The following is a 72,089-nucleotide window of genomic DNA, read 5'->3' as shown; positions in this document are numbered from 1 at the left end:
TAGCTCCTTCATGTGCTAGCTTCTTCTCTCTCTTTCTTTGGTCATTTGCCTTCCCTTCTTTGAAGACTCCAGTGAGGGAAGTTTTCCGTTCTTCTTTAGGGATTTGTTGCTTTGGGGGGGATCTGGTCCCATTAAGTAAAAAAAAAAAAGAAAAAAAGTTTGCAGTAACCAAAACTGCAGAATGAGAGATAAAGGGTCTCTGCATTCTGGAGAGAGGAGAGGTCAATGGCGGTCCTGCCTGCTGGTGTGGGTCTTTTCACACCATGGTGACTGCAGAGAGAAAGGAGAAAGCCCACTGAGGTTTCCTCTGCAACATCTCTAGGGGATCATGGGGCTGACTCCCTCACACCTTGCCATTCCCCTCCTCTCCTTAGCAGCCCAAACCTGCTTCAGGAAGACCGGTTAAGGAAAGTCTTGGGGTTTACTTTCTTGCCTTTCAGAGCAAGAGTGAACTGAGAGGCAGTGCATGGAATAGCTGGAAGCTGTGGAGACCCAGCAGCAGGGGAGAGCATGTGTAGCTCATTTCCCATGGGGTGGGAGCCTAGCCAGGGAGCTGTTTTGACCACATGGAGGGTGAGGAAGGGAAAGTCGGCTGATTTTCTTTCTGTCCCTCGTCACATGGTCATCATGATGTCCACGACTGGGGCAGCACTGAAAGACCACAGCGCTTGTTTGTTATTTTCTGGCCTCAGTGGGATCATTGATGGTGGGGGAGAGCTTCTTCAAGGGAGGCCTGGGCCACGATTCTCCTGGGGAGAAAGAAACAGTGCTTCCAGCCAGTGCAGTGTGAGCGGGAATGATGGCCATTTTAGAGACTGATCCTGCGGTAATATGATCTGCAGGGCTTGATTCCACTGCCTGTCCTTCCTTAAAACCTGTCAAGAGGAACTCGAGGGCTCCACAGAACAGGAGATGGGACTTTTCTGCTCTGTACAGGGAATCAGTTAAGGAAAGTGGAACCTATTTTCCGCCCATTAAATCCTGGCAAAGGGGGGCTCAGGGGCTCCACAGAAAAAGTCAGAGGACTCTTCTGGTGTTGATGGCTTCTATTCTCTGACAAAGTGTGTCATTTTTATGGGTTCCTGGGTTTATCCAGTCAAGCAGCTGGTTTTTGGGTAGCTGCTGGTTAGAGGCTGGGTAACTGTGCGAGCTGCCATTCCTGAGGGGAAGGCACATTATGCCAAGGAATTGGTTGTCCAGTTAATACTGGTTGAAAAAATGAAAAAGCACATGGCAGTACTTTCGATTGCTCTAGCTTCTAACACTTCTAGGCGTGCGCATAGCTAGATTTAAACTTTGTGACATCTATTGGTGAGCGGCCTTGGGGCTGCCTCTCAAGTGAGGTCAGCCAGGTGAATCTGGTAGTTGCGTGCTTGGGTGGTGAAAATCAGGTCCAAGTTGCAGCTGGGCAATTTTCCAGCTTCATTTGATGAGAATCTAGAACAGCTGGTGAGCGGTGGGGCACGTCAAAGGGATATAAGTTGTCCAAGTGTGGCCCAGTAGTTAAAATAAAGAAGGAGGGAGAATTTTAGTGCCTGTATTTGGTATAAGTAGCAACTGTCAAGGTAAGGTATCAAGACAGTAATTGCTGGGCCGCGGATTTTAGTTTCCCAGTCAGCTGCGATGAATGAGAAATTAAAGTTTGTGAAAAAAAAAAACCCCATCGTTTTACACCTTGGCAGAAAATTTCTACTAAGGAGAAATTAATTTCTATGCAGTTTTTTTTCTAAATGAAAAATTAAGGCTAGGATTTGAGATAAAACCCTAACAGACACTGTTGCCAGCCTGAGCTTATTTATCTGGGAATTGTGCCTGTTTTTTTTATCTCACCTTGTTTCCCTGTTAAGCTGGAGTTGCTTTCTCCCCTTTGACATTGAGAGCCAAAGTAAAAGGGAGAGTGATAGAAGGAAAAGAAAGGAAAATAAGAACTCTCTTGTGTTTCATGAAAGAACATTGGATAATTGTGTAAAGAGAATCTCAGATGAACAATGTAACATGCTGTAATTGAATTAAAAATGGAACACAGCATCTAAATATTAACCTGGTTAAATACCAAACAATATCTCCACACTCGAATAAGGAAGAGAGATAATAACTATCCCTCTAAAGACATCTTGCAGCATGTGTGAGTGTAAATTAAGCAAACCTCTGGGAGAGTGGGGTATGTGACAAATACCTCCAGAGGAAGAAAGAAAATATATGGCCTCTGTAACATTAAAGATAGGGAAGTATAAATTATCATTTTATTTTTCCACAAAGCATATTCAAGTTCAACTAGCATGCACGGACCACACATAGCAAGGCAGTAACACATCTGGCAGAAGATCACCAAAGCCAGTGTAGCAGTGTACACATTGTTGTTCTATTTAAAGTCAGGACACACTTTTGGCTTCTGACGGCATCTATGCCAGAGTTCTGCCTCCTTGTTATATGTAACTTTGCCTCTTGTTAAATGGTTTATTAGGTTTTACCCCATGTTCCATGCAAACCGATTTGATATGAATTTATTCATGAATGTCGGTATAGAAAAGTGTTAAATAAATAAATAAATTAGAAGAAAAGGAAGAGAGAACCATGAGTGTACTCTGATAGTGATAATAGGACCTGCATACTTGAATGTGACACTGAGTGGTATAACAACATTTATGAACCTTGAAGAACCATGATACTAAGCTTAAATATTCATGAGGTAATAAGCTTTGCCAATAATCTTTTAACATTATACTCCATCTAATACCCAAAACTATAATACTCTGTCTGGTTCCTCTTCTCAGGCCTAACCTGACATTCACATTCCCACAGTACCCCCATATGCTGTAGTAAAGATTGTCTACTTACTCCATGGGGTTGTGATGCACGTTGGTTAAATCAGGCCTGCACCTGCCTCCAGGCCCGCTGAAGGTGGGGAAAGTCCGTCCTATGGCCACATATGGGGAAGAGAGATCTTTCTCTCTCCACCACCAGGGACACCAGCAGTTCAACGTCCCAGGTGGTAAAATTGCCTCCTGCCTCTGCCAGCCACCTTGGGGAGTGGGCAAAGTGGGAAGTCCCACCCTCGCGTTCCCATGCGCACGGGCACGCGCGCGCGATTGCAGGCGGCGCACAAGTGTACTTGCGTGCGTAAGTACACTTGCGCGCGTGGCGGCATGACCGACACGCACAAATCATGGCCATATGTATGCATGTAAATTATAAAATACTAGAGATGTGAATCGGAATTATAATCGGTTCCGATTCACATCGTAAATTTATTTTTGTGCGGCCCGATCGGGTTTTTTTTTAATCGGCTGCGCCCAAGCTGATAAACAAAAAACCCACCCCGACCCTTCAAAACAGCTCCCTTAGCTTCCCCCACCCTCCCGACTCCCCCCAAAATGTTTTAAATTACCTGGTGGTCCAGTGGTGGTCCCGGGAGCAATCTCCCACTCTCGGGCTGTCGGTTGCCACTATGCGGCGCGGGCTATCCAGTGCTCCTACCATGTGACAGGGGCCAGCCAATGGCACGGATACCCTGTCACATAGTAAGGGCAAAGGGCCATCGGTGCCATTTTTATTAGTGGCAGCCAACAGCCCGAGAGCGGGAGATCGCTCCCGGGACCACCACTGGACCACCAGGTAATTTAAAACATTTTGGGGGGGGGGGGTCGGGAGGGTGGGGAAAGCTAAGGGAGATGTTTTAAAGGGTCGGGGTGGGTTTAGGGATTGTTTTTGTGTGCCGTTTTTCCCGCCCTCTCCCAAAACAATAAGAGAACCCCACAAACAATTTCGTAGGGTTTTCCTATTGGTTTTGGGGAGCCCCCGATTTCTGACGACTTTGAAAATATCATACGATATTTTCAATTTTCAGAAATACAATTCACATCCCTATAAAATAGCCATGACCCTGGGTGTAGGCCAATGAACGCACGCACATGTGTACTTGCACACTGCTTTGAAAGTTACCATCTTCAAAAAAAAGTTGGACTTAGCACTAATTTTTGGCTGCTTCTGATCTTTTCTGTGCTGCAGTGGTCTCATTCTCACTGTGCCAGAAAGAGTAGTAGTACACTGCTGCTGATGTTGATTTTTCTCTGCACTGGGGAGATGCCAAGTATGTCTTTCTCATCAATCACTGCTATACAATCTAACAATCCCATATTAATTCTTAGTAGGGATGTGAATTGTTTTTTGACGATTTAAAACAATCGTCAGATATATTTTAAATCGTCAAAAATCGTTAGAGCCGCGATACAATAACAATTCCCCCGATTTATCGTCAAAAAATCATAAATCGGGGGAGGGCGGGAAAACCGGCACCCTAAAACCCACCCCGACCTTTAAAATAAATCCCCCACCCTCCCGAAACCCCCAAAATGTTTTAAATTACCTGGGGTCCAGTGGGGGGGTCCCAGCACGATCTCCCGCTCTCGGGCCACGGCTGCGTTAAAAGAAATGGCGCCGGTGGCCCTTTGCCCTTACCATATGACAGGGCAAAGGTAGCGCTGGCGCCATTTTGGTTCCTGTCACCCGACGTCACGAGTTCAGGGACCCCCCCCCCACTGGACCCCAGGTAATTTAAAACATTTTGGGGGGGCTTCGGGAGGGTGGGGGATTTATTTTAAAGGGTTGGGGTGGGTTTTAGGGTGCCGGTTTTCCCGCTCTCCCCCGATTTATGATTTTTTACGATTTAAAAAAAACAAAAACCATGACGATCAGATTTCCCTCCCCCCCCAGCCAAAATCGATCGTTAAGACGATCGATCACCCGATTCACATCCCTAATTCTTAGTCTTCTGGCATTAGCATACAGACATTTCAAAGTGTGTTTTTGTTTGTATTAACAACCTGCTTTTCAGTTGATAGGGATAATTTGGAATCCTTTAGCTCAGGTGATTCTTTACTTATAGAAACACTTTGCTTTTATTGGAACCTCTCAGTTGGGATGCCCTTGCTTTCCTCTTTCATTAGTATCCTTCAAAGATACCTTCCTTTGAACCATGCACTGCTGAGTGACTGTCAGCTTATACTCTTGTTCTAGTTTAAAAGCTGTTCTATCTCCTTTTTAAAGTTAGTGCCAGCAGTCTGGTTCCACTCTGGTTAACTTGGAGCCCATCCTTTTGCAAAAGTCTCCCCCTTCCCCAAAATGTTCCTTACAGAACCGAATCCCTGATCTCTGTACTATCATCTCATCCATGCATTGAGACTCAGGAGCTCTGCCTGCCTCTGGGGACCTGCACGTGGAACAGGGAGCATTTCAGAAAATGCCACCCTGAGGTTCTGGATTTCAGCTTCCTACCTAAAATCCTAAACTTGGCTTCCAGAACCTCCTTCCCTCATTTTCCTATATTGTCCATAGATACCATGACAGTCAGCTCTTCCCTGATTTTTGGCTGCTTCTGACCTTTTCTGTGCTGCAGTGGTCTCATTCTCACTGTGCCAGAAAGAGTAGTAGTACACTGCTGCTGATGTTGATTTTTCTCTGCACTGGGGAAAGTCAGGGTGGGAGACAGTTTGGAGGCAATTGTAGCAGTGCTAGTGATTTTTTGTCTCTGGATACCAGTGAGGAGAGCACTGCATACTCAGAGACTAAAAAGAGTCTTACTAAACTGCCCATCTTTTTGATACTGTTAGTGTTTAACAGATTGTTTGTGTGGAGTCACTCGGCATTAGTGCACACAGCAAAGCACAAATGCACTGTGTGTGTGAGACAGTTTTCTATACAGTGAGTGCTACTGTGAGTGGGGATATAGTAACAGAATCATTAAATAAATGTATTTGTAATATTCAAGCACCCAATAGGCAGTGTACTTGAACAAATTTCATCAAGTTAGGAAAAGAGAGAGGAGAAAAAGTTGGCAGCAGTAGAGGAAGTGGTGCAAAGGTAGCCCAGCATAATAGCAGTGATTAAAAATGTCAGTCCTGCCCAAAATTAAAGAGAGAATTTTTTGGCCATAGAGTGGCAGGAATGAAAGGTAGACTAAGGCTGTAGAAATTAAAATATAGAGAATATATGCCACTTTTGCATGTTCCTCTCCCTTTTTGTTTTGGAGCAGAGGGAAAAGGTGGGAGATCCATCCAAAGCAGACAGTAGCAGAGTAGAGAAATGGATCAGAGCTGCAGAAGTGTAATAGCCAAAACCAGCTGTATGCTCCTCTACACATTGGTTACTGCTTTTCAGGCAATGGAGGCATATTTTCAGCAACTGATTCTAAGGAAGAATCTTGACAGGGATTCACTAAATCAGAACTTGAAGAGCTAGTAGAAGAAGAAAATTTGGGAAGATTAATCAGCAGTCTTTTAGCTTCTCTTCAGTGATGGGGAAGATAGATGATAATACTGACGGTGATGAGAGCAGCCTTCAGCAAAAGCAGGCAGTGCAGATAAGGAGCATGAGCAATGCCTCTGGCATTTTTCCTCAGGGTCCATACTGAATCTCAACTCCAGTACCAGTATCTGTTACTGCCTCGAGGCCTTGCATTCTGTTGTGTTGAATGGCCTCGAAGGCCTTGCATTCTGTTACACTCTGGTGTTTTAGTGTGCCCTTGGGCCTCAGCCCGACTCCAGGCGCACCCAGGGCCGACCTGAGGGTTGATTGCATATTCCAGCGTGACTGGCGGGCTACCCTCCACCAGGCCTGCAAGCTCCCACGGCCAACAACAAGAAGATGTTGGAATGTGAATGGTCCTCCGACTATTCCGAGCCCTATCGGACCTGCTGCGTGGAACAGCATAGAGCAGCAGGCCTGGCCTGAGGTTGAGGGCAGGAGCTGGACTGAGAACTGGAACCAGACTAGAACAGTAGACAGGAACTGAAGCAAAACTTGGACACTGGAACCAGGCAGGAACCACAGCAAGACTCGGGTACTGGAACTGGTGGGGATGCAACGGCATCACAGACAAGGGCTAGTACGAAGACATCACATAAGACACATTGCACAGTCTCTCAGGACGCCCTACTCAGCCCACCCAAGGGACTGAGTCACGGACCACCCTGTCCCACTGCGCTCCCTACACAGCCCAAAGGCTGGCCACGGACCACCGAGGAGAGCGGGACATGCACAGGGAAGATCCAGGCGAGGAGAAACTCCGATGTCGGGACCAATGACATCCAAAGCTCAGACGGCTGGCAGGAACAGAAGCTCCAGAGCGCAGGGACGGATCCCACCTGTTGGCCACTCCAAGGCCCAGCAGGTCAGAAGACACAAGAAGGCCTGATGGAGCTCTGGCAGGCAGGGGCCTCCAGAAAGAAAACACTCTGATGCAAGGCAATGAACAGACTGACGGAGCAGCCCTTTATAGGGCTAAAGCAGGAAGTCCACCTAAAGGTGGGGCCAGCACACTTCCTGTGCCTGGCCCTTTAAATCTGGCAGAGAGGCGCGGGCCGGCACCTAAGAAGCAAGCAGGAAGCTGTGCAGGACCGCGGCCAGCAGCCTGCACGTAGAGATGCTGAGAAGGCAGGGCTGGCCTGAACGCAGGCCTTGACGTCGGCAGCGGCTCCAGCCGCTGCGAGGAGCCCCGGGGGCGGCTCCAGCCGCTGGACCAGCCCGGGGATGCGACCTTAGCGCCACGAAGATGCCGGTGACATCAGGGGCAGGAAGGCCGCGGTTTTGACTGCGGGGGAGAAGGGCAGCATGGGTGAGTAGTTCTGCTCACGGGGGGGGGGGGGCCTGCGGGCAGTGGGTCATAACACTAGCATTGGCATTAGAGGTGGTGGTGCTTTACTAACCTGGGGACCCCTTCTAATAATCAAAATAAAAGCCAGAAGAAAGAAGCTGCTCCTGTGGGCCCTTCCAGAAGGAATAATGGGGGAAAATTTCAAAAATTTGCACCAGGTGAAAAATCCACATGTACCTTTCCCATTAATTAATTTTGCCCCAATTTTTAAAGATGAAGTAAGTACATACTTTCTCTTTGAAAATTGCATGTACATGTAAAGATTTTCACCTGCTTTTTCTGTGTATATTTTTTATCACCAAAACAACCCTGACCTAACCCTGTCCTAGAAATGCTTCCATGAAAATGTGCATAAAACAACAACAATCCATCTACAATCAACTCAACCAACCAAACCCAGGAACGAAAGAAAAAGTATCTACAAATAGCATCAACCATATTCATTACAATTCGGAACTTATAAGAAGTAATGATAGAATCCCTCCTTTATGATAAATTAATACTATTACTGTTACTTCCCTTTTTTGCCTTTTCCTCCCTTTTTCACCCCACCATCTTCCCCTTCCTTCCATTCCCCCCCCCCCCCCCCCCATTGTAACTTTTTTATAACTATGTATAATTTATCTGTTTTTGTTTGACTTTGTAAACCATTATGATGGCTGAACTGAATGACGGTATATAAAAATTAATAAATAAATAAATAAAAGTACAATGTGAGAACCTTTACCTACATACAGGATGGGCAGACTGCCTATTTGCGCAGGTGAATGGCTTTTGAAAGTTGCCCTCATCATAGTATATGGATGAAGTTTGTTTATTTTATTATCTTTCTACATATTTCTAGGTATTTATTTATTTATTTATTTATTTATGTAGAGCTTTTTTTATACCGATATTAGTAGCTACATCATATCGGTTTACATTAGAACTAAAGGTTGAAAGTTTACAAATAACAGGTTACGGGGATGGGATGAAAGGAATCAAATTGCCAAAGGAACTAAGAAAGCAAGCAGAAAACTGCTGAGTTCAAAAGGCATAACAGTAACAAAAAGGAACATAGAAACAATAAAACAGTAGTAGTAATATAGTGTAACAATGTAACAGACTGATATACAATGCTAAATATCTTTATACAAAAAATGGCAGGAACCTATTGTGGGTAAGCTTGTTTGAAGAGCCAAGTCTTCAAATTAGTTTTGAATCTAGTAGTGCTAGGCTCAAGTCTGAGGGTTATAGGTAGTGTATTCCAGAGAGAGGGTCTGGCTATTGAAAGGGCACGTTCCCTGGTAGATGTAAGGTGTGCCTTTTTTAGGGAGGGTACATGGAGGGTCCCTTTGTTGGTGGTTCTAGTGGGGCGGTTGCAGCGAGTATATTGGAACGGTTTGTGTAGCCAGTCAGAGTTGTGGGTGTGTATGGCTTTGTGTATAATATTAAGGGTTTTGTAGAAGATGCGAGAGGGGATAGGGAGCCAATGTAAATCCTTGAAGATGGGGGTGATATGTTCTTGTTTACGAGTGTTGTAGATAGTCCTGGCAATCGCATTTTGCAGCATTTGGAGGGGTTTCAAGGTGGAGTAGGGGAGGCCTAAGAAGAGTGAGTTACAATAGTCCATTTTAGATGAGTGGGTAGCCTAGACTATAGTACGGAAATCGCTGGTATGGAGCAGTGGTTTTAATTTTTTTTATGACATTGAGAATTGAAAATGGATTAAGGCTGTTCCAATAAGCCTCGCTTAACCCCAGATATTGACAACAAGTCATCCGCAAATTCGTTGTTATGTCAGTGGTGTACACTCATGAATGTGGAACTAGTTTCACTCGCGCTAAGTATAACTGGTTGGTATTGCGTATTTAAGGTGAAGGTGCACAGGGTGGATATACCTGTAATGAAATGGTTATTTATTTTAATTATCATTACATGTTTTTTTATGGTTATAGAGTCCAGTGCTATGTGCGATTGATATTTACACAACAAACATCATGGAACACAAAAACTTTTAATTGATGCATGGACGTTGTTGAAATTTGTGCCAGGAGACACCAATACATATTCATTATTCGTGGAAGATATAACTTTTCCCTGAAGAAGCCCTATGGGAGGGGCGAAACGGGTATCTCGTCGGGTACTATACTGTCCATAATAACACATTGCCAATACAGTATTATAAAATTGTTTTGTTAAAAAATTTTAGGTACTTGGTACCTGTTATAATACATTGTAACCAAATTTGTATGTAATACCTTGGTATATGTTTTCAGTACATGTGTCAGGTATAAGGATTGTTAGTTTACATTATGTATTTTAATGTGAGATTGTGGTGTGGGGTATGCTAGGTATGACTGGTATGTATGAAAGTGAGATGTGATTATTTTAATGTGGGAATCTCTAGTAGCACATAGCGGAACCTATATAATATGTATTTTTTAAATTATTGTTAAATAAAATTGAATATACAAAATTTGTTTGGCATTAGAATGTGCCGAGTTCCTCTGGTTTAGTAGTATATTGACTTTAGCAACAGAGGTATGCACAAGTGTATATGACCTGAAGAGTGTCTTGAGACATTTGGGGTCCCAGTGGAGTTCTTCCGCAAGAGTCTTGAATTCTATGACGAATTCAGCCAATGATCTGCTGCCCTGCTTCAAGTCCACTAAAGCAGAACCGGCAACAAAAGTTCACGTAGAGTCATCAAAAACGGATTTAAACAAGTCTATAAATCCTTCCATGTCCTGCAAAATGGGGTCCTTGCGTTCCCACAAGGTGGATGCCCATGACAGTGTTCTACCATCCAAGTACAAAAGGATGTAGGTGGTCTTAGAGAGTGCCGTAGGAAATAAAGATGGTTGTAAAGTAAAGTGCATGCAGCACTGGTTCAAAAAGCCTCGGGTCTTCTGGATTTCTCCGGAAAAGTGGATTGGAGCCGCCAATGGTACAGCAGTCTTCAAAGTTACCTCCTCTAACTGACCTTCATGGTTGAAAGCTGTGCCTTGAATCTTCTGTGTGTGTAGCTGATGAAATGCTGCAGTAAATTTCTCCAAGGCATCTTGCTGCTCCGAGATGCGCAGGGCCAGGCCCGGTATGGCCTGCAAGGCAGAAAGTTGTGCCGGATCCATAGAGTTATGCTGGGTCCTGGAGTTATGCCGGGTGCTGGAGTTAAGCTGGATCCATGGAGTTAGCAATCTTTCATGATCCGCTATGCTGGTGGGAGGATCAATCAGATAGGGGTGACAATCTGATATATTCCGTAGGCAGACTTAGCAATCTGTTGTTATAGGCTGCCGGAGATAGTAGTAAGTGGATCCTTGGGCCGGTGGCAGATGACCACGCCCCCGGGGGGAGATCCCGAGAGGGACCACTGGCTAGGCTTAGAGTATGGCGACAGACACACACTAGTTCTTTTATTAAACAGGTCTTAAAACCACCAGAGGTGGCAGTAGTGAACTGAAGTGCCCGGTAGGGCTGTAGTCCCTCAGATACTGTAACAGCGATCCTTGGATGGCTGAGCTGTTGAGAAACTGTAGACAGTGAATAGGCAGGGTATGCAGAGTTCATGAACAGAACTAGATGACAACACTCACAAATTGGTCTCAGGGAGCTCAGGAGCTGGAAAGGATAGGCCCTCGAGGAGCGAGTACCTGCTTCCAGGGAAAGCTCTGAGAGAGCGATGGTAACTCACAATGATGTAGATAATGATGACTTCCAGGCAGAAGAGAATCAGCAGATAGTCTGGAACAAAGGCCCTTGAGGAGCAAGTACCATTTCCTGTCTGTAACCTGAAAGGCAAAGAGAGAGCGCGAGGCACCCGAGGAGCGGGGTACCTCTGGTAAGTCCGAGGAGGCAGAGTAGCTTAGGCAGGGAACCCAAATGGAACCTTAGCCCAACCTTTGCTAACTCAACTGGTAGCGATATCAGAGACCTTTTAAATATCGGAAGCGGATGACGTCATTTCAGGGGGACGCCCCTGAGGTTTGCGCCCTTGCTGGTACTTCACTCGGAACGCGCGTGCGCACGCCCTAGGTTTCAAGCAACATGGCAGATCTGCAGCGTCAAGCCGGCCCGGGAATGCCGGAGAGAGAAGGCAGGGAGATGCCGCGGCAGCCAGCCGTCCTTCAACCCTGGAGGGAGTCGCCATAGATGTAAAGAGGGTGGAGTGAAGATGTCAGGCAGCGAAGGTCGCAACAGTACTCTAACCTCTTGAGTAGATGAACATACAAGATCTCCTATTGACTCCACACACCCAGTACCCTTCCTTCCCATATCTAACCAGAAAGCTTTGTAATTATCTAATTAGCAAGCAATACTAGTAGAGATGTGAATCGGAACCGGAATCGGTTCGGATTCTGGTTCAGATTCACATGTGGGTTTTTTCCCATCAGCGCCATTTTGGTTCCTGGCACCCAACAGCACGAGTGCAGGAGATTGCTCCCGGCCCCCCGCTGGACCCCCAGGGACTTTTGGCTAGCTTGGGGGGGCCTCCTGACCCCCACAAGACTTGCCAAAAGTCCAGCGGGGGTCCGGGAGCGACCTCCTGCACTCGGGCCATATTGCCAGTATTCAAAATGGCGCCGACGTTACCTTTGCCCTCAAGTCTTGTGGGGATCAGGAGGCCCCCCCAAGCTGGCCAAAAGTCCCTGGGGGTCCAGCGGGGGTCCGGGAGCGATCTCCTGAACTCGTGCCGTCGGGTGCCAGGAACCAAATGGCGCCGATAGCCTTGCCCTTACTATGTCACAGGGGCTACCGGTGCCATTGGTCAGCCCCTGTCACATGGTAGGAGCACAAGATGGCGCCAGCCATCCAGTGTTCCTACCATGTGACAGGATCCAGCCAATGGCACGGATACCCTGTCACAAGGTAAGGGCAAGGACGGCCCGGTAGCCGGAGGACGGCCCGGAGCGGGAGATTGCTCCCGGGACCCCCACTGGACCACCAGGTACCTGTAAAAAGGTTTTGGGGGGGTCGGGAGGGTGGGGGAAGCTAAGGGGTTACTTTTAAAGGGTCGGGATGGGTTTAGGGGTTATTTTTGTGTGCCGTTTTTCCCGCCCTCCCCCAAAACGATAAGGGAAGCCCCACGATCAATATCGTGGGGTTTTCCTATCGTTTTGGGAGAGCCCCCGATTTCTGACTATTTTGAAAATATCAATGATATTTTCAATCGTCCGAAGCCCGATTCACATCCCTAAATACTAGCATGGCTGTTGCTCAAATATCTAACTTCCTAGGTTTACCACATAATCTGCCATTCAAACCTGGCTATATGAAAGACTACATTTCTTCTAGGACTTCTAGATGCTACTGGGCTCGCAACCCATCAAACAGACCTAGTTGCTGGTTAGGTCTATCTTCCTGGTCTACCTATCAGACAGACCTGGCTGTTTGGTTGTGTGTATTTCCACTAGGATATCTGATATTTCATATTACCCACTTTGCCATTCATTATGGTAGCCCTAATCCTCATTGAATTGTTTGAGAAGGACACTTAAAACACATGCCACTAGGCTATGTTTCTGCCACATCACCACTTTTTTGCAACTTAGGTTCCTCTCTATTTATCCCGTTCTTTCCTGAAGTCTGTTACTTCTCCAAGATGGCCTGCAACATGTCCACCGCCCTTTCCATGAAAATTATTTCCTGGCTTTGCTTTTGAGCCTATCCCCTTGGATCCTCACATCACAAGCCTTTGTTCTAGAGTGTGCTCTCCACTGAAAAAAAGTAAAAGGAGAGAGAGAGACTGAAAATCCAGAGAGTGTTTCACAGTGGAATAGTATTATTTTTTTGTTCATTACTGCACTCTAAGTCACACAGCAATCTACAAAATGCATTCCTTAAGGACCAGCCTTTTCAAAGCTTTTCTTTTACCATTCAGTATCCAAGCCAGGCAATTCACTGAGAGTTGTAGCATGTAATAAAGCAAGTCACTCACAAAATCCATTAAGCATTTATTAAAAAATGTTGAATGGCTTATTAAGTGTGGAGGTGAATTGGTGCTGTCAATGAAACAGATTTGTTTTTTTAAAATACAACTCTCTGTCAATTATGTATTATAATATCATCAGCATGACACTGAAACTTTCACAGTACAATGATACATTACACATGATACCTGCTAAAAAAAATAAAACAACACACAGTAAGGGCCAGTTTTATAAAGGCTTTTTGCCTGTTCCTTTAGTAAATCAGTCTCTAAAGAACTTTTCAAATGAATCAAATTTTTCCTACTATTCTGGAATAATTTAAACAATAGCAAAGAGTGATTCGTTGTGCATCACGTTACAGTTTTTTTTATCCTCGGCACTATATGAACAGAGGCTTATCAGAAAACAGTACTTGCCATGCAAAGATTATAAAACAAGTTTTTTTTAATGTGCCTGAACAATGGGTTTGGAATACTCTCCTAATATTTATTTATTTATTTATTTATTTATTTTGACATTTTTAATACCGTCATTCCAAATGAAGATCACAATGGTATACAAAGGTAACATTCATATTATAGATCAACACAACGGGGACTAATAGAGATAGAAACATAGAATTGACTGCAGAAGAAGACCAACAGGCCCATCCAGCCTGCCCAGCAAGCTCTCACATACCTTTCTGTTACCCTGACTGCTGAGTTCAGGGCCCTTATTGGTAACTTTTTTATTCCAATTTCCTTCCACCCCCACCACTGATGCAGAGAGCAGTGTTGGAGCTGCATCAAGTGAAGTATAAGGCTTAATGTTTGAGGGTAGTAACCTTCGTAACGAGAAGTTATCCCAACGTTTGTATACGCATATTGCTCAGATCGATGCCTTGTTAGATGTTGACTGGATGTAAATCCTCTTTTCCTTATTCCCCTCCTGCCGCTGAAGCAGAGAGCCATGCTGGATATGCATTCAAGGAGAAGTATCAGACTTGATTGGTTTAGGGTAGTAACCACCTCAACAAGCAAGCTACTCCCACGTTTATTTGTTTAACCAGACTGTGCAATTCAGTCCGTGTTGGTTGTTGTCTGAATATAAATCCTATTTCTTCATTCCCCCTTGCCATTGAAGCAGTGAGCTGTGTTGGATATGCATTCCAAGTGAAGTATCAGGCTTAATTGGTTTGGGGTAGTAACCACCACAACAAGCAAGCTACTCCCACATTTGTTTAACCAGACTGTGCAATTCAGTCCATGTTGGTTGTTGTCTGAATGTAAATCCTATTTCTTCATTCCCCGTGCTGTTGAAGTAGTGAGCTGTGCTGGATATGCATTCCAAGTGAAGTATCAGGCTTAATTGGTTTGGGGTAGTAACCGCTGCAACAAGCAAGCTACTCCCTCCCACACTTATTTGTTTACCCAGACTGTGCAGCCTTGTTGATTGTTGCCTGAATGCAAATCCTCTTTTACACATTTCCTCTTGCCGTTGAAGCATACAGTAATGTTGGAGTCGCATTAACCGTGTAAACATTTATTGAATAAGGGTATTATTCGCCAGGTTGTAGCCGTCATTCCTGCAAGCCACCCCCATGCCTCTTCTCTTCATTCCCAACCTCTAGGCTTTATGATCCTCTAGGCTTTATGGATCCACAGAGTTTATCCCACACCCCTTTGAAATCCTTCACAGCTTTGGTCTTCACCACTTCCTTGAGAAAGGCATTCCAGGCATCCACCACCCTCTCCATGAAGAAATAATTCCTGACATTGGTTCTGAGTCTTCCTCCATGGAATTTTAAATCATGACCCCTGATTCTGCTGATTTTTTTCCAACAGAAAAGGTTTGTCGTTGACTTTGGATCATTAAAGCCTTTCAAGTATCTGAATGTCTGTATCATATCACCCCTGCTCCTCCTTTCCTCCAAGGTAAACATATTTAGATTCTTCAGTATCTCCTCATAAGTCATTTGATGAAGACCATCCACCTTTTTGGATGCCCTTCTCTCGACCACCTCCATCCTGTCTCTGTCCCTTCGGAAATACGGTCTCCAGAACTGAGCACAGTACTCCAGGTGAGGCCTCATCAAGGACCTGTACAAGGGGATAATCACTTCCCTTTTCTTACTCGATATTCCTCTCTCTATGCAGCCCAGCATTCTTCTGGCTTTAGCTATCGCCTTGTCACATTGTTTCGCCGACTTCAGATCGGCAAAACATAGATCTACATCTATGTTATTTTCTAAAACATGTTAACTAAAGGTCTAGGACAGAAGTTTTCACATTTTTTTTAAATTATTTATTTATTCGATTTCCATTAATTATCAAGAAGAACATCCTGAATTAGAAAAAGAAAAGAAGAACAAAAGATTACAATAAGAATCAACAACAAAGGAAATATTCACTTAGTTCTTCTGTCCCACAAGTCCACAGTAAAGGATCCAGTAGCTACTTAAGTAAGAAAATCACAAAGGAAAAAAAAGACAAAATATCTAGCAATGATTTACAATAGGTATACACATATTTAGGACAATTAACCTTCTGGAGAAGGATCAGATTGAGCCAAGTTATTACCCTCAGCATGCATAAGAGGTTTATTGCAAAGAAAAAAGGTTAACGGAGATGGATTAAAGAAGACATAAGAAAAGTCTTTGCATTTAACATAGCATTTACAAGGGAATTTTAAAACAAAAGAATCCCCTATCTGTAAGGCCATAGGTCTCAATAATAAAAATTGTTGCTTGGGACATTGTCTTTTTTAAAAGTATTGGGGCAAAGTTAACTATTTGGCACAGGAGCCGGCCAATGGCACGGATACCCTGTCATATGGTAAGGGCAAAGGGCCATCGGCGCCATCTTTATGAGTGGCAGTCGACGGCCTGAGAGTGGGAGATCGCTCCCGGGACCACCACTAGACTACCAGGTATGTTTTGGGGGGCTCGGGAGGGTGGGGGAAGCTAAGGGGTCGTTTTTAAAGGGTCGGGTGGTTTTTTTTTTTTATCGGGCCATCGGCGCCATTTTTGAGTGGTAGCCAAAATGGCGCCGATGGCCCGAGAGCGGGAGATTGGTCCCCGCGCCCCCACTGGACCACCAGGTAATCGTAAAAAGTTTTGGGGGGGTTCGGGAGGGTGGGGGAAGGTAAGGGGTTAATTTTAAAGGGTCAGGCCTCACTACAAAAAAAATAACGATGTGAATCGGAACCAATTCTGATTCACATCACCCATATCACCCACGATCAGATTTTTTCCCCCCTCTAGCCGAACCCGATCGTTAAGACGATCGGGCACACGATTCACATCTCTAACCTTTGCAATCTTCTGACTCCTTATTCTGCCTCTAGACAGATTGAGGTCCTTCATAGCCTCCTTTTTTTCCATCCCATCCCTTCAGGGAGCTCATTTGGCCCATTCTATGCAGTATGTGCTCTGCTATGTGACAGTATTGTGGAATACTCTTCCTATTGTAACCCCCCCCCCCCCCACACACACACACACACACATTTCATTGGGGTGACTTTCAGAGACAACTGAGTAATGTCCCACTTGGTGCAGTTTCTGGGATCATGGCACATATCTGTGTTTTAGAGAATTACCTGCAGGGTCCAAAGAATTGATAGCAAAGAAGTAGCCACACCAAAAAATTGGTATTGCAAACAACAAGAAAATATATTGTAAGTCTACTTTCAAATTCTATTAGAAAAAAAATGATACAGAATTAGAAAACTGTCCAAAGTGAAAGAGATTAAATCACAGCTTCTTATACAGATCACAAAAATATCACACTTGGTTATCCACTCTTTATGCTTTTTAAGTCACATTTTTCAAAAGATTTTGCCTCTCAGGTTTCTACTAGACCTCTTGTCTTTTATCCATGCCTCCAGTTCCAGACTTCCCCAGTAAGAAAAGGGCGTCCCCATCAGAGAAGAGGTTCCTCTGTTCCCAATTGGTCTATCACCAATGCCAGAAAGATAGAAAGGCTAAAGAGGTTAGGGCTGTACAGCTTGGAGAAGAGACGGCTGCGGAAGGATATGATAGAGGTGTTTAAAATTATGAAAGGACTAGAATGGATAAATATGAATCGGTTATTTACTCTTTCAGATAATAAAAGGACTAGGGGCACTCTATGAGGTAGCAAGTAGCACATTTAAAACAAATCTGAGAAATTTCTTTTTCATTCAATGCACAATTAAGCTCTGGAATTCATTGTCAGAGGATGTGGTTAGAACATTTATTGTAGCTGGGTTTAAAAAAGGTTTGAATAAGCTCCTGGAGGAGAAGTCCATAAACTACTATTAATCAAGTTGACTTAGGGAATAGCCACTGCTATTACTGGCATTAGCAGCATGGGTTCTATTTAATGTTTGGGTACTTGCCAGGTACTTGTATCCTGATTGGACACTGTTGGAAACAGGATGCTGGGCTTGATGGACCCTCGGTCTGACCCAGTATAGCAACTTCTTATATTCTTAAGTAAATATTTTCTCCAGTGGATCAACATGCCTTAATAATGATAGCTCTTCCTCCCTATAACTCATGGAGCCACCCTATATACCACTTCTAAACTAAGTCCCTTTGGGGAAAAACCATCCTATCTGTTACGATGGCCGGTTGCAGGATTCGTGACTGGTCCCTCCTACCTGCCCTCCTGGGCTGTTCTGGAGTTAGCTCTGCTCAGGAGCAGGGTAGGGGAGGCGTTCCGGCGATTGTCAGCATGTCTCTGGCCTCCCTCCTCACTGCAGGCCTTTGCTTCGCGGCGGAGACGCCACCGCCGACCTCCTCTGGGCAGTCCCTTAGCCGCGTGCGCGTGCTTTTCCCCCTTTTTTAAAGGGCCCACAGCATGCCAGAACTGTCGTCCCCTTCAAATGACGTCACCCCTGGAAAGCTATATAAGGCAGCTCCTGACACTCAGGGCCACCTTGACAACTTCTCCCTTCCTTGGGGTTAGTTGCTTCCTCAGCTCATCTGTCCGCTGATCTCTTCTGACTTGTACCAAAGAAACACGAAGGTAGGCAATCTAAAAAAGCCATTAGGACAACAAAAGGGATGCGCTTATGTGAGTGGAGACTATACACCCCGCTTTTGAGCTGAAAGGCACCATTAGATGAATGGAGTCTACAAGATTACAATTTTTCATATATAAATCAAGATACAGTTCTACTACGGATTAATTTTAAATGATACTACATCATAAAGTTGGAAGCTTTGAATGGTTTTGAGACCAATTTAATTTTTAAGCCCCTGAGGCAGCCATTTTAAGAGCAGCGAAACTCAGCCTGAATTGGGCATTTGTTTTAATACTTCTCCACCACAATAAAGGATTGGAAAAGACTTTGGCATCTATCCCTCTTCTGACTTGTGCCTGGTTTTCGACCTCTGCCTGGAACTCCGACTACTCCTTGATCGCTGCCTGACCTGACCTCTGCCTGGAACTCCGACTACTCTTGGATCTCCGCCTGACCTGACCACTGCCTGGAACTCCAACTACTCTTTGATCGCTGTCTGCCCTAACCCTGCCTGGCTGACCATTCTACTCTAATACTCTGGCCTTGATCCTAGCCATACACTTAGGCACTCTCTTTCGGCCTCCTGCGACCTCTGTACTTCCTTGTCAGAACACCGACCATGCACCTTTGTTCGTGGTGGGCACTCCTTTGAACTTTCTCTCTCGGAGACCCTGCGAGGCCCACCTAAGAACAGGCGGCCCGGGTAACCAATAGCTCAACCTGAGGGAACCCTGGGTTGCTATTGGTGAAGCTCCAGCTAGCCTCTGTCTTCTCCTGTGCTCCGCCTCCTGGTGGCAGGCGCTCTCCGGGTCCTACCAGAGGGCCATGCCAATCCTGCACCGGGCCAAGGGTCCACTCCCAGCGCAACACTATCAATTACAATTCTTCTAACACCCTGTCAGCCTACCATTACTGGAAAATTCTTTATTTTACCAAGTGGTACATTGACACTCTCTTGAGTCCTGACAGGGGTCACATATTCAGGCCATATTTATAGAGGATGTGGGATGGTTTAAAATAATTGTTAAGATATGACGGTTAAGGGACAAGAGTAGGGATGTGAATCGTTTTTTGACGATTTAAAACAATTGTCAAATATATTTTAAATCGTCAAAAATCGTTAGAGCTGAAATACAATAGCAATTCCCCCGATTTATCGTCAAAAAATTGAAAATCGGGAGAGGGGGGAGGGCGGGAAAACCGGCACACCAAAACAACCCTAAAACCCACCCCGACCCTTTAAAACAAATCCCCCACCCTCCCGAACCCCCCCAAAATGTTTTAAATTACCTGGGGTCCAGTGGGGGGTCCTGGTGCGATCTCCTGCTCTCTGGCTACGCCTGCATTAATAGAAATGGCGCCGGTGGCCCTTTGCCCTTATCATATGACAGGGCAAAGGTAGCGCCGGCGCCATTTTGGTTTCTGGCACCCGACGTCACGAGTGCAGGAGATCGCTCCCGGACCCCTGCTGGACCCCCAGGGACTTTTGGCCAGCTTGGGGGGGCCTCCTGACCCCCACAAGACTTGCCAAAATTCCAGCGGGGGTCCGGGAGCGACCTCCTGCACGCGGGCCGTATTGCCAATATTCAAAATGGCGCCGGCGTTACCTTTGCCCTGTCACATGGTAAGGGCAAAGGGCCACCGGTGCCATTTCTATTAACGCAGCCATGGCCCGAGAGCGGGAGATCGCACCGGGACCCCCCCACTGGACCCCAGGTAATTTAAAACTCTTTGGGGGGGTTCTGGAGGGTGGGGAATTTGTTTTAAAGGGTCGGGGTGGGTTTTAGGGTTGTTTTGGTGTGCCAGTTTTCCCGCCCTCCCCCGATAAAATGATTTTTTAACCAAAAAAACCATGACGATCAGATTTCCCACCCCCCCTCAGCCAAAATCGATCGTTAAGACGATCGATCACACGATTCACATCCCTAGACAAGAGTAACAGAAAAGTATGAAAAAACAAATAAGTGTGAAAGCTTGCTGGGCAGACTGGTCTTCTGTCATCGTTTCTATGTTTCTATATGTTTCTATGTTAACATAAGCCCATGCTATTTCTTAGATCTAACATCTGAAGACTAAGCATGCTTGATCATTTATAAGGCAAATTCATTTAACATTTGACATCTAGGCCAGTGGATCCATGAGCTATATAAATATGATGGTATATTTAATTTGATATTTTATTTGGGATTTTGAGTATTGTGATTAGACCCTTTGGAGCGCAGATTTAATTATATATGCTTATTTATTTTTCTTTTTCAGACACTTCAAAGCAGATTGCATTCAGGCACTAGAGATATTTCTCTGTCCCCAGAGGGCTCACGATCTAGATTCAGCAAGCCTCAATGTATTTTATCGAGATGGGTCTTGCTATTGCGCGGGGAAGGGGGGGGGGGTGATTGTCGCTGCGATAGTGGGGCCTCTCCCCTGAAAACTCATCGTGGCTGCATAGTGTGTTATTTTGTGCCACAGCCAAACACGGTCACATAAAAGAATGCGGCGAGCAGCCCTTTAATGCAATGGCAGCCCAAACCTCTTGAGCCCACCATCGCCTTAAAAGGCTTCTGGCCCCAAACAAAAAAATCCATGGCCAAACGGGGAGGTTGAGCGGGGGTCAGTGCTGACCCCCATTTCAACCTGGGACCCTGACTCCTCCAAATTAAAAAAAATATGTACATTATGCACGTGGTGGTTCCAAATTGAAATGGGGGTCAGCACTGACCCCCACTCAGTCTCCTCATTTGACCTTGTTTATTTTTCTGGCTGCATTAAATGCGTAGCGAGAGCCTTGTGAGCCATGTTAGGGTCCCGGGCCTCCTGCTGCACATCTAATGTTTTCCGAGGCGGTGTCGTTATTTTTCACGACTGACCACCTTCTCATTCAGCTGCGATAAAATATTTGCATCAAATAGCCTATTAATGCCCTTCTTTGCAAGCATTTGCATTATTCATGCATGCAAATCATATGCAAAATATGCCATTGTAATAGGGGAGGGAATCTGGTTGGGATGATGCAAAACATCACATTAGAGCCCTAAGGCAGTAAGTCTTGAACTTGGGGCAATGGAGAAAGAAGTGACTTGCCCAAGGTTACAATAAGCAGCAGTGGGATTTGAGCTCTGACTGCTTTGGTTTACAGCTCACTGCTCTAACCACCAGGCTGCTACTCTTAATGTATGTATCGTGTAATGTATGATTTTCCTTACTTGATCTCATTTGAATTGCTGTTTAGTGACAGTTGCTTAGGATGGGGAGAATTTAGTAGGTGGGAGGATTTTTTTAGAAATAATATATTCATTGGGTTACTGTTAAGGTACCGAGCCGTGCCCCGGTCCCTCCACTCATCTTGGGGCAGGTCCGGTCTGCTGTCGCTCCGTCTCAGCCAGCAGGCCCCATCGGGGCTTCTCCCGCGGCGCTCCCTCCTCGAGGGAGACGCCGCTGATCCGTCGCGGCTGGTCCTGCACCCTAGGCGCCCGCAAGAGCTCCAGATTTAAAGGGGCCAGCAAGGGAATAGGCAGGACAGCCTCCAGATGACGTCAGACGCTACATGGGTATTTAAACCCTGCAGCTAGGCCTGGGCCTTTGCCTTGCAACGAGGTTCACTCTGATAAGAGTTGCTAGTTGCTGCTTCTGACTTCGGCTTCTGACTCCAGGCTTCTGACTCCGGCTTCTGTCCACAGACTTCTGTTCCAGCTTCGTCCTTTGGCTTCTGACTTCGGCTTCATCCAGGAGGCCTCGCCTAAGTCCAAGCGGCTCGGGTCCTCATGAGCTCCTCTCAGGGGGACCACGGGCTTCCAGTGGTGAAGTTCCAGTTGGCCTCCTGGCTCCAGCTCTTCATCTCCACTCCCTGGATACCGCCTCGCAGGAGACAACTCAAGTCCAAGCGGCCCGGATCCTCACGGGCTCCTCCAGGGGAGGCCTCGGGTCTCCAGTGGTGAAGATATCTTGGTCTCCTGTCTGTTCCACCTCCCGGCTTCGATACCCACTGGGTATCTCCTCAGTGAGCCACCAGCTGTTCAAGCCGGCCCAAGGGTCCACAATTCCAACAGTTACTTTTCTAATTAATTTTAATGTCACTTTGTGTTAATTTGTGCATTGCGCTATTAATTTTAGATGTTGTGGCTATAACTGAAATTTTGTAATTATGTATGTTTATATTTGATACTAGCGGTACCCGGCCACGCGTTGCAGTTGCAGAGTCAGGTTCTTTACCCTCCCTCCCCCTTCCCCTTGCTCATTTACCTCAGTCACTCATCCTCCTCCCCCTTGGTCACTCACCCCCCTTCCCTCCCCTGTCCCCACTCCAACTCTCTCCCCTCACACTCACCTCTCCCCTCATTCTCCCTCCCCTCACTGTCACCTCCCCCTGCCTACTGCCTACCCTTCAGATCAGAAAACCTTTGTCTTTCTATTTCAGTGGGAACCCCCCCCATCTCAACCCTTTAAATCAAATAATAACCCCCCACCCTCCTGCCCCCTCCCAAGACCTGGGAAATTAAAATTGTTGGTGCTACATGTGGTCTGTCCCTGGGCATCTATGCGCGTTATGTAGCCAAATAGGAGAGTGCCTAACCAAATTTGCACTTCCAAATTTGTTTTGTGATCTGGGGAGGGCTATTTTGGTGCGTTCCCGAGATCGTGCAAGTTTAGTGTATGTATTTGTGTGTGAACCTCCCCCTTCCCCCAAAAAACAACCCTATGAGAAAAGTTCTCTTAAACTAACCACCCCACACTCTCCTACCCCTCCCCCAGCCCTGCGAAAAACAGTAGCCCACCCCCCTGCCCCCCCAGAGTTGCTGAATGAATGAAACCTGCCCCCCCTCGTGACCCTCCCCAAGATGTTCGCAATAAATTCATTATCACCCCCCACCTTCCAGACCCCCCGAGACCTGATAAAAATGTCAGTCGGTGGAGCGGGCGTTCAGGAGAGGTCTGGGAGGGATGTATTGGCATTGGTTCATCGGCTGCAAGCACTGAAACGGGTTCCGACAGCCCTTTGCCCTTACTATGTCAGTGGGGTGGAGCAATGGCAGCGGTAGGTCCTCTGACATAGTAAGGGCAAAGGTCTGCCAGCTGCCAGTCCTGAAAATGGCACCGAGGGGCCCTCGCCCTTACTATGTCACTTGGGCTACTGCCACCATTGGTGTCCCCGAGTGGCATAGTAAGGGAAAGGGCCGTCGGCGCCATGTTGATTGCTGGCAGCCGATGGCCGTAGTTCAGGAGATGTGACGCGGCCCGGTCCTGGCCCCCCGCTGGAGCCTCCCGGACTTCTGTCAGGTTTTGTGTGTGTTGTGAGGGCCTGGGAAGTAAATAAATTTGGCATGTGTGTGGGGTGTGTGAGGAGGGTGGTTTTGTGTGTGTTGGGAGGCTGTGGGAAGTAAATCAATTTGGCATGTGTGTGGGGGGTGTGAGGAGAGTGGTGGGTGTATTTTATCTGTAAAGGAAATAGTTATCTTCCGGCAAAAAAAGTGCGCGAATGTGTTAAAATGGAAGTGAAACGTGGACCTGGACTGGCGAAATGATTAGTGTAGCGTGAGTTAGTGTAAGGTGTAACAGATGGCGCTTATGTCCAGCAGATGTCGCTGTTTTCTCGAAAAAAAATTTAAACCTATTTTACCTGTCACAGGGGTGACATATCTGTAATGTAAGTAAGGAATAACCTTCCTGTATGTGAAATGAAGTTTGTGTCCAAATTTGAAAGCAATCGGTTCAGTGGTTTCTGAGATTAGCGATTTTGTCCAAACTATTTAACATTTTTATTTATATAAATTCTGTAATTTGTTTTATTTTCCTTCTGTATCGTGTTAAGAGATTTTATATTCGGTGTATTGTAAATAAACTAATAAACATTAGAATTGGGTCTGGGAGGGATAGCTAAGAAAATTGGGTACTTCATCACTTAAATTTATGCAATATATAAAGTATGTATAGTTTGTTATAGATATGATAGATGTTAGAGATGAGGTAGGCTCTTGGGTAAATATATGATCTTCCTGGTTTTCTAAGTCTGGTAATGATTTGGAGGAGGGGCACAGGAATGGGGCAAAGTGGCCAATTTTCCCATGGGAAATACATGGGGGAATTTGAAGTGCTTAGAAATCCAGAACTACTAGGCAGATCTGAATGAAACTTGATATCTGAACAGAAAGAGTGAGGAGCTTTATTTGCATGCCATGGAATGTCTAATTGGAGAATGATTGGTGGGGGATATAGGAGGGCCACAAAGTATCTAATTTGTCCATAGGAAATGCATGGGAGAAAATTCAAGGGCTTAGAACTGCATATCCACAGGCTTTTCTGAATTAAATGTAATATCTGGACATTGGCATTACGAACTTTAGTTATATGAAATGAAAATTAGAGTTGGGGAGGGATTTGGCAGGCAGAGGTGTGGGGGGGGGGGCAAGTTGACACCTTTCAAAAACAAATGCATGGGGGTAGGGGGGGTATAGAATATTACACTTTCTTCTTATTTTACAAGCATAAGAAAGTTTTCCAGATTATAAATACCAACATTTTAATCTTTTGTACCCAGATTATTAAAATGTATAGCAGTATTTCATCTTGCCAATTATGTGGGAGGTGAAATACATAAAAGTAAAAAGTGATAAAATGTGATATGGTATGAATCAAACTTTTGTAAATATCTGTTTTTGTACCATAGCCCAGTTGCTATCAGTTTGGGTTCATGGCATAGAGGAATTACATAAATCTTCTCCCAACATTTAGGATTTTATTAACCTTCCAGTGGGGAAACACATGCACTTAGGATATTAAAAATAACTGCAATGTCTACTCCCTGAGTGCTGCTTCCGGGGTTTGACACTTTAATCTTCTGAGGTAGCTGTTAGCATCAGGCAAAATGGCAAAAGCAGAGCTTGCAACTACAATAGCAAAAAGTAGCTTTTGCATCAAAGTAAGGAATGTAGAACACACTTTTTCCACCCCTATTGAATACAGTTTCAACAAGAATAAAAATTCACTGCACCTATTGCCCTCCTTCACTGTTTGAGGAAGCAGATTGTTCCCAGAGGGAGGAACAGAAGGTGTTCATCCAAACAGGGCCAATGCAAGAGTATTTGGTGCCCTAGGTGAATCTTCAGTCATGCAAGCCCCATCCCCAACTTTCCTAGAGGTGGCAGCTCCAGCACAGCACTCATTTCTTTGCAGATATCGACTTGTCTCCCTCTGGGTCTCATGCTGGTGGGACTTTGCCACCCCCAAAATTTTAGTGCTCTAGGTGACGTCCTAGTTTGACTAATGGAGGCATCAGCCCTGTGTATGGGATTCTAACTCCTGGAGCTTCCTCAGATGGTACCAGTGCACCTTGACAGAGATTCTGCTCTCACTAACTTCAACCTCTCAACTGTTGAGATTCTCAAATTAGCCCTCAACTGTCTTTTCTTTTTCTGGATTCCCTGAATTTCTGTGCCGAGATGTCATCGGGCTCCATTTTCCCCAAAATAGGCTTGGTATTTCCTCAGGTAGTGCTGGTTAGTGTAATGAGGTACAACCCGCTCTGAGGCCACAAAAACAGAGTTATTCTAAAAAAAGAGAGAACCAACACCCGAGTTAGACAGCAGGGGGCATTGGTGCTTCAAAAGAACTACAACTCCCAGGTTTACGAAGGCACAGTTTGACCTATGGGCCAGAGAAGAGGTGGAGCAGGCAGCTGAATCGAGCAATAGTGAATCTGACACACCTGTACCCATGGTAATAGAGGAGGAGGACATGCCTGCATGGTGGAGGTGGTCTGAAAAGACCTGTTCTTCAGAGACTGAGGATGAGATGGAGGTGGATTCCCTGACAGAGGAGTCCTCAGAATCTGCCATGGAGACAGAGTTGAACTTGGCGGGACTCTGAGCCAAGCAGTTCCTGGGTTTAAGGACGGGCCGTCCTGAGGCCGGGAGGCCTGCAGCAAGGCCCTACAAAACCAAAGTAGCTGCTAAGACTTGCAGCTGAGGATACCCGGGGGCAAAATGTTTCTGAATGGGAGACAACTCAGAGCTGGACTAGTGACTTGGTGACTTCGGAGGTAGACCACGACTTTAGCCTATTCAAAATATTGGGTCACCTAAATATTATCTCTCCCCTCTTACCACCTCTAATTTAGAACTCCATCTCCTCCTAACCCTTTCCCTCAGCTTTTACCTATTCCCCTTGAACCCTTTTACTCTCTAGTACTGTTCAATTCTGCTCAGTTAAGTTACAACTAAATGACAGTTCTGTTTTTTAAAAGTCTACTTGTTTTATGTTCAAATATTTATATATTTACCTTTGTTAATTGTATAACGCTTATATAACTCTGTTAAATGTATAACGCTCCGGCGTAAGTTCCTGTTCACTGTACACCGACGTGATATCTTTGATGAGCGGCGGTATATAAAAATTTATAAATAAATAAATAATAAAATAAATTATTTTTTGAATATTTCCATCATTTAATTTGGTCCAAGGGTATCTGAATTTTTCTAATGAATATGTGCTTTTTTCTGTTCTAGTATTGTTGCACTGACGTGCTTACTTGTCGCTAAAGAAGCCGTAACTATGTATCCCCTGAATACGTCTTCAGCATTGTCCTGGGTGCTATAGTGGTTCTTGCTTAGTTTGGGATGTTTAGGTTGGACCATTGGTTTTAGGTGTGGTCAGGCACTACCATTAGTCTCAAAATATTAATTTTATGTTTGTTATAGTTATAATCCAAACAACAAACAGGAGCACTTCTGCATGCAGATAATCTCAGCAGACAACAGAACATGTGCAGGAAAAGGTTCAATGTCCACACAAAATTTTTAGTGGTATAATTTTTTCATTTTAGACGGCAACTCCACAGTGTATAAGTTACAGCATTCAAAGATGCAGAGCGGGTCCCCCGACATGGACCCGTGTTTCGCCGTGAGGCTGCGTCGGGAGGGACAAACAGAATTTTAGTTGTTCTGGAAAGTAAAATAAGTTATGTGAGGGAAAACGACCTTGAAAACATGGTGGACAACTAACAAGATGGAAACGGCAACATCAAATTAAACAGTTTAACAATATCCAACATAACTAAAGGAAGTTCATGGAGTTGCAATATCAGCATATAAAGTGTGACCGAATGGTTTCAAAAATATATGAAAATTCAGAAATTAACTAAAGAAGCTATAGACCGAACATAGCCAGCAAATAGTATTATATTGAAGTAAACATCAATGGAACCAAACGGAGTATGACTCAAAGAAAATGAAAATAAATAATACAAGTGAGGTAAAACACAAAAAGAAATGACATGTTTATCGAGGTATATACGATAAACAAACAGTGAGAGACTGAACCAGGTAAATTAATTTTTCCTTAAATTGGCCCATACAAAATAAAAAGGTGAATATTATAAACAAGGATTATGAAAAATTATACAAACATACCATTGTACAGTTCAGAGAGTAGCGTCACTGGGAGTGCAACACGAGCCTGGAATTAGTGACCATTTAACTTTAGTAATTTTGGCGCGAAAAGTTCAGTAGCCAATCAGAGGGAGGTATCATGAGCCGGATGTGACAGAGAGCTAACAGAGTATTTACAAAGGAGAAAACCGGACGTGAAAGAAAACTGAAAATAATAATGATAGGAAAAGGCTGTACGGAGTTCAAAATCACTTACATGTAAATTGAAAACGAACAAAAAAGGTCAGAAAATAGTGTATGGTAGATCAAAATGTATGAGAAAATAAAACAAACAGGACCAACAAATAAATTAAGCAAAATAAGCCAACACTTTCAGACGATTCAGTGAGAGATTATATGAAATAGCGCCATTCGATTTCTTTATTTAACCCAAAAGGTGTTAAACTGTGCAGGGTGAAAATCTATCTTTGCTCTCTATGGATGAGAATCTCAGAAAAGTTCCCTCCACGAAGTGGAGGGGTGATTACATCAATCACACAGAAACGGAGGTCAGAAATACTATGTGACTTTTCAATCCATAGAAGGACTAAAGAGGCATTGTCGCGAAGATTCAAAATGCTAGATATCTGCTCAATAATTCTGGTTTTGATTGGTCTGGTAGTTTTTCCAATGTAAATGAGTTGACATGAGCAGATAATGATGTAAATGACACCAGATGTAAGACAATTTGAATTAAATTTGAGCGCATAGATTTTTTTTGACCGAGGGTCAGTAAAATAATTTGCAGATAATGAAAGTGGGCACACTGAACATGTTTCACAGGGATGATGACCATTGTAGACCGAGGGGGAGTAATTCAAAGGACGTAGTTCGGAATGAACCAAAAAATCACGTAGATTTCTGCCTCTATGGTAAGTGAATTGAATGGGAAATTTAAATGCATCATGTATGGATGACAAGGGCCAGTATCTATGAATAATGGAAACAATTGTTTTGCTATGGACCAAGTTTGGTAAAATGCAATTAATAACCCCATCCGAAGATCTTGATTGAGGTATGAAAAGTAAATCTCGAATGGCAAAGAGGGCTCATTTAAAAGCTTTTTTCAACATTGAATGGGGATAACCTCTGTCTTTGAACCGAGCCATTTCCTGTGCTTTCAAGATGTAATCTGATTTGGAGGTACAGAGATGTCTCAATCTTAAAAATTGACCAGAACGTATATTATTTTTCAAAGGTTGGGGATGGTGGCTGTCAAAAGATAAAAGAGTATTATGATTAGGGATGTGAATCGGGCTTTGGACGATTGAAAATATCGGACGATATTTTCAAAATCGTCAGAAATCGGGGGCTCCCCCAAAACAATAGGAAAACCCCACGATATTGATTGTGGGGGTTCTCTTATTGTTTGGGGGGAGGGCGGGAAAAATGGCACACAAAAATAACCCCTAAACCTACCCTGACCCTTTAAAACTAATCCCTTAGCTTCCCCCACCCGCCAGACCCCCCCCCAAAAAAAACTTTTTACAGGTACCTGGTGGTCCAGTGAGGATCCCTGGAGCGATCTCCCGCTCCCGGGCCGTCGGTTTCCACTAATCAAAATGGTGCCGATGGCCCTTTGCCCTTACCATGTGACAGGGTATCCGTGCCATTGGCTGGACCCTGTCACATGGTAGGAGCACAAGATGGCGCGGGCCATCCATGTGACAGGGTCCGGCCAATGGCACGGATACCCTGTCACATGGTAAGGGCAAAGGGCCATCGGTGCCATTTTGATTAGTGGCAGCCGACGGCCCGGGAGCGGGAGATCGCTCCAGGGACCCCCACTGGACCACCAGCTACCTGTAAAAAGTTTTTGGGGGGGTCGGAAGGGTGGGGAAAGCTAAGGTATTAGTTGGTACTTGCCTGGCTCCTTTTTGGGCACTAACGCCAAAGGTGATAAAATCATGCACTGGAAGGGCCTAGAAAGGAAAGGCCCTTCAATATGCCCCAAGGCATATATTCATAGATAATATAGTTGAATGGATATAGTATGTTTTCTTGAAAAATAAAACATCTGTTTTTAGTGTTGCGAATATATTAATATATTTAATATATCTTTTATTTTATGACATGCCATTAGCAAAGAGGGCCAGACTTATAATATAGCTGATATACTGTACTTGGCACTATTAATATAATGTCTAATAAACCAGATGTACAATTGATATTACCATTCAACCAGATGGAGAACGTTTTGAAAAGAGCATTAGCAAGCATGATCTTTATAGTACTTATGAGAGAGGTTGATGTTCACAATGTTTCTAGCATGTACAGTAAAGCTGGATGGGTGCATCTCAGGTAATGCCTCAAGGCTGTTATTTATTTTTTTTTTTTTACTGGAGATCAGTTTTCAGTGACCCTCTTGCTCATAAGGCATATTTCTACTGGAAGTGTATTCTATCTGTTCCACTGACATAAAGATTATAATGTCTGGGTCTGCACTCCTACCTCTCTTTGCCAAACCATTACTGTATCAAGAGTGAAGAGATTAAATTGTATTTCAATAAAATTGTATTAAGGTTTCATGAGACATGTTTTATTTGAATTGAGGGTGACGCTTTCCTTTCTCCGTTCTTATCTAAAGCAGTTCTAAAACCAAACACAAGTTTTCTAAAACCTTACATGACCTTCTATATTATTAGTCAACACAAACCTCATCATCGAAATAATTCCTTCTTTTTCTTTAATTTTTTTCATTTCTATGCTGCTACAAAATATTATTCAATAGATATTATATACAGGAAACATTTTAAGTATATACGATTCTTTACCAAATGACTTCTTTTATTATATCCACCATAATAGAAGGCAAAGCTTGGTAAAGTGTGAAAATGTCGTCACCCAGAATGTCATAAGTTAACTTAAAATTAGTAACAATGCCACTATCTTAACGGATATAACAAGAAATTAAAAACAAAGCAGATTAAAAAAACATCCATAACACTCATTCTTATAACTGTCATATAAACAAAATTGCCATATGCACTCCATTTACAAATCTGATAGGATGCGTAACAAAGGAATATTATATAGTTGTTTACTCCTGGCTCTGTATAGCCTTATCCTCAAGATGGGTGATAATCTGCCCTTACTCATAAAAGCATGGGGCCCAATATTCAACGACATACGACTATCTAACTGGGTCAATTATCATTTCACATTAGGGCCTTATCGTATGGGATAACGCTGTAATGCATGTGATAACGCCATAACCCATGCGATGAATAACGCAATGCAAAATGTGTATGCAAATTTAAAATTGAGTATTCAAGTGGGATGAGTTTGGGTGGAGTAAATGGAAATGAGGGTCTGCTAGTGCGGTGCGATAGAGTAACATACACCATCGTAGGATTTAATGCTGGAAATAACTACACCTTTTTTTTTTGTGGTACGGTGAAAAAACTATTAATCTCGCACCTGTGGCCGATATCGCAGATCGTGGGTATTATCGTAGCTATTATCGTGCGCAATAAAAAGAGAAATAACACCTGTTCTTACCTGGTCTAGCTTCCTAAAGCCATAATGTTTGTGGCAAGTTTAATTGTTGGGGGTCACTGGATGCTTCAGGAGGCTCGCCACAGACAACAACAAGAGGATCAACAGCAACCTCAGGAACAGTCAAGTGTAGTTCCAAGCCCTCCTAGGGAAGTCAATGCACAAGAGGCCAAGCCACCGGCCCCACAGGGTTGGGGCCCAGGGCAGTGCCTGGCACATAAGTGGCCACAGCAGAGGAGATACAGGGAGAGCATCTTTCCTCCATGAACATCCTTGCTGGGCATGCCAGAGAACTATGTGATTTGTATGTATCACCTCAGCTCTCGGGTTATCCTGGAATTATAAAAAGAAATCAGAGGGGATTTGGATCCAGTCACTGAAAGGTCACATGCTGTGCCTGGCCTCACCAAACTGTTGGCCACCCTGCATTTCATGGCAATCGGTTCCTTCCAAGCAATCTTAGACATCGTAGGGGGAATGTCCCAAACCACTTTTTCCCTTTGTCTGGACCAGGTCATCACAGCAGTCTCTGACTGCATTAATCACTAGATAGCATTTCCTCGGGACAGGCTGGACTTGATGAACTTGAAAAGAGGCTTTTAAGCCTTCGCAACCTTTCCCAAAGTTCTTGGAGCTATCGACTGCACTCATGTGGCCATCATTCCACCCCAGGACAGGGAGGAGATGTACCACAACAGAAAGCTCTTCCGTTCCATCAATGTGCAAGTGGTCCATGACCTCGAATTCACACCCTTGATGTAGTGGCCAGGTACCCGGGAGCCTGCACAATTGCTTTATGCTTAGGCAACTGGGCCTATGTGAACATTTTGAGGACGGCCTATATAGTGATAGTTGGCTCATATGTAAGAGAGACGTTTCTTTCTGTATTCCATCTCTGGCTATGTGTTTGTGGCAAATGGCATGGACATGGGGGTGGCTGGGGGTGAGGTAACAGCATCACTGCCATGACAAGTGGCTTGAACAGTTATGCCTGCAGGCCATTTTCCCAGGGCCTGATTTTTTTTCCCCATGCTGCAAAGGCCTGCTAATCTTGTAAGGGCAAACAATGCACCTGCCCTAAAGCTTGGTTTGTGAGCAGGCACTATACACTTTTAACGTGTTCATTTTCAAAATGGCCCTGCTCCTATCCTCCCATTGAGAACTTTTTAAATCTCATTGGATAATAACAAGTTTGAAGTGTCCACACTGCTGGTACTGCACGATCATGTGTGGCTGGTTAGTGATGCATCATCCAGTTTGTCAGTCACAGTTTGACTTGACCCTCACACAGCTCATCCAGAAGCAGTTTCATGTGCATGTTGGTGGCCTGACATATTCCCTGTGTCGGGGCTCACAAATGGACATACTGCATGTCCAGCCAGGGACATTTGCAATCACACCATGAGGTACCGTTTTTTCACCTAACACAGGTGTGGCAGCTCTTATATATTGCTTCAAGGTTGGTAGACTGCTACAAACCAGTAGCCTTAGCTCGGTTGTGAAGGCCTGGCACGCAATTGTTGGAATATCCAGATGTGATCTAATAGTCCGGAAGAACTGAGCTACTTTTGGCTACTGCTATCCTGCACATATACTTGACGAGAACAATGTGACACTTAGGCTAGGCAAATCATCCTTTAAGGCTCAGGGAAAGGTAGCCAGGCAATTTCACGCCTATGGCCAAATGAAATCTGCGCCCTCCCACTTTATACACCACAAGTTGGGAGATTCTGTTAAATGTTTGTACAGCAATGCTGTGGCCAGTGCAAGAGTATTAGAGGCCCTCGGAAAACTTTATAGCCTTGCACCCTCCACCCCATCACACCCTCCTCACACAATTAAAAATTATGCATTTATAATACAAATTTTACATGAAAAAAAAAAACATTCAAAGCACAGACTTCTGAGATAAAAATAACACTTACAATATGTATATTATATTTACATGCACTGCTGAGGTACCAACCAGAAAACCCTGCAAAAAAGCAAGGGACGCTTGGAATCTATTTGGTATTAGGTCTATTGTAATGCATCTTGGGCATGGATATAACCAGCACTCAAACACAACAGCTCTACCTATGAAAGATACTACAAATATTTCACCAGGCCTAAAATGGTAATATACCATCTATTAGGAATGCAGAACAAGCCAAGCTGCTATTGGTTCCTACATAGAAACTTCACACTAATGAAATAACTCACTTCAGTCACAATGCAAAACACAGATAGATCCTCAAATACAGAATACAAAGACCATACAGTATAAACAGAAACGTAGAGACAAAAACTGAACAGGAAACTGCAACAAGCCAAATTCTGTATGCACTGTAGCAATGTAAAAAACAGAACCATTACCGTTCCTCATAAAACAAAATTAGTAAAACCATACCAATAAAAAGAAGAATTCAAAACAATTAATGAATAGAATAGCATTCAATAATTAAAAACTCATATAAAAATCTTCCAAACATCAATAAAATATTTCAAAACATACACATCAAATAACACCCAACAATTAAAATAAGGATTTAAAAAATTCCCTGTTATCCATACCTTGGAACGTTTGATTTCCAGATGCCCTGAAATTGTGAAGCAGAGAGTAACCGGGGTAATTGTGCACACACATGCTCCCTCACCTACAAACACATGCTCTCTGTCACTCCCCCACATACATACACACATGCTCTCTCTCACCTTCCCACACACAAGCACACATGCTCTCTCTCTCTCCCACACAAAAGCACACATTCTCTCTCACACTTTCCTATATATATGTTCTCTCTCTCCCACACACATGCACACATGCTCTCTCTCACTCTGCCATGCATGCACACATGCTCCTCTCATTCTCCCACACACATGCACACATTTATTTATTTATTTTGGTTTTTTATATACCGGTCTTCTTGCATTAGATGCAAATCAAATCGGTTTACATTGAACAATTAAAACTTGCTTGAAAAAGCATTACATGTAACAAAGAACATCAAAAACATGAAAACCTGTTGGAACAATAATAAAACACAGAATTTGAATTGTCCATCACACAAGCACACACGATCTCTGACTTTCCCACACACATGCACACATGCTCTCTCTCTCCCACACTCAATGCTCTCTCATTCTCCCACACACAAGCACACATACTCACTCTCACTCTCCCTCACCCATGCTCTCTCTCTCACTTACTTCCTCCTGGAAGTGGCAGGCAGCAGCAATCTCCTTCTTCAGCCCCCTTGGCCAAGGGAACAACTTCTGGCCAAGGGGCATTGGACTGCTTCGGGCAGGATGCACTCCTCTTCCTCCTCCTCAGCAGCACGGTCCATCAAAATTGTCGGCATGGTAAGCGCTACTTTAGTAAGTGGAAAAGCAGCGCAGCTTTTCCACTTTAGCAGCGCAGCTTTTCCACTTTAGTAAGTGGAAAAGCAGCGCAGCCCCACCAGAATCAGCAGTGTTGCCAGTGGAGCCACGCTGACCATGCCGTCAATTTTGATGGTGCAGTGCTGCTTTTCTTTTGCTAACGACCTGCTGGCGGCTGGCTGCTCTCTCTAGTTGGCACCTTTTGGTAGCAGTGCCTATGGCCATGGTCATATTTGCCATAGGCACACTAAGGCTCTGCTGGTCACTGTACGTGGGCCCACTGCAAATTCAAGCACATCTGCTCCTCTTGCAGTTTTTGTTCGCACCCGGTGAATCAATGCCGGGCCACAAAGGATCATAGGCAGCAGCCTCCTGCCCTTTGAATCAAGCGCCTGCCTGCTCTATTTGCTGCAGCAGAGTGAGGGGGAATGTGAAGGAAATTTGCTGGTAGTAGTGTAGTGCCGTGCCACCATTGACTGTGGAGTTAAACCACAGCTCCGTCAAGCTAAGTTTCAAGATAGCTGCTGTGCCAGAGTGGAGGATTAAATTCAATCAATTTCTGGACATTTTACACCTGTATCTGGCTTGTGGACACTGTCCAGAGAAAATCTGGACAGCTGGCAATCCTAGCCCCACTACCAATCCCGTTCCTCTTTTAATTGATGGATGCTGCGACCACGCTGCTCTCCTTATGCTGCCTCTGAAGGGAATGTCACTGCCTACCGCAGACACTCAGATTGACTTCATCAACAAAGGTTCGCGATGTCAGACCATTGTTGATGACATCTTTGTAATGTGCCAGTGGGCCAGAGATAATGGGGCAAATTGAATAGGAAGATGGCTGGAAAAAGTTGTTTGTCAGGCCGGGTTTGGCCCGTGAACCTTGTTTTCGCCCCCTCCCCGCCCGCTTTATAACAATGCTAAAAATGTAGCAGCTTAAATGTACTTTTAGTTCGGCAGAGGAGGGCAAATTTTAAAAAGATCAATTTCCCAGATAAATGGCTTTGAAGATTGCTCTCTTAAATTGTCTGTCTGTATCTTTTGAGAGACCGTCTTTCTAAGGTAAATACTGTTGGGCTCTTTGTTGACATATTTGAATCATGTATTATATATATAATGAGCATTTTGGGGTGCTTGGTGGCATATTGGATGTACACATTGCCGTTTTGAGGCTTGTATTTGCACATGGTTAAAGGCAATTGAATTTCTGTCGAACTCTGAATGATAATCAGTCAATCTGCTCCTGTACTTTCTTTGCCCTTTACATTTTTTTAATGGATTGCAACTTTATGATGTCTGATAACGATTGCTGCCAGTTATGAGATCAGTCAAACTTTTAACCTTACGATTAAATGCAGCATGTTTCTAATAGGCCTTCAAAACAAAAGGGTTGTCAGCCAATACATTAATGCAGACTTTTTCTGCACTTCATTGCTAGACTAAGAGTGAAAGTTTTAGTTATTAGATCCCTGGTGTGGTATAAAGTATCACTATCAGATACACTCTTTCCATTATACAGTAATAAAGACTCTTCTATTTTGGATATAAATATACATTTCCTCAGAGACTCTCTATTTGCTAAAGAACACAGTGAAAATCTAATCTCCTTTTAATCAATAAAACACCAAGCGATGCTTCAATTTATTGCCAACTTTGCTCCTAACTACAGAACAAGCCTTTTCCTATTAACAACACAGCAATTAATGGAGTAACTTATGCATTATTATTATTAGCAACAATGAAACATTAAATGACAGAAGGATGGTGCTATGCATCTTAATACAGTAGAAAACTAATTACGTTCATGGACCTACCTATGAGCATTTGAGAACCATTTCCAACCTTATGAAATATTAATGAGATAGTCAAAGGTCACAAAAAAAGGTGTCATTTTCACTTAACCATGTAATCGCTACAAACTGATTTTGGTTTTATGCTAGTGTATGCAATACATTTAGGGAACACTTTTCAAAGGCTTAGTCATGTACATAGAGGTTAGCCAATGTAATTAGCCTCAAGCCAACCAATATAATTAGCCTCAAGCCAACCAAAGTATAATTTCAAACCCCAAATAAAACACTCAAATCAGCATGTGTACTAGCAGGGCAATCTGAGGACATTTTGCAGGCTTGCCGATGTAGTACATGCTTATGTTGCATTTTCAGAGTGTAGTACATGCAGACATCATCATCAATGCATGCAGACTTTTACACAAGCTATTTAAACTTGGGAAAGCAAAGTTTGTGTTTTATTTTTTTTTTAACTGGTGGTTGGTTTGGTGTTTCTTGTGTGTTTGTACTTTGTTCCCATAAGGAATACCACTGTTTTTAAATATTGGTAGAGAAGGCTGAGGCAGCTGGAAAAGATATGCAGGCCCAGAATTAGGTTTATAGAGCATTTTAGGAGCAAGTGTTTATTGGATATAAATTTGAGAAACAAACTATCTTATATCTATGTCAAGTGTTAAAATGAGATTTAGAGAGCCCAGCACAGAGAAGCCTGTGGATTTAAAAGTCAACATTGCTTTATAATTCTTTGTCAGAGGCAAATTCCATACCACCCTGTTTGATACCACAGGGATTAGTCAGGTGGCTACTTCACATGAGAACTAATCAATATATTTCTTTTCCTGAAGAAACACAGCACCAACAACAAACCATGAGAGTCTTTAATGATATAGCTAACTTCCCTTCGGTCATGGGGTCAATTGATTGAACTCACATTGTAATCTTGCCTCCAGCTGCCCCTGGGTAGGGTTACAAAATTAGAAAGTCCTACACCCTCCATATGAAGGTGGTGTATAACATCAAATATCTAATCATTGAATATCCTTGATCATGCCATAGTTCTGTCATTCTCTCACAGGGCTAAATCACTTCTGTGAGTGGACAAACCAGAGGTGGATGGCTGCTAGTTAAGTACATGCTTTGATTTAATTGTCTTGCAATATTTACAGCTTGGGCCTTCTTAGCCTGTCTTAGACTGTAAGGTCTCTTGGACAGGTGAATAATTACAATACCTGAATTGTCCCTGAATGTAATCTGCTTTGAAATGTCTGAAAGGCAGAACATAAATTAAATAAATAAATACACTCACCATGAGCCTGTCTTTGGAAAAGGCAAGTAATTAAATCTAAAATCCAAATCCAACGCCTAGTGTCAATTAAGCATATTAAAGGGTCTGTACACCTGTGCACACTTGCCTCCCCTTCCAGCCCTCTCTCCTCATTAACCTGCTTATGCTTATGCTTACTGCTAGTATAATATACTACTAGTATAATATGCACACTTACTACTAGTACAATATCCCCACCACTCATCTAGTATGTTTTCCCTATTTATTGCTCGCAAACTCCTGGAAATGAACATTATAATGGAGCTCAGATGCTCACCAGATCAATCATAGAAAGAAATTTTGGTATCTTAAAATGCCTTAATCAATCAGGTGCCACATTACTGTATAACTTCCTAAGTACTATAGAATTTTCCTTCCATGCTGTAATCTCCACAGTATAGCAAAGTAACTTTGATTATTTGCTTCTGAGTCACAATGAGTCACACAATAGTGACTTTGAGACTAGGGAATATTTGGAGAAGATACAAAGGACACATATACATCATGCTGCTGTAGGCCTTACAAATAGATTAAATCACACAGCTCTTTTATATTTCAGGTGTGTGATTTATATCGTTTTATATATATATATATATATGCTGGCTGCATGCCGATGGGGCCATAAAATAATTTTTTAAAATCCTTCACACAGTCTCTTCTCTTCCCATGGCCTCAGTCCTTTGTTGATTGGGGGAAAGAAAGTCTATGTCAGAGCCCGGAATGACAGGGGTTCTAGGGTACTCTCTTTCCTTGAGAGGTACACCGACTTTTTCCACTGTGAACAGTCTATGTGCCAATAAAACAACAGAGTCTTTGGTTTAGTGTCCAAAAATAAATCCTTTACTGATGGGTAATCAGGTGAAATAATGGCACAATTAACAAAATCCTCAGCACCACAGCAGTTATAGGTTTTTTTTTGCTCTCAGTCTGTGCAGGGAGGGGGGGGGGGGGGTCCCTGTCACCAGGACTGAAAAGATACTTACTTTCCTAGAAGTGGAGGTAGTAAGGCTCCCAGGATATCCTTTGTTAGGACAGGAACAAACTCTCCAATCTGACAAACTGAGTAAAACACAGTCTCTGCACAGAGAGTCAAAACCATCTCTCTCCAGGGACTGAAGTCTCCTGTTGGGTGTCCTCAAATGGACTCAAGATGAAGTTACTCACTGTTAGCAGAATTTCTCTAGTTATTTTTATTTTTTTACATGATCCTGAATGAGAGGGTTCTTTTTAGGAGCCTGCAGCTCCCATTGTTCTTCTTCAGATAGGAAGGGGCAGCAGAAATCTTCCTCCTTGTTCTTCTAAAGAAATCTTTTCCTCTTGAAATGAAATGAGTACTAAGACCGAAAGATCCTTGAATCAGGGAACCACCACATCTCTGGTCCCACAAGAGATTACAAAGGGGCAGGTCTTCCTTACCCCACGCCTCCCTAGGGACAGGGTTCCCCATGCCCTGAACTCAGGCAACACCAAGGGGGTCTCAAAAGGCTTACTACCACAAAAAAGGTGCAAAATCCTGGCAAACAAACTTGAGGTAAGCCCAATCAGCCAGTTAGTGGGTTGGTCAAGCAGCCTCTCAACCTTGCTCATAATCCCCAAGCAGGATTTTCCTGGATCCTCCAAGTAGGCCAAAATTCAACTCAGAATAACATGCCTGACTTCCACCTAACTCAAACTCTAAGCACTGCCTCCAGTGCTTAGAGTTTGAGGGACAGCCAATCCAGTTTCCTCAAAAGGGAGGTGCTACAAATGAATGGTGCCTCCTCCTCATTACCAACTTATACTGCACGCACTAAAAGGAGTTAACTACTAGGGTCTCTTTTTGTAATGAATCTCAGTGGGTCATTACATATACAACCCATGGACATTTTATCTTTATTTATATTTTGGTCCCTTCTTGAGGTGTTCACTTTCCTCTAGGTCTGGTGGGCCCAAAACTCAGTCCTCAAGGACCACAATCCAGTTGAGTTTTCAGGATTTCCATAATGAATATGCATGAGATATATTTGCATACTTTAATCCTTCTGACGCATAGATCCACAGCTGCTCCTTCCTATTGAGCTCAAAATGGGCACTTCTTTCTGAGAAATGGGAAACCTATGACTGAATAACATAAAAAAATGAATACATATTTTAGCCCCAAAACTGAACATAACAAATCACTGCGCAAAATGAACTAGATGAATGACCCTAACCAAAATTATTTTCCATACTCTTTCCTATTTGATTGTTAGAGTTAAAACAGTGCCATATGCAGGGATTCTGAAATTCTTCCAGGACTTTCTCTCCAATGACAAAATGCACTTGCTTTATACTTCCATATCCCCGCCTTCAGTGTCTCTTCCATAATAATTTGTTTTAGGAGGGTAGAAGGGAATAGCTACATGGTGCATTCAATGTACTTTTGTGATGCAAATATTTTTAAACCCAATTTATATATTATTTATGTTTTCATTTTGTCCTTATTTGTGTGGCAGTGGTTAGGAAGATTTTTAGAAACCAATATTCAGTAAGCCATTTAGTGGACAATTTATCCAGCTAAGATTAGCCAGATAACTTGTCCCACATATTTAGTGGAATAAACATTCTGCTGAATATGCTTGCTTAAAGTTATCTGGTTAATTATCTAAGTTTGCTAGATAATTTAACTCTTCCCGGAACACCACAGTTACATCCCCTTTTTATCCGGCTAAATTCATGTTTTAATTATTTAAGTTACTGTTCATTCTTTATTTTACATTGATTATATGTATATCCTTCACAAATTCCATTGTTGAGAAGGTGGATCCTTGGACCGAGATGAGACCCTCCAACTTAGTAAATGGGTTCTCGCTGCCATTATGATTGCCTCTTACCCATTTCCCGACCTCCCATGGTGCATCTCACTGCCACCGTTCCGAACCTGCTTCCACAGTACTCTGATTTTTCGGATGTCTTCTCAAAGCAGAAGGCAGAGATCCTCCCCAAACACCGCCCCTACGATTATGCCATCAACTTGATCCCTGGCGCTGTCCCTGTGCCGGGAGAGTGTATCCTCTGTCCCTTCCAGAAACAGAGGCCATGGCACAATATATCCAGGAGAATCTGGAGAGAGGATTTATTCACCCCTCCACATCACCGGCAGGGGTGGGGTTCTTTTCGTGGCCAAGAAAGATGGCACCCTCTGGCCCTGTATCGATTACTGCGGCCTCAATGCTATCACTAAGAAGGACTGCTATCCTCTACCCCTCATCACAGAGTTGCTGGATCACTTGCAAGGAGCCAAAATCTTCACTAAACTGGACCTCCGAGGAGCATACAACTTGGTCCTCATAAGACCTGGAGATAAATGGAAGACCGCATTTAACACATGCGATGGCCACTACGAGTACCTGGTTATGCCCTTCAGCTTGTGTAACATCCCTGCGTTGTTCTAACACATGATGGATGAAATCTTCAGAGATCTCCTTTACATCAACATAGTGGTCTACTTGGACGATGTCCTTATTTTCTCCAAGGATTTCCCCTCTAATCGACAAGATATGTGACAGGTGCTCCAACGACTGCATAACCAGCTCAAGAAATGTATGCTTGAGTGGGAGTCTCTCCCCTTCCTTGGATATATTATCTCTAGTGACAGGTTCTGCATGGACCCAGAGAAGGTGGCCTGTATCCGGGACTGGCCCCAACCTTCCGGACTTCGACCTTTATTCCTTGGTTTTGACAATTTCTATAGACATTTTATTTCCAACTTTTCTCAACTGGTTGCCCCTCTCTTACTAAGAAAGGTGCTAATCCTCAGGCTGAAACAGGCCTTCTTATAGGAGCCATGTCTTCATCACCCAGATGCTACTCGTCCGTTCATCATGGAGGTTGACACTTCTGCCATCACAGTTGGAGCAGTCCTAGGCCAGCTCTCCCCTAAAGGGACCTTCTATCCCTGTTCCTATTTCTCATGGAAGTTCACTCCTGTGGAGAGGAATTGTGGCATCGGGGATAAAGAACTCCTGGCCATAAAGTTGGCCTTCAAGGAATGGTGTCAATGGCTAGAAGGGGCACAAAACATTATTACGGTCTACACGGACCACAAAAACTTAGATTACCTTTGTCATGCTCAGCAATTGAATGCCCTTCAGGCCTGCTGATCCCTGTTTTTCTACTGTTTCAACTTATGGCAAAGTACAGACCAGCCATGAAGAACATCAGAGTGGATGCCCTTTCACAGTCCTTTGGGCATAAGGAGAACCCAGATCTCCCTGGACATGTGATTGACCCTGCATGGATTTTATTGGCTGCATCACACACTGTTCCTACCGAAAAAACAGTGGTTCCTGATAGGCTTTGACAACGTGTACTAGAGTGGTCTCATGATTCTCAAGTAGTGGATCACCCAGGCTGGGCCCAAACCCTCACTTTATTTAAACAATACTATTGGTGGCCTCAGATGGACCGAGACGTGAAGGCCTATGTGGATTCATGCCCCACCTGTGCTTGACAAAAGCCTATGGTGGGGTGACCTTGAGGGCTGTTACAGCCTCTGCCAGCCGCAAAGAAACCCTGGACCCAACTGTCTACTGACTTTGTGGTAGACCTCCCTCTTTCTAGCGGCAACTGCATCATTTGGGTCATCATTGACCACTTTCCCAAAGTGGTTCACTTCATTGCACTTCCAGCCTTACCATCTGTGCAAGACCTGACCAAGCTATTCACCACACACATTTTTCATCTCCATGGGCTGCCATGCCACATCACCTCAGATCGAGGCATCCAGTTTACTTCCAAGAATTGGCGGCCCTCTGCCACAAGTTCAATATTAAGCTAGATTTTATGTCAGCTTACCATCCCAGGTGAACAGACAAGTACAACATATGAATCGGACCCTTAAAAACTTTCTCCGAGCATTCATAAATGAGAGACAAGTCAATTGGGTCGCTCTCCTCCCCGGGCAGAGTTTTCTCACAATTCTCACATTAATGTGGTCACTGGGTCTTCTCCTTTCTTTTTAGTATCTGGGAGGCAACCACTTCTGCCACTTCCTCTACCCTTGTTCATCCCTTCACCGGCAGCCCAACTGACAGTGCAGGAACTTGATGACCTTTGGACCCGAACCGAGGGCATGATTCAAAAGGCAGCTCAGAGAGCAAAGGATTTCACGGATAGACACCGGTGATCAGTGCCCCAGTTTAGACCAGGGGATACGGTCTGGTTAAGCACCTGTTACATTCACCTTTGAGTACCTTCCATGAGGTTAGCGCCTTGTTACATTGGCCTGTTATTTATTTATTTATTTAAGACTTTTTTTATACCGACATTCATTTGCATATCACATTGGTTTACACTGAACAGGTGTAAAGTTAACTTTGGAAAAGACAATAGAAATTACATGGAACAGGGAGTACTGGAACTTGGTGGTATAAGGAACAGAGAAGCAAAGGACTAGAGACAGAACCAACGTGTTTACAATTAAAAGAATAAACTTAAGGGATAAATGAGCTAGGAGATTATGGAAAAGTAGGCTAGGGGAGAAGTTAAGGGGGGGGGGAGGGGAGTGTAAGGGAAGATTATGGGAAGGACCATAATAATGTGGCATCTATAGTTGGCTGGGAGAAGGTTAAGTGATATAGCGAAAAGCAAGGGGTAGCAAGATCAGCCCTTCACTTACCAACTCCGGTTCCCCATGACCTTAAAGATCCACGATGTTTTCCACGTCTCTTTTCTCAAACCAGTGGTCTTATCCTGGCCCACCAGGAGAACTCCGACTCCACAGAATGTATACCAAGTGAAAGAAGTATTGGACATTCACCGCAGGAACAAAAAATGTGAATATCAATTATCCTGGGAGGGATATGGCCCAGAGGAAAACTCTTTGGAGCCTGCATCCAACATTTTGAATAATAAACTTCTCCAAAGCTTCCATGCTTTACATCCAAGGAAGACCAAGCCCTCAGAAGGGGGAATTAGAGGAGAGGGTACTGTTGTAATGGCTGGCCGTGGTACCATACGGCCAGCCACACGTACCCCCCTAGCCAGTCCAGCCCTCCTTCCAGAGCCCCGGAGCTGCCACTGACAGTTCCTTCCCATGTGATGGGGAGCCGGTACTGCTGCCACCACGCCGCCTGCCTCAGCTCCTCTTAGGCGCGTGTGTGCAGCTCATGGCAGCATTTAAAGGGGCCCCAGATGTCCACGTCTGTTTCAAGGCCTATTTAAGGCAGGCCCTGCTGCCCAAAACCGTACCTCAGCAACAAGTCACACTCTCCCAAGTCTACATGTTGCTCCGGGTGTTCCAGCTCCTGTTCCTGCTTCTCCATGTCCAGCTCCTGTTCCTGCTTCTCTGTGTCCTTGTTCCAGTTCCTGCTCTTCGCCTCTCCTCCTGGTCCCATGCTCTTGTCCTGGATCCGCTCTTCTGCTCCTTGGATGGCTCTTCTGGTTTTGACCCTGGTATGTTCTTCGGATTTCGTCTGTCTGCTGCCTGCCCCAACCTTTGGCATGTTCCCTGGATTCGTCTGTCTGCTACCTGCCCCTGACTTCAGCCCATCTGGTTCTGCTTTCACCTGTTGTCCTCCTGGATTTGTCGCTCAGAGACCTGCACCTAAGTCCAGCCGGTCCCGGTACCGAAGGGCTCAACCTTCTGGTAACGAGGGTTGGTAGTGGTGAAGGTCCAGTTGGGTCTCTGCAACGCTCTGCTCCACCTGCCGATGATGGGACCTGTGAAGGGGATCTCCTTCTGCTGGTTGCACCAACCCCGCCTCTGCCCAAGGGTCCACATCACAACAAAAGTGCTCAAAGTCTAATCCCCTGTCTCCTGCCTACGATGGGCTTCAGACAGGAATCAGAAGAATAGAAATTAAATCATTTACCAATTTCTTCAAAACTTTATTCGACAAGAAATAAATCATTACTCTAAGTAATGGATATCAAATCTCTCATGAATAAATAGTTGAGAAATATTCTCACTAATGAATATCACTAACCTTAAACCCTCAGTAAAACATATAAAACCAGTATTTTCTGCTTGTAGTGCCCAACATAGCCAATGTTTCAGCAGTTATCTTGTCTTCCTCAGGGGTCAAAGCAATAGCATTCTACAAGAAATTGTTGTGATTATACTAATGGGACAGGCCCACGAGTGGCTCATTTAGCTCCCGGCGTAGCCTTGTGCTGCTGTTCCTGTCTCCTGCGCCGGTTCCCGATGCCAGCTGGATGCCGCCTTGCTTTCCTGCATGCCAGAGAGTTATTGCCACAGCTCTGTGCTGCTGCCCCATGGCAGGAGAGATGCTGCCCATTGGCCATGTGGCTGTGTGACACCACCATCATTGCCCTATTCTTCGTGGCCTGGGCTGCCACTGATTCCAACACATGCTATCATCTCTGTAGGTGCATGCACGTGATTTTCTTCATAATTTAAAGGGACCACGGTGGGAAAAGCTCCGCTGTCCCTCCTGATGACAATTTTCCTGCAGTCTATAAAAGGCCTCTTCAGTCTTCGCTCCAGACCTTCGCAACAGTTTGCTAGCACAGTCAAGGTCTTCATTGCTCCTTGTTCCTTGTTATATGCTCCTGCTCTCTCATTAGTTTCTAGTTCCTGTCTTCAGTGTCTTGTTTCTGAGTCCTTTCCAGAGTCTTTGTTTGCTGGTCCAAGTCTTCGGAAGTCCCTTGGCTTTAAAGTCTTGTTCCAAGTTCCTGAATTCTGGGGTTCTATCCCTGGTCCTGAGTTCCTGAGTCTGAGACCAAGTTCCTGAGTTTGAGCTCCTAAGTCCTGTCCCAGTCTTTGGAGTTCATGTTCCAGTTTCCACCTTGTTCCTAGGTTCAGTGTTTGCACTGCTATTGTCATGGTCCACGATCAGCCCTCAGGTTGTGTAGGGTGCACAGCAGTATACAGCACTCACAGAGTCTCCATATTGATCCAAGTCCTGATGCCAAGTCCTTGTCAAGTTCCAAGTCCAGAGCCTGCGCTGCAGTTGATGTGGTCCGCAACCAGTTCATGGGCTGTATAGAGCACGCTGCAATGCTTGCCTCTCCCAGAGCTTCATCCTGTTCCAAGTCTTCAGTACCTTTGTCCTTTTCCAAGTCTTCAATGCCTTTGTCTAGTTCCAAGTCTCCAGTGCCTTCATCTTTCCAAGTCTCAGTGCCTTCGTCTTGTCCTCATCTCCAGTCTTCAGTCCTCGCCTTCATCTGTCCTGATGCTCAAGCTGTTCCCAAGCGGGAAATCTGAAAGGGCTTTTGAAGTGGCAGGAGGGCTACCCCAGAGACCAGCATTGTGTTGCTGCTTCTCCCTTCCTGGTCCGTGCTGGACATCCAAGAGTTCCTGATTCCAAGTCCAAGTGTTCCATTCCAAGTCAAGTGTGTTCTGAGTTCCAAGATAAGAGTGTTCCAGTTCTAGTCAACCCACATCCAGATGCATTCTCCTGCTAGCAGCATGGACTGTGGTCAGGGACGGAGGAACTATTAGGTGAGCTAGGCCTGTGCCTAGGGCGCTGACATATAGGGGGCATTGCCGTCGCTCGCGACCACTTCAGGCGGCAGCAAAATTCTGCCCCCCCCTCCCTGTCGTGCTACCCTCCCGATGCCCCCCTGGTGGTACAGCAGAGGGCCCAGGAGAGATCTGCCACTCCCAGGGCCTTGGCTGCCACTAACCAAAATGGCACCGGTGGCCTTTAGCCCCTACCATGTGACAGGGGCCAACCAATGGCACCGGTAGCCCCTGTCACATGATAGGGGCTGAAGGCCACCGGCGCCATTTTGATTAGTGGCAGCCGATGACTCAGGAGTGGCAGATTGCTCCCGGGCTCCCTGCTGGACCAGGTGTTTTGTGAGGTTGTTTTTGGGGTGGAGGGAGAGGTTGGGAGTGTGGGGGAATGGCGGCTGCGACCAGGGCGGGGCTGGGGGCAGCACCATGAGGGGGGGGGGGGCGGCGCAAGGCTGAAGGTGCCTAGGGCGCCCAATCCCCTTGCACCGGCCCTGACTGTGGTCAGCACCTGGGTTGTGCAGGTCGTGCCACAGCACAGGGGATCATGCTCTCAAGTGTCTGTCTGTGCTGGCAACAGAAATAAAAGGAAAAGTAATTTCAAAGAGTGCTTGTGGCAAATATCCATATGAATATAATAATCAAACACACTAGAAGCCTCTGTTCTTACTTTGCAAAGTACTCAAAAACATCTTCAAAACATAGCAGCTATCTCCAAGATGCTGATGGAAACCTCAGGCAATTTAAAGACCCAACAGCAAAATCAATAGAGAGAACCTTCCACCCATCAAAGCCTCCGACCTCATGACACCTTTGTAAAATACCAGGAACTAATGTTACAGCCTAAAATTCAAAACCCAAAAAACTAAACAGGTGAATGTCAACTAGTACTAAAGTGATACTAAGACACTGTGACTCCCAATATATCTCAGAAAAAAAAACAAAAACAGACCATTCAATCTCTTTATTTATAACTCCCAGGCTATAAAGTATTAAGCTTATAAATCCACCTCTGTTCAGTACGAAGAGAGAATCAAAATTGGAGGGAATTGACTAATTGTAAGCCCCCCCTTTACAAAGTGGAAACTCTTCCAATCCATGCTGAGCACTTGTTTATTTGTTCCAGGGTTGGAGACATGGATTCTGTGATGGGGACAGGATAGACATGTAAGGACCTAAGCAGGATCTCTCAAAAAATAAAGCAGTCCAAACTCCAGCTGTTGCATTCCAAATTGTAAGAGAGTCTACTGAAAGAAACCAAAAGCACAGCATGCAAAATGAGACACATTCCAAAGTACAAAAATAAAAAGTCTTTATCCAAGAATAAGTTCAAGCAATCTTAAAAACACAGCAAAGTCCTCAAGCCATTCCAGTACATGGATTCCTTCTAGTTCTCCCAGCAGTTTCATTTTACCTTTGAAAACCTTTGCAAGTGAGGAAAATCCATTTGTCCCACTCAAAAAAATAGTAGCACTCTACCCGATGGCTCCACAACCAAGCATTCCTTTAAGAACATAAGAAGTTGCCATACTGGGACAGACTGGGTCCATCAAGCCCAGCATCCCATCTCCAAAGTCACCAATCCAGGTTACAAGTAGCTAGAAAATAGTAAATACCCAAACATTAATAGTTCCCTTGCTACTAATGTCAGTATTAGCAGTGGCTATTCCCTAAGGGGCGGATTTTCAGAGCCCTGCTCGCGTAAATCCGCCCAAAACCGGGCGGATTTACGCGAGCAGGGCCCTGCGCGCCGGGAAGCCTATTTTACATAGGCCTCCCGGCGCGCGCAGAGCCCCGGGACTCGCGTAAGTCCCGGGGTTCTCGGAGGGGGGGCGTGTCGGGGGGCGGGCCCGGTCGTCGCGGCGTTCCGGGGGCGTGTCGGCAGCGTTTTGGGGGCGGGTACGGGGGGCGTGGCTACGGCTCGGGGCGGTCCGGGGGCGTGGCCGCGCCCTCCGTACCCGCCCCCAGGTCGCGGCCCGGCGCGCAGGAGGCCCGCTGGCCCGCGGGGATTTACGTCTCCCTCCGGGAGGCGTAAATCCCCCGACAAAGGTAAGGGGGGGCTGTAGACAGGGCCGGGTGGGTGGGTTAGGTAGGGGAAGGGAGGGGAAGGTGAGGGGAGGGCAAAGGAAAGTTCCCTCCGAGGCCGCTCCGATTTCGGAGCGGCCTTGGAGGGAACGGGGGGAGGCAGCGCGGCTCGGCGCGCGCAGGCTATACAAAATCGATAGCCTTGCGCGCGCCGATCCAGGATTTTAGTGGATACGCGCGGCTCCGCGCGTATCTACTAAAATCCAGCGTACTTTTGCTTGAGTCTGATGCGCAAGCAAAAGTAGGCTGATCGCGCTTCTTTTAAAATCTACCCCTAAGTGAACTTGATTATTAGCTGTTTATGGAGTTCTCATCTGGAATTTCTCAAAACCATTTTTAAAACTAGTTAACACTAACTGCCCTAACTGCATCCTCTAACAACGAATTCCAGAGCGTAATTGTGCATTGTGAAAAATAATTTTCTCTGATTAGATTTAAATGTGTTATGTGATGACTTCATGGAGTGCCCCTAGTTCTTCTATTATCTAAAAGTCATCTTATGATTTTATAGACCTCTTTCATATCCCCCCTCAGCCATCTCTTCTCCAAGCTGAACAGCCCTAAGCTTTCTTCTTTACTCTTGGCATCAGGACCCTGGTCTGAACAGCTTTAAAAACTCAAGGAATCTTTCTTCTCCTGGGGAACTGGAAAAGAGAGTTAACCAACCCTCTATCCTCTATGAGTCCAGTGAGAGCTATATCTTGTTGGCTGCCCCTCACTAGCTTCTTGGACAATGCTAGTCCAAAAGCAACAAAAAACTCCAGAAAACACCCATCATTGACTCATGGAATCACTATTTATAGATATCCCACACACTAACCTATCCTTTAGAGGATGGATCCACCTCTCACTCCTAATTCACCACCATTTTGTAACCTCCCATTGCTGTATTTATTTATTCATTTATTTATTTATTTATTTATTTATTTTATTTTAAATTCCTTATATTCTGCTACCTCCAGAGATCAGTTCAGTGAGGATTACAATAAATACATTAATAAAATAATACATACTTAACATATACATGGCTTTACCTAGGGCAAGTCTTGCCTCACAAATCTGCTTCACTTTTTTGAAGGAGTTAATAAACATGTGGATAAGGGTGAACCGGTAGATGTAGTATACTTGGATTTTCAGAAGGCATTTGACAAAGTTCTTCATGAGAAGCTTCTAGGAAAAGTAAAAAGTCATGGGATAGGTGGCGATGTCCTTTCGTGGATTGCAAACTGGCTAAAAGACAGGAAACAGAGAGTAGGATTAAATGGGCAATTTTCTCAGTGGAAGGGAGTGGACAGTGGAGTGCCTCAGGGATCTTTATTGTGACCCTTACTTTTCAATTTATTTATAAATGATCTGGAAAGAAATACGACGAGTGAGATAATCAAATTTGCAGATGACACAAAATTGTTCAGAGTAGTTAAATCTCAAGCAGATTGTGATAAATTGCAGGAAGAACTTGTGAGACTGGAAAATTGGGCATCCAAATGGCAGATGAAATTTAATGTGGATAAGTGCAAGGTGATGCATATAGGGAAAAATAACCCATGCTATAATTACACAATGTTGGGTTCCATATTAGGTGCTACAACCCAAGAAAGAGATCTAGGCATCATAGTGGATAACACATTGAAATTGTCGGTTCAGTGTGCTGCGGCAGTCAAAAAAGCAAACAGAATGTTGGGAATTATTAGAAAAGGGAATGGTGAATAAAACAGAAAATGTCATAATGCCTCTGTATTGCTCCATGGTGAGACAGCACCTTGAACACTGTGTACAATTCTGGTCGCCGCATCTCAAAAAAGATATAATTGCTAGGAATGTGAATCGTTTTGAACGATTAAAATTATCGTCAGATAATTTTAAAATCGTCCAAAATCGTTAGAGTACACGATACAATACAAATGCCCCCGATTTATCGTCAGGGGCATTTGTATTGTATCGTTAAATAGGGCGCGGGAAAACCGGCACACCAAAACAACCCTAAAACCCACCCGACCCTTTAAAACAAATCCCCCACTCTCCCGAACACCCCCAAAATGTTTTAAATTACCTGGGGTCCAGTGGGGGGGGTCCCGGCGCGATCTCCCGCTCTCTGGCCATGGCTGCATTAAGAGAAATGGCGCCGGTGGCCCTTTGCCCTTATCATGTGACAGGGCAAAGGTAGCGCCGGCGCCATTTTGATTCCTGGCTCCCGACGTCACGCGTGCAGGAGATCGCTCCCGGACCCCCGCTGGACTTTTGGTAAGTCTTGTGGGGGTCAGGAGGCCCCCCCAAGCTGGCCAAAAGTCCCTGGGGGTACAGCGGGGGTCCGGGAACGATCTCCTGCACGCGTAACGTCGGGAGCCAGGAACCAAAATGGCGCCGGCGCTACCTTTGCCCTGTCACATGATAAATGCAAAGGGCCACCGGCGCCATTTCTCTTAACGCAGCCGTGGCCAGAGAGCTGGAGATCGCGCTGGGACCCCCCCACTGGACCCCAGGTAATTTAAAACATTTTGGGGGGGTTCGGGAGGGTGGGGGATTTGTTTTAAAGGTTCGGGGTGGGTTTTAGGGTTGTTTTGGTGTGCCGGTTTTCCCGCCCTCCCCGATTTACAATTTTTAACGATTTTTAAAAAAAACAAAACACGACGATCAGATTTCCCTCCTCCCCCCAGCCAAAATCGATCATTAAGACGATCGATCACATGATTCACACCCCTAATAATAATTGCGATGGAGAAGGTACAGAGAAGGGCTACCAAAATGATAACGGGAATGGAACAGCTTCCCTATGAGGAAAGACTAAAGAGGTTAGGACTTTTCAGCTTGGAGAAGAGACGGCTGAGGGGGGGATATGATAGAGATGTTTAAAATTATGAGAGGTCTAGAACGGGTAGATGTGAATCGGTTATTTACTCTTTCGGATAGTAGAAAGACTAGGGGGCACTCCATGAAGTTAGCATGGGGCACATTTAAAACTAATCGGAGAAAGTTCTTTTGTACTCAACGCACAATTAAACTCTGGATTTTGTTGCCAGAGGATGTGGTTAGTGCAGTTAGTATAGCGGTGTTTAAAAAAGGATTGGATAAGTTCTTGGAAGAAAAGTCCATTACCTGCTATTAAGTTCACTTAGGGGTAGATTTTAAAAAATTGCGCGATCGCGTACTTTTGTTCGCGCACCAGGCGCAAACAAAAGTCCGCTGGATTTTATAAGATACGCGCATAGCCACGTGTATCTTATAAAATCCGGGGTCAGCGCGCGCAAGGGGGTGCACATTTGTGCAACCTGCGCGCGCCGAGCCCAGCGCGCGCTGCCTGTTCCCTCCGAGGCCGCTCCGATTTTGAGCGGCCTCGGAGGGAACTTTCCTTCGCCCTCCCTTCCCCTACCTAACCCACCCCCCCCCCGCCCTATATAAACCCCCTTTACCTTTGTTGGCAGATTTACGCCTGCTAAAAGCAGACGTAAATCTGCGCGCGCCAGCGGGCTGCTGGCGCGCCGTCACTTGACCCGGGGGCTGGTCCGGAGGCCTCGACCATGCCCCGCGGGCCGGCACCACACCCCCGGGCCCGCCCCCGAAACGCCGCGGCACGTCCCAAAAACGCCACGTCGTTTCGGGAACGCCCCCGACACACCCCCTCCCTGCCCCCTCCCCGCCCCTTTGACAAAGCCCCTGGACTTACGCGCGTCCCGGGGCTCTGCGCGCGCCGGCAGTCTATGCAAAATAGGCATGCCGGTGCGCGAGGGCCCTGCTTAGAGACAATGTAACCCAAAAAAAGGGCAGGCTTTCTCATTCGAAGGTGCATTTTTCCAGCTTAGCGAAGAGTTGATGGTCTCTGAGGCGTTGGAGCATCTGAGCGACATCGCAGCAATGAGTGGTGAGGTCTCGGGAAAAGATTAAGATGTCATTGAGGTAGACGACAATGCACTCGTAGAGCATATCTCAAAATACTTCATTCATCATATTTTGAAATACCGCGGGCGCATTGCAGAGGCCAAAGGGCATAACAAGGTTCTCGTAGTGCCCATCTCGGGTGCTGAAGGCGGTCTTCCATTCGTCGCCACTCCGGATGCAGATCAGGTTATACGCTCCTCGGAGGTCTAGCTTAGAGAAGATATGGGCCCCTCGTAGCCGATTGTAGAGATGTGCTTCGTTTTTTTCTACCGGGTCGTTTTTCGGTTCGAATACTTCGTGGTATAATTCGGGTCTTCTCGTTTCGTTTTCGGGTCGTTTGCCCGAAAACGAAACGAGAAACCCGAAACCGGACCGAAAAACGAATCGGTAACGAAGCGGAAAAAAAAAACCCACCCCAAGCATTTAAAAACATTTTTAAGCATTTTCGTACATATATAACACCCCCCCCCCCCCATCCCGATCCCTCCCCAAGACTTACGAAGATCCCTGGTGGTCCAGCGGGGTCCCGGGGTCCATTTTCCCTCCGTGCCCGGTGTGCTGTGCTGCAAGCCGTGCGCCTCAAAATGGTGCCGAATAGCCCGAACTACCATGTCACAGGGGCTTTCGGCGCTATTGGTCAGCCCCTGTCACATGGCCATCGGCGCCATCTTGTGCTCCTATCATGTGACAGGAGCTGACCAATGGCGCCGAAAGCCTCTGTGACATAGTATGGGCAAAGGCTATCGGCGCCATTTTGGTTACTGGCAGCCGAAAACGAAATCGCTTTCGGACCCTTGCTGGACCCCCAGGGATTATTGGCAAGCCTTGGGGGGGTCAGGAGCCCCCTCCTGACCCCCCCAAGGCTTGCCAATAATCCCTGGGGGTCCAGCAAGGGTCCGAAAGCGATTTCGTTTTCGGCTGCCAGTAACCAAAATGGCGCCGATAGCCTTTGCCCATACTATGTCACAGAGGCTTTCGGCGCCATTGGTCAGCTCCTGTCACATGATAGGAGCACAAGATGGCGCCGATGGCCATGTGACAGGGGCTGACCAATAGCGCCGAAAGCCCCTGTGACATGGTAGTTCGGGCTATTCGGCACCATTTTGAGGCGCACGGCTTGCAGCACAGCACACCGGGCACGGAGGGCACGGAGGGAAAATGGACCCCGGGACCCCGCTGGACCACCAGGGATCTTTGTAAGTCTTGGGGAGGGATTGGGGGGTGGTGTATTATAGTGAATTTAAATGTTTGGGGTTGGTTTTAATAAAAAAAAAAAATTTGTGCCCCCTCTCCCCAGGCAAACCCGAAAACGAATTTTCCCCCGAATTGCGGGGAAAATTTCGTTTCCGGTTTCGGGGGCTCCGAAATAACGGCGTTTATGTCGTGTTTCGGATACTCCAAAACAGAAACGAATTAGGAAATTTCGTTAAATTTCCTAAATAGGGCGAAAAACGAACCACATCTCTAGCCGATTGAAGAGTTCGGAGATAAGGGGCAAGGGATAGCGGTCCTTTCAGGTAATGGCATTTAGCCTGCGGTAGTTGATGCATGGGCGGGGCCCTCCATCTTTCTTCACCACAAAGAAGAATCCCACTCCTGCAGGAGAGTCGGAAGGATGGATCAAGCCTTTGGCCAGGTTCTCCTGGACATAGTCCGACATGGCTTTAGTTTTCTGCTCGGGACAAGGGGTAGACCTGGCCCAGGGGTGGTCCAGTGCTGGGGAGTAGATTTATCGCGCAGTCATACTGACGATGGGGCAGAAGGGTATCCCCGCCTTCCCTGGAAAAAACATCTAAGTAGGAGGCGTATTGAACCGGAAGCCCCGGAGGAAGGAGTGTGGTCGTCTCCTTCCTCTGGGGGAGGGGGGGGGGGGACTGGCGGAGGTTCGGCCTGAGAGAAGACTTGTGACAGGAGTTCTCCCATTGGGAGAGCTGTAGGGTCATCCAGTCAAACTGAGGAGAGTGCTTTTGGAGCCAGGGGAGGCCCAGGACGATAGGATGGATTGCCTTTTCTATGATGTGAAATGTCAGGGTCTCCTCATGTAAGGAGCACGTACGTAGCTTGACTGGGGCGGTGACATGGGAGACGCGGCCTGGCAAAGGTTCTCCTTAGATGGACGACAGGATGAGCGGAACGGGAGCAGAGAAGATGGGGATCCAGAGATGCATAACCAGCTGACGTATAATGAAATTGAGCCAGCATATGAAAGTCTTGATCGGCCATTTGGATGGTTACAGAAAGCGTAAGAGAGGGATTGGGATGCATCAGGCCCAGGAGGAGTTCCCCTCTGCCGTCTAGGCCTGGGAGTTTCCCGGCCACACCGGTCACGATGACAAGATGTGTCCAGCTTCTCCGCAATAAAGGCAAAGCCCCGCATGAAGGAGTCTCCGGCGTTCCTCCGGAACTAACTTGCCTCGGCCCAGCTGATTTGGTTCCTCCAGAGGAGATTTGGGTGGAGTGGCCCATCCAGGTGATGGTGAATGCCTCGGATGCAGGAAGGATCCACTCGGAGGAAGACCTCCTGGAGGACTGCTGTTCTCTGGTCCACTCCTGGAGACGATGGTCGATGCGGCTGGTCAATTCGATGAGAGCATCGAGGGACGTCGGGAGTTCTCGAGCCGCCAATTCATCCTTAATGCGGGCTGTTAGGCCCTCCAAAAAGATGGAGCATAGGTAATCCTCAGTCCAGGGGAGCTCTGTGGCCAAGGTCCGGAACAATCACATAGTTGCCCAGGAGCCGGGAACCCTGAGTATCAGATCTGCCCATTCCCACATTGGAGAGGCCCATGCCAGGGCCTTGCTGACTAGCAAAGAAAGGATGTAGGTGGTCTTAGTAAGATATTTGGGGAAGAGGGCCGACTGCAGCGAAAAGTGCATGCTGCACTGGTTCAGGAATCCTCGACAGGATGTCAGATTCCCCGAGAAGCGTGGGGGAACTGGAAGAGGAAGGACCGGCCAATTTGCGGGCATGGCTGCCGTGAGCCCCGAAGCGGCGGAAGTCGAAGAAGCCGCTGGAATCAAAGAATCCAAGCGAGAGTTGAGCCGTTCCACTGCGGATGCCAGAGCCTCCAGTGCCTGTTGTTGGTCAAGAATTTTCTGGGCAAGTCCGAAACCTGTAGGGCGGAGGCCTCTGCCAGGTCCATGGACTTGGCAATCTGTTGTGGTGACGGTCAAGGATGTGGACCCTTTGCCCAAGGAGAAGTTGGTGCTACCTGAGAGAGTGAACCCCCGCAGATCCCCTCCGTCAGGAGGCAAGGCCAGGCTGACGTAGGGGCTGGCTGGAGCTTCACCAATATCAGCCCCATTCCCTGCAGGTTGAGCCTTTGGTTGCATAAGGTCTGCGAAGATGGTGGATTCACAGCCAGGAGAGTTGTCCAAAGTCAGTCCAGGATCAGAAGCCAGAGAGTCACTGATAGCCAGTCCGAGGTCGAAGCCAGAAGATCCATCCGTCGGGACCAAGGATGGGAGCTGGAGCAGGAACAGGACTCAAGATAGCCACATAGCTCAGAAGACTCCACAAGTGAAGCAGACTCATTGACAAGTCGTCTGTCCTGGGTTGCTGCAGGACATTTAAAGGGAAGAGGCCCAACGTGAACAGGAGGGGCCAGCGGCATCTCCCTGCCACGGGCCCTTTAAATTCACGCGGAGGATGCGCACGCGCACCTTGGGGGCGGGGCCTAAATGGCCAATGCCAGCGATGTCGCAGGTCGGGAGGAGGAAGCTGCGGCCCCAGCAGCGAGAAAGGGAGTGCGGGCCCTGCCGAGGCTCTGGAGTGGCAAGGGAGTGACAGGGAGTGGAGCCGGTAGGCTTAACAAAATTTTAACATCTTTCAATACTGGCCTTACTATGCCCTATTTCCAAATATCTGGTATAACTCCTTCAGCAAAGATTTATTAACCATCATTTTTATGACCTCAAACAGTAATTCCTTCAGATTTTTTACAATCTGAAATGAACACGGGTCTAAAAGTGACCCAGTTGAATTCAAGGCTGTCACTTTAGCTTCAATCTCCTTTATAGTAATTACTTCAAAATGATACCACTGAAATTTCGAAGCACAATGGCTGAGACTCAAAGAGTCAGAAGGCAAAGGACCAATTTGCTTCTGAAGTCTCATGATCTTATCATCAAAGTAATCAGCTAACAACTCACAATCTTGGACTTCCAGTCATTTCTCGCTCCCAGTGTTAGATTTCTCACTATCTTAAATACCTCCAAGGGCTTATTAAATAATTTTTCCAAATTAGATATAATGAAAGATTGTTTTGCTTTAATACAACATTCTCGATACTTTTTCATGACTTTCTTATATAAAGATAAGGATTCATTATCCTTCTTCTTCCTCCATTGCTTTTCAACCTTCTGAACAAATCTCTTCATCTCTGCAACACTATACCATGCAGCACATTTACCCTTTTCCCAAACTTTGACCTCATAAGGAGGAGCAACTAGGTCATATGCTTGTGAGAGAGAATATTGCCATTTCTTTACCATATCATTCAATGAGAACTGATCCCACTTTACATCCACTACCTTCACTAACCAATTATCTTTAAATTGATCATTATCAACATTTGGTCGCCTTAAAATCTGCCCTCTGATGGTGCATCTTTTTCTTTTATTTTTTTTTCCAGTGTTAACCTAAACCTAATCAATAAATGATCAGACCTTGGGACTTCCTGCAAAAACATATCCTTCAAACAAGATTGACCCTTACCTCTACAAAAAAGTAAATCTAAAGTATGCCCTGCACTATGTGTTGGGCCAGTTATCAATTGCTTCAACGAGAATGCCTGCAGTAATATATGAAGATCCTGTGTTCCAAAGTGATTACTCACTTCAAAATGTATATTAAAATCACCAATGAAAATAATGTTTTCATACTTCAAAACCAGTTCACTAATTAAATTATAAAGAGAACGCAATTCCCCCTAACTTAAATCCTGGGGGAAAATAGATTATACAAATAAACCACTCAAAAACTTTTAACAATACTGCTTCAATTGGCGAATTATACTCCAAAGGCAATTGTTTAATACAAAATGAGGCTTTAAAGAATATTGCAATACCCCCTCCTTTACCATTCTTTCTTGATTGCAATATAAAACTATATCCCTCAGGACAAATACTATTCAACAAAACCGTATCATACTTGTAATGCCATGTTTCTACAAGACACAGAATGTCAAGTTGCATAAACCTCAAACAATCTCTAAAAATATCACATTTTTTCCGAATCGCTCTAGCATTAATATATCCTACATTCAAACAATCTAAAACCTGAGAACTAAAAGTTAGATATGAAACCTGATTATGGGGCTTTAGGTAAGAAATCTCCCTAGTTCTCAATCCTAACATTTTTATTTAAACCTGAATAAAGGCCCCTTCCTGATACTACAGGAATCATATTAAAACCCAAATAAAAGCATAGCATCCAATAAAAAAAAGACATGGCTTTCTTAATAATTGCTTGAAAAGTAATCATACCACTATCCCCAGTCCCCGGTCCAGTGTCCTGGGGCCCACTAAGGAGCCTACTAAGGGCAACACCAAGGGGCGAGCCCTTTGGCGGGCCCTTAGGCAAGCACACACCAGGCGGGGAGCCAGCGTCACATATTTCTTTTTAACCCGGCACACTGGCATCTCTCCCCAATGATGTCACAGTTCTGTGACTTTCCATGCTCGATAGCTCGGGTCTCCAATGATGTCAACAGGAACAAAATCATTCTTGTAAAGTGCAGGTGGTGCCTCAACAAGCCCTGGGTTTAGATAGCAGCAGTTCAATTAGTCCAACTTCCAGTTGTGCCTCTTTTTAACCTGGCACGCTGGCGTCTCTCCCCGATGACGTCTCAGTCACGTGACTTTCCGTGCTCGGCGGCTCGGGTCTCCAACGATGTCAACAGGAATGAAATCCTTCTTGTAAAGTGCAGGTAGTGCCTCAACAAGCCCTGGGGGAAGATAGCAGCAGTTCAATTGTACATCAGCTGTACATCAAAATAGTACCATCCACTAGGGTGAATGCGGCGGAGTTAATTAACTGTGGTGCAACTCCAGTGTGTGCCATCAGAAGAAAAGAAGATAATGATGAGGGAGCAGCTGCAAAATCCGGGCTCCTGGTCTGGGCCTGATCCTGCGTCAGGACCTGGCCTCCGGGTTGGGTTGCAGTGTTAGGCCTTGGTGTTGGAACTTTGTTTTTGGGTTGGATTGTGGTGCCGGGGCTGGGTCCTGGCTGAGGCCCCAGTGTTGAGACCCAGTCTCTGAGTCGGACTGCAGCATCAGGCCTAGGTCCAGGCCAAGGCCCCTGCATCAGAGCTGGGTCCAGACTCTGGCCTAGGCCAAGGCCCAGGCATTGAGACCCAGTCTCTGAGTCAAGTTGAAGTATCGGGCCTGGCTCTGGGCCTAGGCCCTGACATTCGGACTATGCATCCAGGCTTGTTCTTGGCTTCAGGCCAGGGTCTTAGCTGTGTCCAAGGCCAAGGCCCAGGAGTCAGGGCCCAGCCTCCTGGTAAGATCATGGCATCAGGCCTGGGTTCGGGCTGAAGCTCCTTCATTGGGACCCAGCCTCTGGGCTGGGTCACAGTGGTGGCCTGGGTCTGGGCATAGGCCTGGCCTTGCGATTGGATTCTCACTGGATCAGGTAAAAAATTTTTGGGTCTTGGCCAAGGCCCTGACATCAGGCTGGGCCTAGGCCGAGACCCCTACTTTGGGCCATGACCTATGCCCTAGGTGAGGCCCCAGCTTTGGGCCTAGGATTAGGCTGAAGCACCAATGTCACACTAGGACATAGGCATCAACCCCCTGGTTTGGGCCTCAGCCTATGTTTTCGGTGAGACCCTGGCTTCAGGCCTAGACATAGGCCTGATGCATTCCTTTCAAATGATTGAATAAGGTTTTTTTCATTGGGGGACCCCCAGAATGAAATGAATTGCCTTTATTCATCAAGTTTTTGCTTGGTTTTTGCCCAAGATGAGCTCACTAAGAACCCAAAAATGGTGTAAAGATGAACAGTGATTTACTTGAGTAGAGCACAGTATGTGAATGTTGCTGTGTAAGGAACACATTAAGTGAAAGAAAAAGGTTTTTAGAAAAATTGCTGCTTTGTTAATGCTTTGAATTTAAGAAATAGCAAATTGTTCCTGCAGTTTTTGACACTTTTAAAAATAGTTATTTTTTTCAGAATTGTTTATATAGTTTTTTTTTTAATCTATAAATACCCCATGAATCCCTTCCTCCCAATGGAGAGAGGTGTAAAGAGCATGCTACCATTTAAGTGAATTGTAGCAGAGAAATAGTAGGACAATGCAGCTATGTAAATGAGCCACCAGCCCAGAAAACACAGAATGAGATTGAAAAGGTTGCCAGACCCCTTACTGTGAAGGTGCTTAAATGACCATTGAATAGATGAGTCAGAGACTCAGGTAGGGGAATTTGCATGTCACAGCCCCCTGGACTACTGCTGGAAACTTGCAGGAAATATCACTTTAAATCATTCAGAACTATGACTGTAAAAGTCCTACAAAGGAGAATTCTGAATGAGAGAGGGATTTATGAGAGAAATGTACTGAAAAAACAGTCCTGGGAAGCAAACAGATTCTCACCCTAACTAACAAGGGGAGTCAGACCCTTGGGTACCCAGTTTTCAGACAAGAGAAAAAAAAGTCAGGCAGGCCTTTATGAATAGGTTACAAACATAGCTTCAATTTGAGAATTAACCAACTTTGGTTGGTCGCAATGCATATCTTAATGTTTATTTGTTTTATGCCCTTTTAAGTGTATTGATTGATTGCTGTGTCCCTTGTGATGTATTTTGTTGAATGCCTCAAGGTCTTTGTACACCGTTGTGATGTAAAGGGTTGATGTGATGCCTATCATGAAACTCGGTATAACTCGGTATAAAAAAATGATGTGATGCCTATCATGAAACTCGGTATAACAAAAACAATAAATAAATAAATAAATAAATAAATAAATAAATAAATAAACACGAATGACAGTATATAACATCTTTTAAATAAATAAATGAAAGGGTATGTGCACATTCTTTTCCCATAGTCCTGCCTGGATCTTGGCCTGAGTGAAGGTGATCTGTCCAGGATGGGTAACAGTGAATAACTGGCTATGAGCTTAGTAAAGCTAAAATCACTAAAAGCTGAGATTGTGGAGGGCCTGAATCACTGAATACTAAACAAGCCATGTGTCTAGTAAAGCTATACAGTGGCAAATATGGAGGTAGAGTGACCCCCCTGAGCAAGGGGACCCCAGTGGCAGATTTAGCAGGATCCCATCAGCAGATCAAGAGGTCCCCAGGAAGGCGTGGACTCCAGTGACATATTAAATGGGCCCCCAAGAAGGTGAGGACTCCAGCGGCTGATCGAGTGGTTCCGCCAAGAAGGCATGGACATCAGCAGGAGGTAGAGTCTGGTTCGCCAGGAGGGTGTGGACTCCAGGGACAGACAGGGAGGCGGAGTCAGGTCCCAAGGAGGGTATGGATAGCAAATTTGGCACAGAGTAGAGCAGCACCAAGGAGAGGGCAGTGGTTTAGATACAATGGACCCCCCCAGGCCAACACTGCCCACCAGCCCAGTTGCATCATTTAACATGGGTGAGATGTGATAAAAAGAAAAAGGGGTGAATAATAATATTACTTGATTAAGGGGGAATACAAGAGGTCTCTTCTATTCTATATGGTGGTATATAGTAGGGGCCAACAACCCCAAATTGCCAAATATTAAATGTTCTTGCTGTCTTGTAGAAATGTATATAGCATGGCCTGAAACTACTAACCATGAGTAGATACGTGTGCTGTTTGACATCCTATTAGCAATGTACATAGTCATTTAGAAATGTATATACTTGTGTAATCTAATAAACCTGTATATATTTGTACATACTGCCAGCCTTGTTCATAGTACCATTTGTTTTCCTGGGGTGAAAAGAGAAAAAATTCTATCCACTAGCAACTTCTTCCCCAGGTGGAGGTACCAGGCACCAAGAACACGAGGTCCAACGGAGTCTGTCCTGGAGGGGACTCCTGACAGGTCGGTCCTGGACACAGGTAAGTGGTCAAGGGGGTGTTACACCCATAACAACAAAAACATTTAGAGGTAGATATTTAGAGGTAGATAGATATATTTATCTCTCTCTAATTGTTTCTTAGTTTAAATTCTGTACTGTCTTCCATTGCCCAGGTTTTACGCTCCCTGTTTAATGTAACTTTACTTTCTACCTTGATGTTAATTGGTTTCCCCTCAGTTACATTGTAAACCGGTACGATAAGACCTAGTCTTGAGCATCGGTATAGTAAAAGAAAATAAATAAATAAATAAATAATATTCAAAAACCATTTAGAGGGATAACAAAGTTATCCCTCTAAATGGCAAGTTTTGGTATATTTAGCCTCGTATCTAATTTTAGCCAGTTGGATACAAAAGAAGAGAGAGATTGGGAGAGAGAACCTATCAGGGTGGGTTTTGGAAGGTGGGGGGGGGGGGGGGTGTTAAGGGGGTGGTGTACAGGAGCATTCTGAGATATTCATGATAAAATTGACATCACTAAATATTTGTAGTCCTTATAATGGATAAAAAGTATAACTAGAGGAGTAGATTTGTACAAATACTCAATGTGGAATTTGTATCTGTGTTTCATTATTTATGATGTGTGTTAGGGCATTAACTCACATTAACGCACATATAACGCCTTAAGGCCCTATCATAGAAACATAGAAACATAGAAATGACTGCAGAAGAAGACCAAACGGCCCATCCAGTCTGCCCAGCAAGCTTCACACATTTTTTCTCTCATACTTATCTGTTTCTCTTAGCTCTTGGTTCTATTTACCTTCCTCCCCCACCATTGAAATATCTAGCTTGATTAGTTAGGGGTAGTAGGGGTAGTAACCGCCGCAATAAGCAAGCTACACCCATGCTTATTTGTTTTACCCAGACTATGTTATACAGTCCTTATTGGTTGTTTTTCTTCTCCCCTGCTGTTGAAGCAGGGAGCTATGCTGGAAATGCGTGATGTATCAGTCTTCTCCCATGCCGTTGAAGCAGAGAGCCATGCTGGATATGCATCGAAAGTGAAGTATCAGACACATTTGGTTGGGGTAGTAACCGCCGTAACAAGCCAGCTACTCCCCGCTTTGTGAGTGCGAACCCTTTTTTCTTCTCCCCTGTCGTTGAAGCAGAGAACTATGCTGTATATGCATTGAAGGTGAAGTATCAGGCTTATTTGGTTTGGGGTAGTAACCGCCGTAACAAGCCAGCTACTCCCCTCTTTGTGAGTGTAAATCCATTTTTCCACATTTCCTCTTGCTGTTGAATCTTAGAGTGATGTTGGAGTCACAGTAACCATGTGTATGTTTATTGAATAAGGGTATTGTCTCCAGGCAGTAGCTGTCATTCTGGTGAGTCACCCACTCTTCATTGGCGGCCTCTTGACTTTATGGATCCACAGTGTTTATCACGAAATGATAAATGACCCTGTTATGCGACTATGTCTGAATATTGACCTCCTAGTTTTTTCTAAACTTCAAAAAAGGTTTTGGAGGGAAAAGAGATTGGCGAACACAATAATGTGGTTAAACACTATGAAAAAATATACTGATGAAAGGACCGGAAATAAATGTTATCCTTAAGAGTCAGAAAGAGATATTTTTCCACTCTGCTGCAAAAGTTTTCACAGATACAATGGATTTTCTTTCATTTTCCCTTGGTTTACTAGGTAGAAGGTGCTCTTAGGCAGTTTTTAGAAGGTTTAACCTTTCGTTTTTCACTATAATATATCAAATACAAATAGCAGTGTGGGTAGTCTAGTAAGTTCAGGTCTGATCAAACAATCATTTGATCAATTTACTTGAGGTGATCCAAAGGAGGCAAATTATGAAAATAAAGATATGGAATGTTTCCTCCAAGTAAAACAAGTATTTCCTGACCACAGTAAGTTAACCAGGGAAAAAAATCTTGGATCAGTATCTATCAATCAGAAACTCAATAAATCTCAATAGCTAGAAATAACATTATCTTCTAGGAACTCATCCAAGTTCATTTTAAAAACATTTACTAAAATGGCTAACTGTCACAGCTGGCTTCATAGTCCATTACCTAACTATTCTCTGGATAATGATCCCTTTCTTTGGAATAAGCTTAGAGCAGTAGTACTAGCAAAAAAAAAAAAAAGGGTAGACAATTTTATTGATAGTTATAACAAATATAGCACTAATCACTTCCTTTTAATATTCTGATTTTTATTGGATTTACAAAGATAATAGTATTTAAAGATTTTTCAAACTTTTGCTACTTGCTGCTTGCTTACATCCACCATTATGAACCTACATATATCACACTGATATATAAAACTATAAAGGAGTTGATTAACTCCCCAGCAGAACGGGCCTTCATTTGGAAAACAGCAGCTGAACAGAAGCTCCCCAGATTGGGATTAGAGATGTCTCGCCTCTCAAAATGTGGAATGAATGGAAAAACCTCTTCCTATGACACATAGAAGCTGTGACGTCAGATGCACGACACAGTGTTCCTGGAAGAATCTCCATCTTTTAAATTCTGCAATGGGATCGGGTTGGTTTGCTGCCCCTTTCTCAAACATTAACGGAGATCAGGTGATCCCACTGGAGAGTCTTACTTTGCAGCACAATTCTACGCAGTCAGATAAGTCCTCCTGATGCAGGGAATCCGAAACTCCAGCTGATGTGGGGGTTTTGTTTTTTTCTGCTTTCATGTTGATTTTTCTGAATGCAAGACTTTATTTTATATGCAAACTAAAAGGTGCAAAAATATCTCTATTTACTAACGCTATCTTCGGCTGTCTTTAGACTTCTTTCAGGTGAATGATAGAGAGGTCCAGGCTACCACCTTTGAGGTGTTTCCCGGCTTGCTGACAGCCTTATTATATTTCCACTGATACTGCTTTGAAATTAGATAACACTTGCTGCTATTTTTTACACGTATTATCTTTGTTCCTATTTCCCTTTTTTTTTTTTAAAACATGCTGCTGTTGCGGTCTCCGCCACTTCCCCTTCGCTAGGTCTGAACGGCGCCTACCTCCGCTGCTGGAAACGCCGCATTCCGCGTGGCTGGGACCCCGGCGGCGCTGCCTGCTCCACGAGGCGGCCGCCATTGCTTGCCCGTCTCCCTGCTGCCTCGCGCACGCGTGAGGACGCCCACTTTGTGCGCACAGCTCCCGGAAGTCTGGCCCCGCCTGCGCTGATGATGTCACGCCCTAAGCCCGATATAACCGGCGTCCGGACGCCTTCTCCTTGCCTTGCAACGAGGTTGCCTAGTAGTTCTGAGTTGCGCTTCGTCTGTTCTTCGTTCCTGCCTTGACCTTTGGACTGCCTTTGACTTCGCTTCAGCCTGCCGCCTGCCTCTGACCTTGGTTCGTCCCCGACTTCGCTTCAGCCTGCCTCCTGCCTCTGACCTTGGTTCGTTCCCGACTTCGCTTCAGCCTGCCGCCTGCCTCTGACCTTGGTTCGTTCTCAACTTCGCTACAGCCTGCTTCAGTCCACAGCCTGCTACAGACTCCATTCCAGTCTACAGCCTGCTTCAGTCCACAGCCTGCTACAGACTCCACTCCAGTCTTCAGCCTGCTTCAGTTCCAGCTTACTACAGACTACTGCTTCAGTATCCGGTTAGCTACAGTTCCCGCTGCCGCCTGCTGTCCTGTCATCAGCTGGCCCTCGGCCTGTACAGCCGGTCCTCGGACTATCTTATACTTTTGGACTTCCTATACTACAGTTCCGGCCTAGGCCTTTCCTGCCACTGGACATTGAGCCTATTCCCCAAGTCCCAAGGTTCCAGGACCCTACGGGCTCCTCCTGGGGGGCTCCTGGTTCCAGGGTGACCACCGCCAGCCTGTGGCTCCGCCTCCCGGCCTACCCTGTCATCCTAGGTGGGCCGGCCCAAGGGTCCACTACCTCGCCTACAGTATCAGACTGCAACAGCTGCTTCAGCCTTGTTTTTACACTGTTTCATATATTAACCTTTAATTCTTATTTCCCCCAAATTTTGCCATGGGGGAAAAATCCAGCCTAGATGGGCCTGTCCTGAAAAAATGGAGCCAGTTGGCAATCCTAGCAGGAGGTAACTTCACAATCATTTCTATACAAATATTTTCTTCTTCTCCTCTGGCCCTGCCCAGAAAGGTATTTATGCATGTCTCTAGACTAGTTTTATTCACATCCCCCGGGCCTGTATCCCAAATATAATTACCTCAGCCATATAATGCCACCTTAATTCCTTTTTATTTTTTTCTAATCCAGTGGAATAGAATAGAAAAAATTGTCAGGAAAGAAATAAGAAACCAACAAGCGCCTGCGGGGAGGGCCCCCTTAACATGGCGCTTGCCAGAGGGGGCGCCCATCCTCCCGCTTTACCTTGGCGCTGGTTCAGGGGCTTCCTGCAGCCTTGGAGCAGGCAGGACCAGTGCGCCCAACGTCATCGGGGTCAGCGCGTCGATGCGAGCTGACATCACGACGTCGGCCTAGAGGTCTCGCGAGGCTTTGGGCGTTAAATAGGAGGTGAGCGCTGGGCCAGGCCTCTTTGCATGGCCGGCGCTCACGTTTTTGCATTGCGAGGTCCAGGGCAGAAGAGGAGGCTGGAGGACAGCATCGGAGGTCGGCGACGCCGATTTCCGGGCCCTACGAGGGCAAAAACCAGCGCATGAATTTCGGCAGACAATGCGAAGGACGAAAAAGGACCCGAGGCCTGATCGAGGAATTTAAAGGGCCAGGCAGCATTTTTTTCCAACGCGAAGTGTTGCAGCCCTGCAGACTTGGACAAGAGACCATGCGGCAGAAGGCAGCAGACCCAGGAGAAGCCAAGAAAGAAAAGAGAGGACAAGGGACCTCACTGAACTCCCTTCCCACAACTGAACTGTGAGTAAGACTTTTGTTTTCCCATGTCTGTACGGATGTGGCTGGGGAAAGAGGAAACACACATGGGAGAGCAAGGCAGACCAGGGGACAGAGCCCGAAGCAGAAGGAGGCGGAGCCCCGAGTATCACAGTCAAAGAGATCTGCACGTGCGGGGGAGGGAGGAAGTGGTCATGGCAGGCGTCGTAACGGGAAGGAAGGAGCAGGCGGGAAAGAGTACGAGAGGATGGAAACCAACAGCGGGCAAAGAGAGCGCAACGGTGAGCGGCAGTGGCGGAGAGCACACGGGAATGTAGCCAGAAGACGAGCGGCACAGTACGTCACCATAGGGTTGGCCCATGTGGCCCACGATGGGCCTGAATGGAACTGCAGCACCAGCCCAAGCGCAGGGAGGGCAGGAAGGAAATCATTATGCCCCCGCCCCATGGCAAGAGGCGATGTACCCCCTTGGTGGCAGGTACCGCCGCCATGGTACGCAGCACCAGCGGGCGGCAAAGCCACGGGAGGCAGGAAGATGTCGGACGCAAATGTGAGAAAGGAGCCAGCACAGGACATGGACGAGCGGGCGAGTACGCAGGTGAGGCCGGATAAGGAAATGTCCATTGGTGAAGCAAGCAACGAGAGCAGCAACGAAGCGGGGACATTGCGAGGTGTGGCAGAAACACGAGCAGAGCAAATAGAGGTGGCTGGTAATCGTGGAGAAAGAGCAACAGCATCAGGAGATGCAAAAGGCAAGAGTGCAAAAAGGAAAAGAAATGACAGTGATGACAGTGAGGGCTCCTTGGAGGAGGACTCCGACGGGAGTGGGGCATCGGCAGCCACCCCAGATAAGACACAGGATATCGAGACAGGCAATGCACCCGTGGAAGCTCTTCCCAATTTAGCCGAGTTGTGGGAGAGCGTGCCTAAGGCATTACGAAGCAAAATAAGGATGTGTGAATATATTGACATATTCACAATATTAGAAGGAAGAAAAGGGGCAGCTGAAAAAAAGAAAGGAAAGAAAAAGGAGGAACAGAAAGGGGTGGAGGTAAAGGTGCCCAAGACTATAACCAACTGGACCAGGGCATTCTTGAGAATGATTAGTGTCATAGGGAGAGAGGACCCATCCCAATACGCCCCCATGCTGAGTTATGCAGATTCGATAATAGACTCAAAAAATACTATCCTGAAAATAGCTGGAAATGCTTGTATGAAAACAAAAATAAATAAATATTCCGCTATGAACCTACCAGCATAGCGGAATATTTATTTATTTTTGATTTAATAATAGAAGCATATAAAGAATATCAGGGGTGGTGTTGGTTAAACTATGACGAAAAGTTTAGGGACAAGATGGAGGAGAACAGGAACTTGTCTTGGGCAACACAAGATGTGGGATTATGTTTATTTATTTATTAGTTTTTATATACTGATATTCAACACATGTTATCACATCAGTTTACATAGAACAGTTTAAAAATAAGGTCATGGATTCAGGGTCAACGCACAAAGCTGGTGGGTCATTTAGCGATCATGCAATGTCAGGTAATAATCAGTGGGGGGAAAACGGCAACAGCAGGGTGTGCTGGCATTTTAATAAGGCAGGATGCACGTTCCAGGAATGTAAGTTTAAACACATATGTTCAGTATGTGCTGCACCACACCCGGCAACAAAATGTACAAGGAAGAGTCAGGGGCATATGGCGGGGAGTAATGGGAAAGGAAAGCAATAAACCATTTGGCAAGGGACCATCACCAGTGTGATTGTCGGTTATGAAGGAATGGTTGGCAATATACCCGAAGTGGGGGGAGGCGAAACAACTGAGGGAAGGTTTCGAACAAGGTTTTATAATACCTTTCCAGGGAAAGATTAAGGGCATAGGTTCTAGGAATTCATCTTCTCCAGTTAGACATGCGGATGTGGTATAACAAAATGTTGACAGGCAGATCGAAATGGGCAGGATGGCAGGGCCCTTCGCAAACCCCCCATTCAAGAGCATAATGCTGTCACCCTTGGCGGTAGTGCCAAAGAAGGAGCAAGGAGAGTTTAGACTAATACAAAACCTGTCCTACCCACCAGGGAGTTCAGTGAATGATGGTCTGCCAGAGGAGGCGGGTACGGTGCAATACGCCTCTTTTGACGAGGCCGTAGCATTGGTGAGATGTTGCGGAGAAGGGGCGCTAATGGCAAAGGCAGACATCAAATCGGCATTTAGATTGCTCCCTGTACACCCTGACAGTTTTCCCATTTTAGGTTTCCACTTTAGAGGTTCATACTACTCTGACAAATGTATGCCGATGGAGTGTTCCGTTTCTTGTGCGTATTTTGAGATGTTTAGTACATTCCTGCATTGGGTCTTACAAAAAAGGGAGGGGAACGGTAATGTGGCCCATTAGCTAGATGATTTTTTATATGTGGAACTGGCCTACGCAGACACATGTGCAAAAACATTGCTGGCATTCCAAAAGATGGCAGAGGAATTCGGGGTTCCGTTGGTGGGGGAAAGAACAGAGGGCCCGGTAACAACATTATCCTTTTTAGGGATTTAACTGGATACGCAGGCAATGACATCAAGGTTACCGCTTGAGAAATTGCACAAGTTACAGAATATGCTCAGGCAGGCATTGTCCAGAAAAAAAAGATGACGGTTTCCATACAATCAATAATTGGAAGTTTGAATTTTGCATGCCGGATAATTCCAATGGGGAGGGCATTTTTGAGGCATTTGGTGGATGCAACTAAGGGAGTGAGACGCCTACAACATTATATTAGAATTTCATGCCCGATGAAAAAAGACATGTTGATGTGGTTAGAATTTTTAGACAGCTTTAATGGTATATTAATGTGGCAAGACGAGATGGTTTCAAATCATGAGACACGTCAGGAGGATGGGGATTCGGTGCATACTGTCAGGGCACATGGTGCGCAGCCCCATGGCCAAATTTATTTATTTATTTATTTATTTAACAACTTTTAATATACCGACGTTCGTGAGGCACATCACGCCGGTTTACAAGTAACTCAGTTAAAGGAGGAAATTACAATGAACAGGGGGCCGGGGGATGGGAGCAGGCCAGAAAGGGGGGGGGGGGGGGTAAGGGAGACAGGAAGAAGAGAGGGAAAGATAGGTAGCATGAGTGAGAGTATAAAAAACAACCGTTAACATAAGAAATAAAAGGAACTTATTTACAGAAAAAGGAATATTTACATTAGTGACAATTAGCATAGGATTGATTATATCGGACTAAATTGAACAATTTTGTAAAATTGTAGGAAGATAAAAGGGGAAGGGCGGGCAAGGAGAGGCGAAAGGGAAAGCCTTGGGAGGGGGGGAAAAGCCTAAGGAGGGGGGAAAAAAAGGCCTAAGGAGGGGGAAAAAAGGGAAAGAAGGGAAAGCCTTAGGAGGGGGGGGGGGAAAGGGCGGGTGGGGTGGGGGGGATGGAGGCTGGGAATCTGAGTGGGGGGGGGGATTATGTGGGAATGTATAGGTTTGGTTGGTTTCGGGGTAGATTATGTGGAAATGTTTAGGTTTGGTTGGTTTCCGGGTAGGCCTTTCTGAAAAGCCACGTTTTTATGCCTTTTTTGAAGGTGGCCAGGCAGGGTTCAAGGCGAAGAAAGGTAGGGAGAGTATTCCAGAGTGAAGGGCCCGCTATGGTAAAGGCCCTTTCTCTCGTGGAGGTGAGATGGGCGATTTTGAGGGAGGGGGTATGTAGGGTACCTGCGTGGGAGGATCTGGTAGGACGGTTGGTTATGCGGAAGTGGGGTGAGTCCTTGAGCCAGGGGTTGGGTTTGTAGAGGAGGTTGTGTAGTATGGTGAGGGTTTTATACTGTATACGGAAAGAAATGGGTAACCAGTGAAGGTCCTTCAGTATGGGGGTGATGTGGTCTCTTTTTCGTGTGTTCGTTAGGATTCTTGCCATGGCGTTCTGCAGGATTTGTAGGGGTTTGATGGTCGACTCTGGAAGGCCAAGGAGGAGGGAATTGCAGTAATCCACTTTGGAAAGGATAGTGGTCTGCAAGACTAGACGGAAATCTTGTGTGTGGAGTAGTGGTTTTAGCTTTTTCATGATGTGAAGCTTGTAAAAGCCTCCCTTAAGAAGGGATTTAATGTGGGCTTTGAAATCGAGGCGCTGGTCAAGTTCGATGCCAAGGTCTCTGACAGTTGGAGATGAGACGTGGGGGGAGGATGTAATATTGGGGAGGGTAAGTTCAGGTTGATTAGATATTATGAGTATCTCAGTTTTAGAAGCATTGAGGGCAAGGTGGAGGTTGGAGAGGAGAGAATTGATGGATGTAAGATAGGAGTCCCATAGTTGAAGGGTTTCATTTAGAGTATTTTGGATAGGAATGAGGAATGATTGGATAAAGAGTGGATTGGTTAATAATATAACATTTTTAGAGCTATTCCCAATATTGGTGGCTATCACAGTTTGGGCTCATAAGTTATACAACAAAAAGATCATATTCTGGTCCGACAATCAGGCAGTCGTGACCGTCATTAACAAGCAGGCAGCACGTTGCTCCAAAGTAGCAGAATTACTGAGGGAAGTGGTACTCCAGAGCTTATGATTAAACATGACGATAAGAGCCAAGCATGTTCCAGGCATCCATAATCAGGTGGCGGACTCACTCTAAGAACATAAGAACATAAGAAAATGCCATACTGGGTCAGACCAAGGGTCCATCAAGCCCAGCATCCTGTTTCCAACAGTGGCCAATCCAGGCCAAAAGAACCTGGCAAGTACCCAAAAACTAAGTCTATTCCATGTTACCATTGCTAATGGCAGTGGCTATTCTCTAAGGGGTAGATTTTCAAACCGCGCAAATTGGCGTACTTTTGCTGGCGCATCAGGCGCCAGCAAAAGTACGCGGGATTTTAGTAGATACGCGCATAGCCGCTAAAATCCTGGATCGGCACGCGCAAGGCTATCGATTCTGTATAGCCGGCGCGCGCCGAGCCACGCAGCCTACCCCCGTTCCCTCCGAGGCCGCTCCGAAATCGGAGCAGCCATGGAGGGAACTTTCTTTTGCCCTCCCCTCACCTTCCCCTCCCTTCCCCTACCTAACCCACCCGCCCAGCCCTGTCTAAACCCCCCCTTACCTTTGTCGGTGGATTTACGCCTCCCGGAGGGAGATGTAAATCTCCGCACGCCAGCAGGCCACTAGCGCGCCGGGACGCGACCTGGGGGCGGGTACGGAGGGCGCGGCCACGCCCCCGGACCGCCCCGGGCCGTAACGATGCCCCCGGGCACGCCCCCAATGCGCTGCCGACACGCCCCCAAAACGCCGCGCTGACCGGGCCCGCCCCCGACACGCCCCCCTCGCCAAACCCCGGGACTTACGCGAGTCCCGGGGTCTGTGCGCGCCGGTAGGCCTATTGAACATAGGCGCACCGGCGCGCAGGGCCCTGCTCGCCTAAATCCGCCCGGATTTAGGCGGATTTAGGTGAGCAGGGCTCTGAAAATCTGCCCCTAAGTGAACTTAATAGCAGGTAATGGACTTCTCCTCCAAGAACTTATCCAATCCTTTTTTAAACACAGCTATACTAACTGCACTAACCACATCCTCTGGCAACAAATTCCAGAGTTTAATTGTGCGTTGAGTAAAAAAGAACTTTCTCCGATTAGTTTTAAATGTGCCCCATGCTAACTTCATGGAGTGCCCCCTAGTCTTTCTACTATCCGAAAGAGTAAATAACTGATTCACATCTACCCGTTCTAGACCTCTCATGATTTTAAACACCTCTATCATATCCCCCCTCAGTCGTCTCTTCTCCAAGCTGAAAAGTCCTAACCTCTTTAGTCTTTCCTCATAGGGGAGTTGTTCCATTCCCCTTATCATTTTGGTAGCCCTTCTCTGTACCTTCTCCATCGCAATTAT

The sequence above is a fragment of the Rhinatrema bivittatum genome, chromosome 2, assembly GCF_901001135.1.
Source record: "Rhinatrema bivittatum chromosome 2, aRhiBiv1.1, whole genome shotgun sequence".
Classification (NCBI taxonomy): domain Eukaryota; kingdom Metazoa; phylum Chordata; class Amphibia; order Gymnophiona; family Rhinatrematidae; genus Rhinatrema; species Rhinatrema bivittatum.
Note: the sequence above shows the minus strand (reverse complement) of the source record.